This window comes from Pantherophis guttatus, chromosome 3, assembly GCF_059756535.1.
Source record: "Pantherophis guttatus breed Tessera chromosome 3, ASM5975653v1, whole genome shotgun sequence".
NCBI classification, from domain to species: Eukaryota; Metazoa; Chordata; class Lepidosauria; order Squamata; family Colubridae; genus Pantherophis; species Pantherophis guttatus.
Window position 1 is genome coordinate 186108897 of NC_142065.1, and position 72089 is coordinate 186180985.

A 72089-nucleotide genomic window follows, 5' to 3' on the forward strand; every position below is an offset into this window, starting at 1 on the left:
TTTTAAAATATTTTAACAATTGTAAACCGGCCTTTATCTCAGTGCTGAGAAGGCGCATCTGCACGGGAAGTTTGCAAAATTGCGCTCGACGATAAGCGGGGACTTTGCCCAACGCGGCGATAAAACTGCACTAAACTAAAAAGTTAAGCGAAGTATTAAAAGTTTCTATAGGAGCAAGTTTTGCCTTTCGGGGAGGGGCGTGGCTTGCTGTTCTCCGCAAAAGATGGGCGGGGAAGGGGGAGGGGCTTCCTGTCAAGCCCCGCCCCCTCGGCCCCATCCCCGCGGTCTCTTAGACTGCGGAGAAGGGGAGGCGTTTCCGAAGCGCCACCGGAGAGGGGAAGATGGCGATGGGGGTTTTCGCTCGGTGCGGCTCGCAGACTTTATTCGCTCCGCGGCTTTATTCGGCGGCTGTGCGGGTGAGAAGCTCAAAACCCTCTTCTTCTCCTTCGGGCGCCGTTTCAGCTCTCTCTTCAGGGAGGCGGCGAATTTAACAATTGCCGTTTCTAGTGAGTCCCGAAACGGCGCCCGGAGCGGTCATTTTGTCCCCCCAAAAAAGAGACCCCTGGAAAGTGCAGGGCGGAGAAGAGTAGCGAAAGATACAGCCGTTTCTGGACAGATGCGGAATAATAAAGGAGTTAGGTTTCTCCTCCCCGAAACTGTTACTAGCTATTCACTAGTAATGGTTAAACACCCCCGAAACTATTACTATTAAGTAGTAATAGTTCAACCCAAAAGTTTAATTATTACTACTAACTCACTCCTGGCTTTCAAGGAAGCGTTCAGTACGTAATTTCTATACATATAATAGTCCTTTTGGTCAGCCAGTTCTTAAAAGAACTGTTGTCTAAATGCTGCCTCTGTATAATATCCATTTCGGTCGCCCTGTGTATAGACTGTGAGCCGCTCTGTTAAGACAGAAAGTTGCCCAAGGTTTTACCCTGGTGGAGGAGGTAGTCTGTACACCAAATCCCATCTTTATATGGGGTATATGGTCCATATACACCCCATTATAATATCTATTGCATTGTAGTTCTATGGCTCCGTATTATAGTGATTTTATTATGGCTTTATCTTAATTTAGTATATTACATCCTATGTTGTGTTTGTGTGTGTGTATGTTATATGTATGGAGTATAAATAGGAGTCCTGCCTCATGTTGTTGGAAGGGAAGATCTGGCCAACTTTTCTTTACTATAGATTGCCTAAAAATGCTGTGGTTGAGTTGTGCACAGAATTAAGTTTGAGTGAGGTACTGACTCATTCATTCTGGTATAAGGCCAACGCTTAAGCTTATCAAAACCAAATTTTATGAAAGATTTTAGTAATTGTTTCTTACTAATACACCTATAACAAATTCTTAGCGTTTGGTGGATTTTTGAAAGGTTTGAACTTTGGCTGGGCACCAATTGAAAACTATTAACTGCTGTTGCTCAAGGTAATGCCTGCTAGGATTCATCCCGCTTCTCTACCACAGGTAAAACTTTTGTAACTTTTACCATTTCTTTAACTTGCTGATAACCTTTAACCTAGAGAGTAAAGTGATCTTGTTATCTCCTTAGCAGCCTAGAATCTTTTTCCCCCACAATTGACTCCATTTCTCATACAGGTTTGTTTGTTTTTTATTTGCAACTTTATGATCTGTTTTGTCATTCTGCTATTCATGCTTATGTTGCACTTAAGTTGTATAGTAATCAATAAATACAGATATGGTATGACTATCAAATGCCTTTTGATTACAGGGGTTCTAATAAATAGCAACACATGTGTTATGTTAATGAATCACTTAATAGGAAAAGGGAAAAATATTCTGTGAAGATGTTTTAATGTGAACTTTGTCCTAAATGCAGCTCAAATTATGAGTAATGCTATTTCCCAACCAAAAGAAGCAGCTTGCTAATAACTTGAAGCTCCTGTGTATAGTGTGGTTATTTAACATGTGGATGATTTGCCTAATTTTTAGATGAACTATAATTTATGTGTAAGGATATTCTAATTCACCCACCATAATCCTCTCTTAACATCAATGATAGTTTTAACCTACCTTTACCCATTTTTCTCAATTTAATGATTTCAGGAAGAGCAGCACAGTTGGGCCAACATGTACAATGCTCATGCCTTCAAATTGCAGTTTGCTGAAACTATTCAATTTCTTGTACATGTGACACTTATACCAGCCTTTTTTTTAATACTGAGAATTTTTGAATTTTTTTCCTTATTTACTTCTGAATTAACACTTAAGCAGAATTAAATTTGCTACAATGCTTATTTTTAATCAGAGGCTACTTCTTTTTTTTAAAAAAAAGTTATACTTTTATCACCAAATATAAAATACAAAGAAAAGGAAAGGAAAAAAAGAAACAAACTAACAAACATCCGGTACTAGCAGCAAAAAGGGGGGGGGAAACTTGTGTGCAAAAAAAGAAAAATAGGCCACATATCAAATTCATATACATTAAACATAAGAAAAAATCCACCCCAGCTGAATGCTGAAAGATACAAAAAAATCTAATATACTCTCTTCCCCTTATACAACAGGTCTACAAATAGTTATAAACTTTTCCATTGTATTTAACAAAAAATACTATATTACATAAACAAATATCCCATGAAAATCTATGTATCTAATAATCAAATTGACCCAACATCAATAGTCAACAGGTTACCCCTAATCTTCAAATCCTTCTGTTAACCATCTGTCATTGTATTTAACCTGTAGAAAATCCACAAATGGCTTCTAGTCTCTTATAAATTTGTCTAATCTGTTGTCTCTAATCAGAACAGTTAATTTTCCCATCTCTGCTTATTCAGTCAATCCCACTCTTCAACTGTCGATGTCCCCCTGAAAAGAAATAACATTCCAAACGGTTTTTCAATTGGCTTATTCATAATACCTGAAGAAAAGCTTCAGGTTTCAATAATATTTGTATTCTAAATATTTTCTGCATTATCAATATTGTGTTTATCCAATATGATTTAGCATACTTGCAGGACCACCACATATAATAGAATGTATCTGGATTTTGGTTGCATTTCCAAAACTTGTTGGAAATCTCTCTCTATATTTGAGCACAGTCTATCTCAATACCAATATCATCTTATAAAAAAAAATTAAACTGTAATTCAAAGTAAATTTTAAACCATTAGTTTATATATTCTCCCATCGTTCTACAATTATATTGTAGCCAAAGTTTTTCGCCCATTTTACTATACAATCTTTAACAAATTCATCTTCCAGATTCATCTTAAATAACATTTTATACATGTTAGCAATTACGTAGTTATCTCCAAAACATAAAAGCCTATTCAGTTCAGATTTAATTCCTGCAAATACAAGTTTTTATCTAGTTTAATCTTTGAAAGTTTATATTATAATTAAACCAATCAACAATAAATCCTTCACTTCGTAATTGTTCTCTTTTTATCTTATCTTGTTTTTATCTTCTACAAATATCAGTAGATCTAGATAGGCCATTTGAATTAGAATTTGCATTAATGAGAGTCACCCCCAAATACTTTACCTGTTTCATAATTTAATCCAATTTTAAATTCCATTTCCTCTGCTCTTCCACATTCATATTCATAGTCAATATTGTTGTCTTTAATTTATTTATTTTTAAACCTGCCATTTCTCCAAATATTTTAATCTTCCTTATAACATATTCAATGTTCTTCAACAGGTCTTGCAAAATCAAAACCAAGTCATCAGCAAAAGCACGAAGTTTATACTGATGTGCTTTACTTTGTAATCCTTTTACTCTGTCATCTTATCTAATGTCCCTATTTAGCAGTTCCAGTACCAGGATAAATAATAAAGGGGATAAAAGACACCCCTGTCTTGTTCTTTCTGGATTTCACATGGTTTTGTCAAATCTCCATTCATCATAATCCATGCTTATTGGAGTTTATAAATGGACTTCAATCCCTGTAAAAACCCCAATCCAAAATCCATTTTTTGACTACTTTAAACATAAAGTTCCAATTGAAATTATCAAAAGCTTTTTCTGCATCTAAGAAAATTAGATTAGAAGATTAAAACAGGCAACCTGTTAGTCACTATGATGTTGTAAATGTTCATTTAAAGGAAGATTACTCTCACATTGTCTTTTAATTGGCTTCTGGATAGAAAACTACACTTGGTCTTCATGTATGAAATCTCAAAAAACTTTTTGAAATCTTTCAGTTAAAATGGATGTAAACAGTTTATAGTCATAGTTAAGAAGAGAAATTGGTCTGTACTTTTTCACAGAAGTCTATACTTAGGTATCAAAGAAATGTAGGCATTTTTTCATGAATCAGACATAGAATTTCCTTGTAGAGTAGAGTTCATTAAATCTTTCATTGGAATAAGTAATTGGTCTTTAAAAGTTATAGAATCCACTTGATAAACCATCCAATCTCAGCGCTTTACCTAAGTTAGCTTTGTTAGAATTTTTTTTTTAATTTTTGATTTATATGCCGCCCTTCTCCGGAGACTCAGGGCGGCTTACAAGGCGTTAAGCAATAGCCTTCATACTTTTGTATATTTTTATACAAAGTCAGCTTATTGCCCCCACAAACCTGGTCCTCATTTTACCTACCTTAGAAAGGATGGAAGGCTGAGTCAACCTTGAGCCTGGTGAGAATTGAACTCGCAGTAATTGCAGGCAGCTGGAAGCTAAATACTACCTTTAACATTTAGCATTAGTCTGCTGCGCCACTCAGGCTCTAATTGCTTCTGTTATTTCAGAGGTTGTTACTGGACTGGACTGTTCAAATTTTACTTGTAATTTTCCAAAGTTTAGGAAGATTTTGAGTCAAAATATAAACATCAATATGTTTTAATGAAACTTCATGTTTCTTATATAAATTAGTATAATAGTTCTGAAAGAGTCTTTGAATATTTTTGTTATCCATGTAAGCTTTATTTCCTTCCTGAAGCTTAATTATCATCTCCTTTCCTGTATGGTTTCTTAATTTCTGTACCAGCCACCCCCCTGGTTTATTTGCAAATAAGTGGTGGTATTGTATATTTCAATATCTGAAGCAGTCAACAAAGAAAATTTTTGTGCTATAGTTTTAATTGGTTAAGAATGTTAAGATCTTCTGGTGATTTTTGAAGTTTTCTTTCTTCAGTTTTAATTTATCTAACACTTTTTGGATTGTTCCATCCATTTTCTTCTTAATGTATTATATTGTATGAAATAGCCTCGTATCACGGTTTACAATCATCCTAAACTGTTGTCAAGTTAATTCCCTTGCCCAGATTATTATTAAAATAATCTTGGAATACTGGTTTATAATCTTCAACAAACTGTGCTGTCTGCAAAACTAGACTCATTTAATCTCCATTTAAAAGACTGAGGCCCAAATTTAAGGTGAGTTATGATCAGAAAAAGATTTTGAAAGAATATTAACTATAGTTGTTTTGTAGAGCAATTTTTTTGTAATCCATATCATGTCAATTCTAGAAAAAGTTTTATGTCTCTCTGAAAAGAAAGTGTAATCTTACACCAGTCTATTTTATATCTCCATACATCAATCAAACAAACCTAAAATATCAATGAGATCAAAATAAGTTTGGGGCAATTTCCCTTGTGTTTCTTTAATTCTTTTCAGTGGATCTGTCCAACTGTGGGATTATTACCCCATTCTAATCCCAAAGTACTTTTCAATACTGAAAAGTTATAAGAAAGATGGGAGTCAGAAGAATTACCGTATTTTTTGGACTATAAGACGCACCGGAGTATAAGATGCACCTTAGTTTTTGAGGAGAAAAATAAGAAAAAAACTGATTGGGATGGATTGGCCTCCCGGAATACCCCCAATTAGCTCTTTCTCAGAGGTGAACTTTAGCAACAGATTCGTTGGTTGTGAGCTCTGCCCCTTGCTTTTTTTTCAGCCTCTGAAACCTATGTTTCAGAGGCTGGGCGGGGCTACATTTGGACTATAAGACACACCCAGATTTTCACCCTCTTTACCTCTAAGAATTAATGTAGACTAAATTCAGTACCCAAGGTATAGGATTTTTCAGAAAGCTACAGATCAGAACTGCACAATTTCTCAAAAGATAAAGATCTATTATCATAAGAATTGGGTCTTAAAGAAAAAGATAAGTGTGATGCTGACCAAGGTCATGCTGTGGAGATGGGAGCTATAGCTGGAGTTCCTGAAACTTCTTCATAATGCATGGATTGTAAGATTTTAACATGGAATGTTAATGAGACAAATTTTCCCCACAAAAAAGAAAAAAGCTATTTCACTATCTGAAAAAATTAAATCAAGACATGATATGTTTGCAAGCAACTCATATTCAAGAGACTGATAAAAAGTACCTAGTAAACAAAACTTTAGGTTTGTAATATATCTCTGCCAATTGTAAGAAGAAAATCAATAAGATAGTTTTGTATATAAACCTCCAATTACTACCATTTTTATTGTTTGCTGATGATCAAGGTAGATCATCATTGTGCAATTTGAACTATAAGGAATAAAATTCATTGTAGTAGGTTTATATATCACAGGCTACTTCTTTAATAGGGACTATTCTTTAACAGTCAGTAAAATGTTTTTGAGTTGTATCTTCCCCATCCATTCTCAGTCAAAATTAAGGATAGTGTTTAGTTCCGATGGTGGAGCAATATAACCTGAAGCTGATGTCCATACTGTGTAAGCATTTATATCTCTGATAATGATTATGTTGTGTATTGGGGACCCGAAAGTCCATTTAACAGCTGCAGAAGAATATGAGTTCATGCGTGGATGTATAAAACAGAATTGTTAAGTGAGGCATCACAGTACAACTTGAGTGCTGGCCTCTCCAGCACTTTGCACTTTGTCCAATAATCTTGGTTTACTCTTTCAACAAAATAAAAGGATGTAATTCTTTTAATTCTGTTCATTTAGCATATAGGCCATGCAAATTTTGGCACATGATTAAATCTGTTTCATGGACTTTTGGCAAACATAGGTGTAACTTGACTAAATTATCTGATTCTGCAGATAATGGTGCTAACCAGCAACTAATAATCATTAATGTTCTAGAAATCTGTACCATTATTTTAGCCTTATTCATGCTGACATCTTTGTTGATACCTTTGAACAGAAGGTACAAATGACTGTATATCCCTTCCCTATCTAGTAAATTTTGTACCTAGTAAATTTTAGTGTCCCATGCTCTTGTTCTTCTACATTATAAAGACAGAGATTTCAAGAGGCTTCTTTAGACATAGGAAACTGCTCTCACTGTTTGAAGATCCTGCCATTTTCTCCTCACAAAGGAACCCGAACTGCAAAGCGACTGTGTGAGCTCAAAAAAAAAGTCATGGCTTCTTTAAAGAATTAGCATCTTTTCCACTTCAGAACTAAATAGCTGTCTTGCATGAATATCTAGATTCATAATATTGTTTAAAGATCTTTAAAACCTCTTAAGAACTAGATTTGGAAGTGTATGCATGTATTAAATATAATTTGGCCTTTAACCATTTTAATAGCAACTATTTGATACAATGAAACATAGCAGAGCCATTGAAATTAATTGGACTTGAACTGGTAATGACCAATTTTAGGTGTGACTAAAGCTGGAACTAAGAGAATGAAAAAATGATTTAATATTTATTTCAAAATTGAGGGGAAAAATAAATGATTTGAAGATTGAAGGCCAGCATTTCTTATTTGGTAGAAATAGTGATTATTAACTGTATTAATGATATATTTATATGTACTGAAGAAAATGAAGAAAAAACTAGTTCCGGTCAAAGAGCTATTTTTCGCTTCCTCCAAAAATTTCAGGGCAGGACAAATACCTTTCTTCATTTTATCCCCATTATATATAATTCTTACTTGGATGCCAACCTTGAAGTTCTGAAGCATATGAGCCTTGGTGGCTCAATGGTCAAAATGCAGTACTGCAGGGTATTGTACTTTTCCTGACTGCGGGCTGCCTGCAATTTGGCAGTTCGAATCTCACCAGGCTCAGGATTGACTCAGCCTTCCATCCTTCTGAGGTGGGTAAAATGAGGACCCAGATTGTTGACGGCAATATACTGACGCTTAGAAGCAATATCTCATTAAAATAGGAACAGGGTCTTAAAATGAGAGCCAACATTGTGGTTTTGTTATAATGGTAGTGGTACAGAGCATCTTCCAGAAATATGTGGTGTATGTAAATAAACATTCAGATTAAGAGTCACCAATTTAGGAATGGAATCTTCTGGAGAGTATCCCTGTCCCTCTGCAGACCACTTCTTCTGTAGCATAATATTTCAGGGCAGTTCACATTGTCAGAGTAATATCATCTAAACAGAAAACAATGAAACGAGATTGTTTTGGTACATGTTATTGATTTCAGGAGCATTGGATCAATTATGAGCTGAAATTTTACTTTGCCGAGCAATGTTTGCTTAGTGTGAATAGCTTTATTTAATAAAGCACTATACTCTTTCGTAAACCAATACTGATTTATTTACTAAGTTAAGCAAATCATACCTTAAAGTAATGAGTGAACTTAGTCACAGACTTTACATAAAATGTTTTTGTAAGGATCATGGCTATATCAAGACATGTAAAGCAGAATGCTTGAAAAAATTTATATACATTATCACTTATTATTGACAGTAGCAGTTGCCTTGGTGCGATGTCTACAGTTGAAAAATACCTCTAGTTAAAATTATCCTTTTTTCCCCCCCAGCATTTCACCCATGGAACAAACGTACTATATCAAACGAAGAGTGGTCAAGGCTCCTTCTTTACACCGCTTCAGAAAGTGATGCTGCCACCAGATGCTTTTCATGGGAAAGTGGCCTTTATTACAGGTGGTGGTACGGGCATTGGAAAAGGGATAACAAATGCATTCTCTAATCTGGGAGCAGAATGTGTTATAGCAAGCCGGTAAAAACAAAACTTATTACATCTCCATGTTCTCTTTTACTTCCCATTCATCCTAGTTGAGTGATAAATTGTTCCTTGCTGGATAAACTCCTGTTTGTTTAGTGTTATGTACTGGATGAGGCACAACAGTGTTAGACTTTTACTACAAGGGCAGAGAAATTCCTAAGAGCATGTTTGCCTCTTTGTTTTCTGAGGAAATTCATAAATTCTCAGAGAGCCTAAGGTAGTCTCCCATAGACCCTAAGACTCTGAATTTCTTTGGTGCATGAATCTGGTATGAATTAGCACAGAATAACAGTTATATAAGGAACAATATGAAGAATCTGTAACTGCATTTTCTAAACTATATAACACTATATACACTATAACACTGTGTATGGTGTCAGATAGGACATCCAGCCAGTAAACTCTCAGCTCCATCCAGTAACTCCAACTCTATCCCAAATTAAAGGATTATAGTGTCATAAATATGGAATACTTATTGTTATGTAAACAATAAGAACTCACATTTATAACTATTTGCAGGAAACTTGATGTATTGAATCAAACAGCAGAAGAAATATCTTCCAAAACTGGAAATAAGGTATTTAAAATTGTTATTAGTATCTTGCACATCATCTGAATCTAGTATGCAAAGCTATATTTCTTTAATGTTTAATTTCTTTAAACATTTTTTTTGCTGGTGGTTATGTAATTATTTTACTGTAATTATGCAGGTTCATGCAATTCAGTGTGATGTGAAAGATCCAGAGTCTGTTACCAATGCAGTCAGTCGATTAATTGAAGTGGCTGGGCATCCTGATGTACGTAATTGAAAAGTTTGATTTATTATTCCTGGAAAAATAATGTACGATGTAACAAAAAAGAATGTCATATAAGTAAACTAATCAAGCAAAAGGCAATACAAATGGACTTTTATTGTAATTTCAGTAACAAGGTATTAACTATCATCTCTCAGTGGTTCTCAACCTGTGGGTTGGGACCCCTTTGTGGTCGAACGACCCTTTCACAGGGGTCACCTAAGACCATCAGAAAACACATATTTTCAGTGGTTTTAGGAATAATTTTATGGTTTGGGGTCACCACATGAGGAACTGTATTAAAGGGTTGCGGCATTAGGAAGGTTGAGACCCACTGATCTATATGTATACTAATTGATAATTGAATACTAATGCATATTAATTGATAATACCCATAAAGCCCCATCCAGTGGAACAGGCCATAATATGACATAAGGTCAGCAAATCAGAATCTCCTGAAAAATAATTTATCAGAAAACTAGTCTATAAGATTCAGGGAGTTGCTCCTTCTCTCTTAATTAAGATATGTTTAATTAAACATATCTCCAGTAGAAATTTGGACTTGTACTGTGAGCATACCTTCTAATGTACAGCATTTTTCATATTGATAAAATTTTCTTCAAATTGTTCTGGGCAAAGTCCTAGCATGGTTTGTTTGTATTAAGGTTTAATTTCTGGAATGAAAGTCATGATTTTGGAGTGACATGTCAGGATTTGTAGTTTGGTCTTGGTCTAATGACAAAAACTAATTTTGATTGATTTCATTTCTATTAAGTTATTTAATATTTCTTGATCTCATTTTGACATGTTAAAGTTTACATTTTAGTAAGAATTTTGGACATCTTCATGATCCATTCATAATAGATTGCATTATATCATAAAAATCAGCTTTATTACCCTCTGATATACAGCCACATATGTCAAGGCTTTTTTAGATATAACATTTCACTCATGTAAGCATGCATAAACCAACAGGAAAGACTATTATTTAAGCTGGCTGAAAAATTCTGGAAATTGAAGTCCATCTAAAAATTGCTTAGTGTCAGGCCCAAGTCCAAAGACGAAGCAGTGAGATCTGATAAAATCCAGTTGTTTATTTCCTTACACCTAATAGACTGAATCTTGCCAGACTAAAGCTATAATCTCCCAATTTAGTAGATGTATTCTGAGAGATTGTATTGTGTGGCTACCCTGAACCTTTTCCTCCCTTCCCTTCCCCATCTAGTTCAGGACTTTGAAGTCTTTTGTTTTGGGGTCCTCTGTGGAATGTTGTGCCTCTTCCCTGGGAAGCCATGGTGCTATTGCCAGCATTCCGTTCCACTACTTCTCCAGCTGCGCATTCCATATCAAGCTGAAAAACACTGGAATAAGCAATAGTAGATTATTTTATTATTAGCATAGTTTTACTTGCCAGTTAGAAAGTTTAGGCACAGTCATGAGAAAAGTACACACCATTGATTTTTTTTATTTTATTAACCTATTTCAACATACAACAGTACTGATAGATATAAAAAAATATCATGCACATTTGCTTTTTCTAGTTCATTGTGTAATTTTAAGTAAACCTCAATGCAGATTTTGCATGTGGAAAACATAAGTACCTTCCTATGTTCATCACTATCTCAAATACTTAAAATTAGAATCAGGTGAACTAAAATGATACATGGAGGATAAAATTTGAGGACATTGAAGCTGAAATGAAGTGTACGCAAGCAGACAAGAAAATGAAGAAACAAGACACAACGGCTGGAAATAAAGAAGACAAAGACAATGTGATTAAATATGAATAAGTAATGTACGGGTGGATAGTAATAATAAAAAGGAGGTTTTTAGATACGATATTGTGAATAACAAAAGTTATAAAGATGATTACACTGGGATTAACAGTGAAAGAATTGGGGAATATCCCCAGGTGCACTGAGCTTGAGTTGAGAGCTTATTGTAATTGGCTGCTAGCTATCCTTGCTCAGGCTAAGCTAATCAATAGTGGAGCTCTAAGAATGCCAGATGAGAAGGAGAAAGAGGGTGGAGGTGGGAGGGAAGGGTAAACTCTTTTACTCACACTTCATCTTCACTGTTTGGGGATCCCCACATACACTGAACTTTAGTTGAGAGCTTATTGTAAGTGCCTGCACTAGCTATCCTTGCTCAGGGTAAGCTACAAAACGTTTCAAAACTTCTGGCTTTTCTTCCTCCTACCAAAGACCTTCTGGGGTTTTTCACAGAGAGGGAGGGAGAAAGAAAGAAAAAGAGAGAAGAAAGAAGGAGACAAAGAGAGAAAAAAAAGAAAAAGGAAGGGGGAGAGAGAGAGAATGCAGGTATCTCTTAACAGAGGCTTGAACTTGCCTGAAATTAGATCAAGACCTATGTCACTTAACCCAATGTATCAGATTAAATTGTTATTGAATTATTTTTGGTATATATACTACATTCTCTTGTGTAATTTAGTTATAGTGTAAAACTAGTCTATTATGTCTCAAAATAAAAGGGAGATCAAAAATCCAGTTTTGAAGGATTTTAACTCTTGTGTTTTAGCTTGGTTGCTGATTGAGCTAAGGTTTTAAAGGTTGTACTTTTAAAGTTATTGTTGATACCATATTGTTTTTGTTGACCCTCTTTTCCACTTACAGAACTAGTTTACTGTTTTTCTTTGAAATAAATATTCAAAAACATTTAACCTACTGATGCCTCACTTAATGTAATTTTATTGGTATCTATTTTTATTTTGAAATTTACCAGTAGCTACTGCATTTCCCACCCTAGGCTTATACTCGAGTCAATAAGTTTTCCCATTTTTTTGTGGTAAAATTAGGTGCCTCAGCTTATATTCGGGTCGGTTTATACTCGAGTATATATGGTAGTTATTTTTTCACATGACTATATTGAAATAGTCACATTTTAAAGCCAGAAGTATTACTTGACATGACAAGTTTTGACTGTTAGTCTTTTGTTTACGTAGAAATTGGTAACTGCTTATTTATTATCTCAAGTAAACAGTATACCAAATGCAGATCTAATGTATTTTTCTTTATTTCAGGTAATAATAAATAATGCTGCTGGAAATTTTATTTCTCCTTCTGAACGTCTTTCTCCAAATGCATGGAAGGCTATCACTGATATTGTTTTGAATGGTACTGCTTTTGTAACGTTGCAAATTGGAAAAGAATTGATTAAAGCCCAGAAAGGTAAGCACAAATTGATCAACATCACTATTTTGTCACTGAATGCAAGTGACATCTATGTTTGTTTCCTTGCAGATGTCCAGAAATTTCAGCTTTTAGTATAGTTCATTATTCTGAAAATAGGCCTCATACTTTGTTAGTTATTAGCAAACCCTTTTGGGAAAATGAGTCAACTTTTTCTACCTATCCACCTTCTGGAGGAAAAGCTACTTTACAGTCATCAGGTACCAAAGGAAGAGCTGCTGTTAGCCTGTTTAACAGTTCATGTCTTGCCATTGCTATACATTATAATAACTTGGTCCTTAACACCAATAAGACCAAGGAGCTTATAGTGGACTATAGCAGGAATAGATCAGACATCCAGACCTTGGTTATCAATGGAGACCAAGTGGAGCAAGTGGCTAGTTTTAAGTTTCTGGTTGTTATCATAAAAAAGGACCTGACTTGGGGTGCTCATTTATTTTATTTTTATTTTTCAGATTTCTATACCGCCCTTCTCCTTTCGGACTCAGGGCGGTGAACAGCCAAAATAAAACATTTGTACACAAAAGTTAAAATAGATTTAAAATAATTAAATAAAGTCATATTGAAGCACTGGTCAAAAGAGCCCAGCAAAATGTCATTAGTTATCTGGATCGTATTATATGTGTTGGACATGTCCAGAAGCAAGAAATTATTGGATGAAAATTAAAACATGGTTAGAAGAAATTACACAACATATAGATTTAAAACCTGAACTGTTCCTATTGGGTATCTTACCAGAGAAATTTAGTAAGGAATATATATATTTGATTGTACATGTGATAACAGCAGCGAGGGTAGTATTTGCACAAAGATGGAAAGCAGAGAAAATCCTATGGAGGAAGAAATAATTAAGAAAATATTGAATTGTGCAGAAATGAATAGATTGACCTTGATATTTAAAGATAGAGAGGAATTGGAGTATTTTTAGATATGGGGGCAATTTTATGATTGGTTGGAGAAGAGATATGTATAAAGTAATATTGTAAAGAAAGGGGGGAGAAATGTTATAACAAATGAAATGATAAATATTAAGATATGAGAAATAATTGAGTAGGGAGAAGACACAAAAGATGCACGCAGATGATTCACTGATGGATTGATTATGTATTGTATGTTTGTTTGTCTATAAAAATTAAAAAAACTTTTTTGAGAAAAAAAAAGGGACCCAGCAGAGATTATACTACCTAAGACTTCTCAGTAAACAACAACTGAATGAAAAACTGCTGGTGACCTTCTACTGTTGCACCATATAGAGTATTTTAACTTACTGCACCTGTATGTGGTTTGCCAATTAATTGCACAGTGGCAAATAGGACAGCATTCCAGAGGGTTAACATCATTTCCCAGAGGATTATTGGTTGCCCTCTCCCCTCTTTGGAAGATCTTTATAGCTCCTGCTGCCTTAAGGAAGTTCAAAACATTCTTAAAGATTCATCTCATCCTGGGCACCCTTTTTTTGAACTATGATCATCTGGCGGACAGTACAGGACAATAAAAACAAGGACAAATAGGCTGAAAAACAGCTTCTATCCCAGAGCAGTAACTATATTGAATTCTACTGTATAGTGCAATATTAATGCAATATCAAGGGTTTTCAATTAAGTTGTATAGAATGTGAAGGATGTGTGTTTTGTTTTATTGTTTTATGTATAATGTATATTGAAGATGGCATTTAATTTCGTTGTACGAGGTGCAGTGACAATAAACTAAACTAAACATTACACATACAGTAAATTTTGCTTGTAGATATAAATTATGCAAACTAGGCATTTTATGGAATGTTAGGCACTTTTCATATAACCCTTGTAATAATGATTAGTGAAAATGGCTACCACTTTTATTATTAACTGATTCCTACAAACCATTTTGGCTTTGTCTCGCTTGACACTACAAACAAAACAAAGGAAATATCTACATCACATTTATATGGATGCTTAAACATTATTTTGCAACTGCTACCATTTGTAAAGCACATTTTTATAAAAAATATAAGATCATTAATTATGCTAACTATCCAATTTAACTATATGTCATATAGTTAAATACATAAATACTGAGCCACAGTGGTTAGAATGCAGTACTGCAGGCTATTTCTGCTGATTTTTTATTTTATTTTATTTTTTATTTCTATACCGCCCTACTCCCGAAGGACTCAGGGCAGTGCACAGCCAAACTATAAAATACATACATACAAAATTTAAAAGTGGAATTAAAATCAAATTAAATAGTTTTGGCCCAGACAAATTAAAACCCCAATCAATTTAAAACCAATTTTAAAATTTGAATATATAAAATACTAAAAAATATTAAAAATTAAAAATCTTTTATAAAAGAGGGAGAAAATTAGGCCAGGCCCGCCTGGTGAAATAAAAAGGTCTTTAAAGCGCGGCAGAAGGTACGCAGATCCGGGATCCTCCGTATCTCCGGGGGGAGCTCGTTCCAGATAATAGGTGCCCCCACAAAGAAGGCTCTCCCCCTGGGGGCCGCCAGTCGGCATTGTTTGGCCGACGGCATCCGGAGGAGCCCCTCTCTATGGGAGCGTACCGGCCGGTGGGAGGCTATTGGTGGTAGTAGGCGGTCCCGCAAGTACCCAGGTCCTGAGCCATGGAGCGCTTTAAAGGTGGTAACCAAAACCTTGAAGCGCACCCAGAAGACCACCGGGAGCCAGTGCAGCTCACGCAGGAGGGGTGTTACATGGGAACGCCATGTCGTTCCCATTACCACCCGCGCGGCCGCACTCTGCGCCAGTTGGAGCCTCCGGGTGCTCCTCAAGGGGAGCCCCATGTAGAGAGTGTTACAATAGTCCAGGCGGGAGGTGACGAGGGCATGAGTGACTGTGCGTAAGGAGTCCCAATCCAGAAAGGGACGCAACTGGCGGATCAGGGGAACCTGATGAAAAATCCTCCCGGTCACGGCCGTCAAGTGCTCTTCTAAAGACAGCCGTGAATCCAGGAGGACGCCCAAGTTGATTGCCGGCTGCCTGCAATTTGGCAATTTGAATCTCACCAGACTGAAAGTTGACTCAGCCCTCCATCCTTCCGAGGTCAGTAAAATGAGAACCCACATTGTTGGAGGCCAATATGCTGACTCTGTAAACCACTTAGACAGGGCTATAAAGCCCTGTGAAGCGGTATATAGTCTAAGTGCTATTGCTATTGCTATTTTTTCTTTAACTTTATATTGCCAGTAATATGTTCAACATGAAGTGTACATACTTATTGATTAAGTACATGTCGTCAAATATATGATCAGTTTTTGTTTTATTAACAGTTGGTCAACAAAACTGCAGCCTTTGGAACTTAGTTGCAAAGTAAAGAAATAAAATATAATAATCCATTTAAGCGTCTAATGGATGGTGACTTATTTGCAAATCACAAATAGTACAAATAATAATTTTTATCCCTTTCTGTTGCCAAAACAATGTTGTAAATATGGGTATGAATGTCTTTTTAAAAATTGTATTCTTTCTTCTTTTGAAATGGATGCTTTTAAAGTCTACAAACAGAAAACTGAAATTACTGCATTGTGTGCATCTGTATGAATAGGTACAGATACACAGATACCTACATGTCCATAAAGGTTTAGATGTAAATGCTAGTGTTTCGGTCTTGACTGATACATCCCAATTTCTACAAGAAATATAAAAAAAGCTCAGTCAACTGTCAGGTCAAAGTTATAACAGAATTTTCCTGAATTTTTCAGGGGCAGCATTTCTGGCCATTACAACCGTCTATGCAGAAAGCGGGTCTGGGTTTGTAGTACCAAGTGCTTCTGCCAAAGCAGGTGTAGATGCCCTGTGCAAGTGAGTATTATTTAAAAATGCATTACTTTTTCTTGATACCTTTGATTCTCTCAAGGAGAGAATCAAATTTAGCTGTTTTCCTGCTTCTCCTGTAAACCTTCATTTTAGATCTGTCTATACTTTTCACAGAACTGTAGTCTGCTCATTTAGCAGCCTTACATTTTGCAGCTATATTAATCTCTGGGTGCAGAATATTTAATTAATTTCTGCTGATTTCTAGGTCTCTTGCAGCTGAGTGGGGTAGATACGGCATGAGATTCAATGTGATTCAACCAGGTCCAATAAGGACAAAGGTAAATTATTACCCATTAATAAATTAACTGAGTTCTTTGCAGTGACCAGAAGCACTGCCCCACACAGGGTTGGGTATGGATTTAACTCCAGTTTTTGGCAAAACCGCACCCATTGCAAACCAATGGTTTGCTTAACGATTGCGAATTTGATTAACCACAAAGGTCACAAAAAAGGCCATAAAATAAGTAGTAAAATCGGGTCGATCAGATGAGTGACCTGATTTACAACTACCCGGAGTTACAGCTGTGTCGTAACTCAAGGAGTTCCTATAATTATGAGTGACATTTTAGAATTGCTTCCTTGTGATCACATTTTTTTCCCTTTTGTTTTATTGTTCTTTTTTCTTCTACTTTCTTTTTGCAAGCCACAAATCTTTTTGCTACAACAATCATTTTTTCCCCCTGGTTGTTGTTGGTTTTTTTTTTCCAGGGAGCCTTCAGCCGCCTGGATCCCACAGGGATCTTTGAGAAAGAAATGATCCAGAGAATTCCTTGTGGTCGCCTGGGAACTGTGGAAGAGATCGGCAACCTTGCCACCTACCTCTGTAGTGATTATGCGAATTGGGTTAATGGAGCAGTAAGTTGATCCTGGGTGCATGAAGCTCACTGCTGCTGTTAGAAAAGTGTAATTACACCCAAGCGCCACCTGATTCCTTGAAGGTGTTTAATTCCAGCGTTTTTACATCAAGCTCTGTGGGCATGATGAGAATGCTTTATGAATCACTCTTTAACTTTTTAAAAACTACCTACGGCCTAGTGGAAAGAATGCTTTATGCAAATTTAGTACAGTTCAGTAAGTCACAGAAGTTGAGTACTTTAAAGGTATTTCTTCTTGTACAAAAGTTCCACTGAAGTAAGCTAGTTCAGCTGATAATTTGAATTTCTTAATGGAACAACCTCTGCATCAATCTTACAGGTCATTAGAATGGATGGTGGGGAATACGTGTCTATGGCTGGAGAATTCAATGAATTACGTAAGGTAATAATTTACAAGGAAAACTTTGTAACAAAAGGCTACAAAATGGAAAACTCTTATCAGGCGTGGTAATCAGTTAATCCTGCCGTCCATTCTGCTATGCTTCCCATCATATTTCTTCATTTTTCCTCCCAATGTCAGCTTTTCATGCTTGGTTAAAACAATCCAGGCCTCATGAGGCTATTGCCACCTCTATCCACCATTTTTAAGAGTTATTTTTCTTCTTAGAATTTTAAAATGTTACTATATACTTTTGATTTGAGTACTAAGCTTTAAGTCTCATTGATTTACTTGAGGATCTGTTCTGCTCTGAATGCAGTTTAAGAACATTATCCCTGGCAGGGTCATGCCCATTATAGCGACACATTACATGATGATAGTTTAAAAAAATCAGCATCTCAACTAAAGTGTTTTCTTTTCTATGCTAGGTCACCAATGACCAGTGGAATATCATGGAACAAATGATACGAAAAACAAAAGGCTCATAATTTACATTTTTATGTGACTTTTTATATAGCTTCTTTCTAAAATTTTCTGTATTCTAGCAATAAAATCCACCGCTGCTGATAATTATCTGTATGTCCATGTGTATCCATTTTATGTTCACAAACTCCAATGTTGCATTCTTTGTAGGCAATATTTTAACAGACATACACAAATTGTTAAATGTTAATACATTCATAGTTCCTTTTTCTTTACGAGAAGTTCTCAATTTAACAATCACAATTGGGCCCAGAATTTCCATTATAAATTGTTGAGGTTGTAAGTCAAGCTGGACTGGATCTTATGACAACTTTTAGACAGGCATTAAACTAATTACTGCAGTCATTAAGCAAATCATGCTGTTAAGTGAACCCAGCTTCCCCAAAGGGTTGGGTTTTTTGTTGTTCTTTTGCCAGAAATTATCAAAAACAGTCGCAAATCTTGATCACAAGACCACAGGATGCTGCAACCAGTCATAGATGTTAGCCGGTTGACAAGTGCCTGTATTGTGGTCATGTGATTGCAGGAGTGGTGCAACAATTGTAAGTGAGTACAGGTCATCACTCACTTCCAAGGCCATTGTAACTTTGAAACATTGTTAAATTAACAGTCGTAAGTTGAAGACTGTATTATTGTTTATGGTCAGTAGTCTATCTTGAGCAACAAGTGGATTTTTCACTTGTTTGAATTGTCTAGAATCTTAAGAATGGGAGTTGCCTCTGTACAAATATTACCATTTAATATTAGGCTTGTGAGATAGGGCACTATCTTTTCAGTCTACATTTATATTAAGTGAAAATCAGACAGATGTCCATAATTCGGAAGGAATGCATTTGAATTACAATGATAATATATAAAATTATTGTAGCTACAGCATTGGTAAGAAAACATTTTTAAAAATACACTGTGAAACATACTTTCTACAATGAAGAAAAATAAAGATGTGTTTGGGCTATAGGAAGCATCATGCTGCAGTCTACATAAAAGGAGAAATTGTGCCATTTAATAAAGGAATTGAAGAAGTGGCAGGGATTAAATCTAAATGCTTCCACATTTAGTATAGAAATTGAATCTTCTAATCATATCTTGATCTTATGTTGACAATATTGTAAGAAGCAGTGTCCACTAGAGGGAACCATAACACAATATTCTAGTTATAAAACCTGAAAATAATTGACAGTTTGTATCACATACTCCCTTCATTTGAAACCACCAGCAGACATCACTGATACAATGAAATAAATTCACATGCCATCCTGAGTTGATGCTGTTCCAATTTTTTGATGCTGACAAAAAATGGAATGCATCCTTGAATTGAAATTTTTTTTGCAAATGTTGGCAGAAGCATTTAATATGATCACCTTTTGGAAGTTATAGGAGCGACAGTTCCCTTCATTCCAACTTGGCATTTAGGACATTGGGGATAAACTGGATGGCCCTGAAATCTGATGTGTTTGTTGGTGTCTGCTTAATGCACAACTGCTGAATTCTAATTTTGTCACAGACTTCTAAGAACAATGAAGGTGGAACAAGATTCAGTTCTCAGTAATTGACACCGCATTGTATAAAGTAAACCAAATAATCCGTAAAAGAAATCTGAAAGTATTATACAGTGACTGAATTCGGACCACAGTCTTAAGGTCAGTTGGATTGGTGGCGTTTTCACATTCTCTTTAACTTTATTCAGATTGCTATAGTTTATTAACTTGTGCTAATCAACTTGATTTGGAGGGGGGGTGTAATTTAATAAACCTGTACTGCATAAAGCCAGAAATAGATTAATTCTGAAATCCAAATAAATATATTTGAAAATCCAGCTTCAGAGCAGACTTTGTTTTGTCTAGCTTGGCACTGTCTAAATAAGGGAGAAACCTACGGCCTTTCTTGTGTTGTCATATGGCAGTTTCCCTCACTTGTAGTCATCATGGCCAGAAGTAGAGATAAAAATCTTTATAAAGACCACCAATGTATCCTCTTTATTCTAAAAAGCTCTCCAGGTTTCAGTCAGGAATCTTTCTCAGCCCCACCTGCTAAGATCTCATACAGATCTTGAAAATTTGCCTGAAAATGATTTCTATCACTAAGCTGTAGTGTTTTCCAGGGGTGGGTTCTAAATTTTTTACTACCGGTTCTATAGGCGTGGCTTATTTTGTGGGCATGGCTTGATGGTCGTGACAATTCTTTAGGATTTAGCAGAGGTACTGGTCTACCAGGCTTTTAACTGCTTGCAGAGCTCTACCCAATTATTTTTGCAGGCACTGGTCTACTCATGTATTTTTGCAGGCACTGGTCTACTCATGTATTTTTGCAGGCACTGGTCTACTCATGTTTTTTTGCAGGCACTGGTCTACTCATGTATTTTTGCAGGCACTGGTCTACTCATTTATTTTTGGAGGCACCAGTCTACCACCAAACTGCCTTTTACCACTGATCAGCTGTAGGGCGGCCTTTGAAGCCCCGCGGCAAGAGTTTAAACAGTTTTTCCTTATAGCCCATCAGCTGGGACTCAGGAGGCAGCAATAGATTGGGGGTGGGGCCAAATAAAATGTAAGAACGTGGGGGGATGGGGGGCAGAACCAGTTTGGTGACATCATATCGTCACCGCTACTGGCTCGGTGTAACCGGGCGTAACCGGAAGGAACCCACCGCTGGTGTTTTCCTTGGATGACGTTGACATAAAGGAAAACTAATGGTGCTGGGATCATTCTTGAGTACATAATTTATTTTCTTTTATGAATATGAAAGAATTTATGAAAGTTATTTGACACCCAAGAAAAGCAGTGCAGTTGAAAAAGATTAGAGAGATGATACCAAATCTCAGGGTATACAATGTATCACTGTTACCTTTACATTTTCAACTCCACTTTGAAGTAATCACATTCATAGAATAAAGATATTTTTTCTTTCGTGTAAAGAGTTGGGAGGGAACATCCAGCAAAATATAGCATGCACCCTTGTGCTTTAATTTATCATAAAATATACTAATATGAATTGGTAATTAATATTCATTGGCCTAATTTCTGAAGATTCACAGCAGCTGCTCTTATTAAATGCCATGGGCTTTGTAGCCACACAGTATTAACAAAAATTAGGGCATGTATATTTAGATGCTTAATTATAGGTTCATCTTGAGTAATATTTGAGTTACTCAAGATTGATATTTTGATCAATAGGCGTATTGATCCTGTATGAATAAATACCTACCATGGTAAATAAAAGGAATATCCTGTAAAACGAGCTTTTTCAAAAGCCATAATTATATATCAAGTGACTTATTGATGTTATGATATAATTTCCAGTTAGCTAAATGATTTGACTGTAACTTTATCTCTTCATAGTATTCCTAAATGCTAATAATTAAACAGTCCCATAACCATATGAAGCTGCCTACTACTGAAATAGTATGCAAATCCTTTGATATGCAACAGCCCATACAAGTTACCATTGTTTAAATGGTTAATACCTGCAGTAGAATTAAGACCTGATTAAGCAGTAACCTTGATGCAGTAACTTTTCTGATGAAGAAACACTCATAATGGTAGTACAAATTTTAAAAAAACATACAAGCACTTGCTAGTTGGATCTCATTTGTATCAGTGAAATGTACATTCTAGTCATATGGTAGGAAAAATTGCAGCCTTATATTAAGTAACTTTGAAAATATAAAGGGATAGATTGATCAAGAAAACATACAGTAATAAAATAGATGCATCACAAGTTAAATTTAATAGACTTGGGAATATTATCACATTTGTTTGGAAGTTATGTAGATCTGATTGAAAGCAGTGAATAAATTTCAGCCCAATGAAATAGTTCCCCAAAACCAATTAAAATAAATGAATGTATGAAGATTTGATAAACAATATTTTAAATGTTTTATATAATGCCTTTTGAATTGATATGATTGAGAGTCAGCTTCTGTAGTTTCCTTTTGCAGTAAACAGGTGTATTTTTATTGGATTGTTACAACTAAATGACAAAATCCTACCCAAAATAATTAAATGGAATTGTGATGTAAGTATGAGTCAGACACATGGTTTTCTGTGCTCCTTCAGTCATTTCTAGGTTAGGTACAGTACATGGATGATAAAGCAATTTTATTTGCACTGAATATGCCTCAACCGTTTATAAAAATTAGGAGATAAATTAACTATTTCTTGTGGAAATTGGAGGATTTGCTAAATTGGAAAATTAGCTGGGTTATCAATTGATCCGTGTGAGTGTGTATCCTTTATTAATTATCTGTGATAAAACAGAATATCAAACAAATTGTGTACTAGTATATTAGCATATTAAATTTAATTATAGATTACACAGAATGATGTAAAAACAGCAGTTTGCAAGAGTTATATTATGCAAAATATGGAAATAGTTTTAGAAAAATGGACTGACATTCTCTGACATAACAGCATTTACAAATACTAAAGATTGAAAGTAAAATATGAGGCAAATTTGTGTATTGATTTTTAACTGATTAGAAATATGCCATTTGTCCAGTAAAAATACAATGTTGTTCTTGCCAGGCAACAAGGAAGCTTAATAACTCAGGAAGTTCAGCACCTTCACATCCAGAGCCTCTCTTGACCTTGGTAGTGAATTTAAGGAAGCTGGAGAGCAAGACATTTATAACATATTGGAAGTTGACGTGATCATAGTAAACTAATGCACTGCTGATGTGTCTATGCCCAAATCCTTTCTCGACTGAAACTGGTTTGCTAATAATGAAATTCTTAAAACATTTCTCAGTGGTTTCAGGTATATTTAGATATGGGATATCTCCTAGAACAAGGATGTCAAAACTGGCAGTCCGCGGTCCGGATGTGTCATGCACAGGCCACACCCACCCCAGCTCCGGAAAGGGAAAAAAAGGCATGTGACAGCAACAGGTTGGACACCCATGTGCTAGAAAGAGGTGACTAGTCTTTTTGGACTGATTGACATAGTACACTTGACAAAAAGGCTGACCATCACTTTCTAGAAGATGAAGCCACCAAACGATTCTGGTGGATCCCAACAGCCTCCCTCTTATCCAGGTCCTACATTCCTTTAGAAGAAAAGGAAGGAAAAAATAAAAAAGTCCACCTCATCCTAAACTGTTTTTGAATGTGTGTTTCTTTCTGACATTGTCGAAAATCTATTTGCTTAATGGAGACCTAGCCAATGCCAATCTCAGCTGTGCTCTTAAAACCTTTTCCCATGTCTCACAGAAACAAAGCGATGTTTATTGGTAAATGCATTGACAGACTGGCCCGGGGTAATTTAAGACATCCTCTTTAGTTACAAAAGCTGTACATTACGAACATAGTAGAAACAAGCTGAAAAGAATGTGCCACATAAGCTGGCTAATTATCTATATGCGATTTTAAATTTACAAAGTATAAAAGAAATAAAGCCTACTCTCTTATAATGCACAGTTAATTTTGTGGGGTTTTTTGTTTTTTAAGATACAATATATTACTAGTTGGAGTGGAAATGAGAGGAGGACTCTTAATTTTCCCCAGCGCAGAGGATGAGAGCAAGTTCTGTTCTGTAAAGTTTTCCTCCATCAGACAAGGCCATAATGTTCTTCTTGTAGGTTGCAAGGTTATTGATATCTAATTCCTGTTTTTAAAAAAAGAAAACGTATTTTAAAGCCACTAGATATCATTCCTCTCAACTCTAAATCTTCCAATAGTGTTGAATTGCATTTCTCACATTTACACTGACGTGGTTGAGAAGAGGAGCAGTTGTTAATTCCAAGCCGTTTGAAAGGAGTCGGTTTAGAAATGTTTGCGAGTGTGAGAAGCATTATGTATTTCTGGGATGGTGTGTATGTGTTGTGCTAAACTAAACTACTGTTTGTTTTTTGTGTAGTTATTATGAATTCAACTATTGCAGATTATAACCCTTGCTTTAGAACAATATGCAGATAGTCCTCAATTTACAAATGAAACAAAATGTTAAAAAGTTATGGTATTTATGTAATTACTTACCAAGCACATCTAAATTACATTAAAGTAACCAAAATATCGTTATTGTCCCCAAGGCGTGTCACAACTTTTGAGCACCCCTAATGTTTGAAAGTTGAAAAATTTTAGACGCCTTATCAGTTCATTTAGTGACCACTGGAAGTTACAATGGCACTGAAAAAAGTGACTTATGACCAGTGGTGAAATCCATTTACCTTCGCTACCGGTTCAGGAATGGGAACACGCACGCCTCCTCTGCACATGCCAGAGCCTTCTGTGCATGCACAGAGGGTCAAAAACGGGACATAATGAAATCCTGGCAGGTGGGAGGAGCCTCCCGCTGCCGGAGCTTCCGGTTCGCACGAACCAGATAGATCCGGCTGGATTTCACAGCTGCTTATGCTCATTTTTCATATTTATGACCATTGTAGCATCCCCATAGTCATGTGATTTACATTTGGATGCTTGACAACTGAGTCCCATTTATGACGGTTGCAGTGTCCTGGAGTCATGTGATCCCCTTTTGGGACCTTCTGACAAGCAAAGTCATTGCTTAACGCACTGTAAGCCGCCCTGAGTCTCCGGAGAAGGGCAGCATATAAATCAAATAAAAAAAAAAAAGTCAACGGGAAAGTCAAATTTACCTAACAACAGTGTTACTAATTTAACAACTGCAGTGATTCACTTAACAAACCTGGCAAAAGTGTGTAAGATGGGGCAAAACTTGCTTAACAAATTTCTCACTTAACAACATAAATTTTGGATTCAATTGTAGTTGTAAGTTGAAGACTACCAGTATTACCCCATTAATTGTGGGTTATTAAAAAAAAAGTCAATAGCTAAAAAGCCCTACTGCATAGCATAATAGTCCTTTGGCAAGTGAGGGTTATTTATTTATGTATTTGTTTACTTCTTATTTGTCTCTTAAGGGTCACAGTGGGAAACAGCCAGTGATGTGGTGCAGGGGTGGGTTCTAATTTTTTTTACTACCGGTTCTGTGGGCGTGGCTTATTTTGTGGATTTGATGGTCATGTGACAATTATTTAGGATTTAGCAGAGGTACTGCTAAATAGGCTTTTAACTGCTTGCAGAGCTGTACCGATCCACCCATTTATTTTTGCAGGCACTGGTCTACTCATGCATTTTTGCAGGCACTGATCTACTCATGTATTTTTGCAGGCACCGGTCTACTCATTTGTTTTCTTTTAACACTGATCAGCTGTAGGGCGGCCCTTTGAAGACCCGCGGCAAGAGTTTAAACAGTTTTTTTCCCTCTAGCGATCAGCTGGGACTCAGGAGGCAGCAATAGATTGGGGGTAGGGCCAAATAAAAGGTAAGAATAATGTGGGGGGGGGGACAGGAGGCGGTAGGTGGGGCAGAACTGGTTTGGTGACATCATTGTCACCGCTACCGGCTCGGCAGAACCGGGAGGAACCCACCACTGATGTGGTGCCACCGAATGGAACAGTTGAATTTCTGGGCTGGCACAATCAAAACATTTATGTTAAACCAAATAAGGCTTCATGCACACATTTTCAAATTTATTTTTGCAAAATGTGCAAGAAGTAAATACATTTGGGGTGGGCAAAGAGCCTATTGACTATGGGATGCTAACCTTCATCTTAGCAACCTACGTGAACCCTGCCCCAGGAGTGACATTGTACCATACCGACAACTGTGTTTCCATTCTTTTGTCACTAAGTGTATGTTCCCAACCATTTTACTATGAATTAACTACCAGGGGTGTTGCTAGATATGGACTTCTTGTTTGACATTTATGGTCCTCTTAAGGGAATATGGTTAATTGCTGCTCCCTGAGGGCTGCTTGAAAGAAAACAGTGGAAAGGGGTTTGTGAAAAGAGCAGCTATTTTTGTCTTTGTTAAGACAGAGCATTGTGTGGTCCTTTTCAAATTTATTGTTAATAGGTATTTAGTTCAAAGAAGGAAGACACCTACTATACTTTCAGCCTGGGGATACATCTAAGAGAAGTGGTGGCTGTTTTACTAAAGCAGTGATGCGAATAGATTAATGTAGGAGTAAACTGTGCTGCCTGGTATTACATATACAATTTCATTCCTTTTGTATCCAGAATTCTAAATATAGAGCATTTCAAAAGAACTTCTTGAACTGGCTAGACTTGGGAAGAGAAAAAGGCCCATTAAGTACAACTTAAATGGAAATCTTAGAATTACCTTTTTATTCTTTTCACAGAGATCTTTTAGCAACGCATCTAATTCCTGTTCATCTATGTAGCCATTCCCATCCTGAAAAGGGGGGAAAAAAACAGTACTTGAGTTTTTCTATTATTCATTCCTGCTGCTTTCATTAACTTGTTGCAGCTTAGAAATACATTGAAAACTTTGATTCACAGACTTTATTTTTTAAAAAAATTCTACTTACTGAATCAAATGTATCGAAAACTTTATTAAATTCTTTTCCACACATTTTAATACCCTAATATTCAAAAGAAAGACAAATATTAGAAGATAAACGAATCAAGATTTCAGTATATGAATATACAGAACACTTTTAGACAGGCATACCTGAAATTTAAGGAGAAAGTTTTCCTGTACTGGCAATAACCTTGGGAGAAAACAAGAGGAATTTAGAACAATTCCATAGTGAATAAAGAAGCAGAGAACAGAGGGAAGCAAATCATTTCAATTTTGGAATGCTTGAAGTAACCCATATCCAGTTTGTTAGAGTTATTTCAAGTTGAAAACATTAATGTTTCATTGCAGGTGTTTTCCACTGGAAATTATTTCTAGCTCACACCACTTCTTCAGTGAACAGCTGGTTGAACTCAAAATTGAGCATTCCAAATTGAAACTGTTTCTAGGTCAAAATACTTTGCACGGATACATTTCACTCCCTTTAAAGATTAACAGATGCTGAGAAAGTCAAATGAACTGAAACTTCCTATATTTTGTAGGCAAACCCTTTGAGAAGATAGTTTTTTAAAATGTGTATTTATTTGAAGCATGGAATTAGGCAGTGGTGGGATTCAGCCAGTTCGCACCACTTCGGGAGAACCAGTTGTTAACTTTCTGAGCAGTTTGGCAAACTGGTTGTTGGAAGAAATTATTAAGGCAGAGAACCAGTTGTTAAATTACTTGAATCCCACCACTGGAATTAGGTAAGTGGGTGACCTTGGGCCAGTCATTCTCTTCACCCAACTCAAACTCCCAGGGTTGTTGCAGGGACAATAGAAGGAGGAAGGGGTATTGGATATGTTCACTTCCTTAATTTATTTTTAATAACAATAAAGGGATATAAATAAATCAATTGTTGGAAGTAGAGGATATTGCTAGCTGGGCCTAGAAGTGTTGTCATTTCTTGGAAGTTCTCATTTCTTTCTCAATGTCAAAAATCAACACATGTCCGTATTTGGACAATTGCTTGCTTGGGTTGACCTTTTCCACCCAAGAATGGACTGCCCAGTTTAACCGTGGAGGAACCACTCCAGCACATCCTACAGCACTGGCTTTTCACTAAGTACCACCATTCCTTTTGCCCATCCACATTGTATCATGTTCCACAACCAATCGATGAAATTTTCTACCTTTTTTTCTCCAAATATTCTTACCGGGCCATTTCTGTCAGTTCCAGCTTTCCATCATGGTTTTCGTCAAACATCTTGAGCTGAAAAAATTAAGTTATAGTCTATAATAAGTTTATTTTTTAAAAAAATCAACCAGAAGAGGAAAAGTTTGAGTGAAAGCACAGTCCTCTCATGTCTGGGAAATATGCTTAACTTGATGAAACCCAGTAGTCTCCCATGAAGTCATTGTCACCACTTCAAATGTTTGGACTTTTAATGATGTGTACTTTATTACATCATATTCTTCAGCAGCTTTTATATCTGCTTTTACATTTTGTTTTAATCAGGTTGGATCCCAAATCCTGGCGTTGAGTTCTGCAATTAGGGTTCACTGCTGAAAGTTTGGGAGATCTCCAAGAAAGTATAGAAAGTTATGCAGGAAGAATTGCTAGTTGTCATGTTCTCCTCTAAAAACCATCAGATCCAAAGTCATTCTTTACATAGAAAAACAGCTGACAATGCAGTCTTTTAGACTGGTTTTCTAAGACATTTTTCATATTGATTAAGAATTCTAAGCCACTTTAAGTGTAGGTTAACAAAGGAAAATTGGATCAAATTTAATATAAATGCTGTACAAATGTTAGACTTTAGTGGAAACTAAATTTATTATTTATACCACACCACCTCTCCAAATCCACCTTCTGAGGCTGATATTGACAAAATTTTCCCAATGCAATGGCAGTTCACTACAACATTAATGTAGCTGAAACTATGTTATGAATATGCAGTACATGGCATTCCCAAAATTCTCTTGAGTTTCAATTGATTATCTCCAAAAGATTTTGAGAGCAGACTTTCTTAACATGATGTCCTCAACTCCCATATTTCTCTGCTGGGATGGTCATCGTAGACAATTCTGTAAATGAAATCCATGCAACACAATGCACAAAGATGATAGCAGATTATTCTTGTACACACAAAATGGACCTGCGTTATAGATGAGCCTGCTGGATTTTTTCAGTTATAATTTCAGACTTTTAAAAAATTGCCCATTGTTTATGAAGCCTATGGAGCCAACTAAATTGTAACTCAAAGGGTGAGGTAACAGTCTAAATAGAGTTATGAGATATTATTTTAGGTTCTGTACCTTAAAATGGGGTAGGGCAATTAATTCCGATAAATAAATAGCAGTTCTTACCATAATGTCTGTGTATTCCGATAGTTTTGAATCATCAATCTGTTTGTTTGCTTTCTGCAGTAAATCTTTCAAAAAGTTCTGAAATGAAATTAATATATCAAAAAGCAATATTTTGTCTGATCTACTTGCAGAATAAAATATTTTTCTTCTAGTTAATTATGGATAGAGAAATAACATTTTTCCTCACTTTTCTATTAAAATATAAAGAGTATAATCGTAATTCATACATGCTTGGGGGTAAGAATCATTGACCTTAATAGATCTTCTTTCTAAGTAATCATGGATTCCCCTATGTAATGCCAAGGACAGAAGTATAGTGAGTAACACTCATGCCAATTGGAAACTTAATCTGTCTCCTACATTCCAGGTGCCTAGTCTTCTCAATGGGGATGATCAATAGATTAGCCTGCATTATACCATAAAGTAAATTTAATTAATAGCACAATATTACAGAAATAATTGTCCAACTAGCAGGCATAAGGAAAGCTTCTGTTCCAGTTTATGTTATGAGTGTCACATAGTTGGAAGCTGCAACTCATTCCTCTGACCAACTGGTAGGTCTGTTGGTTACTTCATGAATGTTGGTTGTTTTGTGATTTGGGGTACTTGAAGACGGTTGGAGGTAAGAGTACAAATAGCTTGCCTTGTTTTTTTTTTTTTAATAAGGACAGAACTCAAACGTTAGGGAAAGGGGGTACATGACTCATGTGACTAAGTAGTACTGCTTTAGCACTTCCCCATCAACTAGTCCTCAACTTGAAGTTAGAATTTTGTTTCTTAAACACAGTGCTTCTTTGAGTTGTAAATGTCATCATTTGAATGAGTTTCATATCCTGCACAGAGCTTATGTAAGAACGAGACTCCCTTTGGGTAGCTGTATGCTGGGTATGCCTGAGACAAACAGTAGGTGAGGTCAGAACTAATTTGGATAAGGTCATTTCTCATCAAACATTCCTGATTTTTTCTGATACTGGCTTCTTCCAAGCAACAGGCTATGGGAGAGAGACATCAAGCCCTTAGGAAAACCCTTGGCCCTTTCAAAGGTAATTTCAAATTAGATCACAGACTATGCGTGACCCTAAGGCTACAGGTTTGCCATTCCTGATCAGTCAGTTCTGGTAATGCCTGTTCTTTTAAATGCAGGTTCCATAATTAGTTAGCAGAGCTGAAGTTGCTTTCCTGACCTTGCAAGAAAACTTTGTTTCCCAGATGGGCAGCCAGTTGCCCTACTTTTGTGACATGATAAAATTCTTTATTAAGCTAGAAGTTTTGAGAGCTGGGGAATTATGAATGCCTATCAAAAAAAAAAAAAAACCACATATGTTTGTTCTAAATTTCTTTCTTGTTTTATTCTTGGTATTATTTTTTCTTTTAATAGGAATGGGCAAAAGTGGGAAAATGTGTAGGAAATTCAGCTGGGCTATTCTAGGCTGCTCATATTCTAACTAAGCAGAAGCCCAGAATATTTTGGTTATTCTATCTGAGAAAACTATGAAAGGTCTTAAGATCAGATAGGGCATATTTCCTGAGATCGTCTCTGATAGTGTTTCAAAACATAATCTATCCACTTCTGCAAGCAGCTGTCAATGGCCTATTTATTTATTTATTCATTCATCAAATTTATATGGCTGCCCATCTCTCAAAAAAGTGAGTTGGGGTGACATACCATAAAAGTATATATATTTAAAAATATCCAGGAAAAAATGCGATTAAATTGAGGGCAGCAGATGTCAACTAAAATGGAACTTCCTCAGTACCTCACTTATCCCCTGGGATATCCTGGCCTGATAGTATAACCTGGTTTTGAGGGATTTCCATAAATCAGCAGGGCTGGAGCTAGCTTCATTGGCTTTTGCCAAGTGCAGCTCCCTAGCAGACGGGATCCATAATATACCTCTTCTGGATCTGATGGGATCTGATGATACTTGTGGGTCTATGCTCAGAAAAACAATTTTGCGGGAGGCCTTCTTAGTACAATAGTCATCCATTATTGAAGATCTTTATGCCAGTTGACACATTAAAATCCTATCGATATCTCTTGACAATATCTGGTTTAGGACATTAAGAAGTTTTATGCTGCATGTAGTTATATCTGGTTTTATTTGTTAATTTTATATCTTTCTCTATGAGTATTTTTAAAACATTTGCTGTTTTAAATTTGGCTGAAGGGCAAAATACCTTTAGCAAAAATAAATCAATTCCTAGGCTGTACTGCTTCATGCTCTTGGAAGATGTAAATATATAGATGAATACCTTACCTTCACAGAGAAAGAAGTGTTTTTTAAGAAATTTAAGGTAGGCTACTAGGGCCTATCTCCCTGGTGTTTAGCTTTCTGTTTTCCCATACAGTGTTTATTCCTGCAATCCTGTCAGAACAATGGTACAATCCAGAAACAATAGTCTGTAGGCATTCATGTATGGCAAAGCTGGTTTCAGAGAGGTTATACTGGCAAACATTCAGCACTAAAGCAATTGATAGTTGCATTCTGTAGGATTTCCTCTTTGGAATTATAATTTTTAAATGTTGCTGGTATCATATACTTAGGACAGAAACAGTACAGTAAAATAAACTCTTAGATTGGTACAGCTGTGTTGTACTGCCTCTACTTTTAAAGACTTGTTTTGTTTTCACAACTTCTTTCTGCAAATACCTTTGATGTAGAATGCCCCAAATATTTAAGAAATGATTATAGAGATTTCCTTACCTTAAGCTCTTCAGCATCAATATATCCACTATGGTCACTATCATACTTTCGCCACGTCTGGAATTAAAAAAATAGCAAGTTGCATACATCCATATGCAAAGTTTTTATACCTTGCCAATGCAAATTTTCACAAGACTAAATTTATGTTTACCTGCATGAAATCTTCACTAGACTTCAGTTGCTGGCATCTAAAGAATAATAGGAAGTTTTCTTCTGTTGGCAGTATCTGAGCAAGCTGGAGAAAAAAAAATTAACTTTGATTTAGAATTATTCTTCTAAGTAGAATAAAGTATAAATTAGTGCACTATGTTTCCAGAAGGAAATAAGAAACAGTTTCATACAACTGTTTAGTAGTTTGTAAATACCAGGTACAATCTGTGAATAATTTCTTCTGTATCCAATACATTATCTATCACATCACTAAACCAGAAGTATAAAATGATAGAAGTCCTAATGTGATTGATTTTGTTTTAGCTTGGTGCAATATGTGTGTTTTACATTTTATAAGTGGCTAGCAGTGATATGTAAGCTACCCAAGAGTCTTCAACTTGTTGATCCAACCTGCACATTTCTATAAGACATTTAAATCAGTAATTTGCCTTACTAAATTTCTCCAATTTTCAAATGGCTGATTATCACATGCTAATGAAATCTTAATATTGTAAAGATGTTTCATTATTAACAGAAGCAAAATAACCTTTACTATGGATCTGGAGATGAGAAAAGGATAATTTTTGTTTTTAAAAGTTAGGGTCTTTTCCACTAATATTTTCAAATTTCAATAATCTTCAGATAAAGAAGGAAGAAAGAATGATAGGTTCTACATTGTATTCCACAATTTCCTTTAAATTATACCATTTAAGGGGTGAAGTATAGTTTCATAAAAAAAAACAGGGGGAGAAAGAAACAAGAAATTAACTTTTTAACAGTGGGAAAATGACCAAAGGTTGGATGAAATGAATATCTAGAAAAACCAGTAACAGGAGTCTGAGAAGAAAGAAGTAGTGAGTTCAAGATCTTTTCAGAGGAGTATTTGCCTTAGGCTTATTTTCTTGTAGTGCCATCCAAGGAATGTTCTACTTTCAAAATGATGTATCAATTATTTCAATTCAATATAGAAAACAAAGTCAAAATGAAATTTGAATAGTAATGTTAATATTTTGAGCTTTTCCCTATATTGGAGTTACTAAGCCACTAACCTCAGTGGACTGATAGCCCTACATGTGGGAAAAATTACACTAACATAAGATAAAATGAGAAGAAAGGTAGGCAACAGAATGAATGAACATTCTTTCTAATGAGCATCTTAAAAATCCTTGCTCATTTCCAGGACTCAACAGGAAATCACCAATCTTTTGATATTTTATGATTTAGGTCAACTGCTAGGCTAGACCTGGTAGAAGACTCAGAGTCAGTGTGACTAGAGAAATAGTGTATTGCAGACTATCATGAAACTGTACAAAACAGTTGATTTATGGCAGTAAGAATGTGCAAATGATTCTTTTACACACTGTGGCTTCAATTCACTTCTTCCTCCTGCACTTCCCATGAACTAACAGATTCTTGACAAGATGTTTAGTGATCTTGAAATCAAGCCATTACAATCCCTGCCCTGAGAACTGCTGGCTTCAGGCCTAGTTCAAATCATCCAGTGACACAGTGGTGAAATTCAAATTTTTCTACTACTGGTTCTGTGGGCATGGCTTGGTGGGTGTGGTGTGGCTTGGTGGGCGTGGCTTGGTGGGCATGGCAGGGGAAGGATATTGCAAAATCTCCATTTCTACCCCACTCCAGGGAAAGGATACTGCAAAGACCCCATTCCCACCCAATCTGGGACCAGCCAGAGGTGGTATTTGCCAGTTCTCCGAACTACTCAAAATTCCCGGCTACCATTTCTCCAGAACCTGTCAGAAACTACTGGATTTCACCCCTGCAGTGACACTATTTTAATATTGTGAATATTTTATGTAACAAATGTCTTTTTTTAGACTGACTGGAAAATACCTCCCATGAATCTGGATTTTTTTCAGGAGTTGATTTCCAGAAAAATCACTGAATACTTGGTCAGCCCTTGGTCACTCTTGTATGGCAGGGCCCAGAACCTTATTTTTCTTTCAGATGTTTTTAGACTCCAATTCCCATCAGCCTAACTACTATGCCAACAGTTTCTGTGGTGCAACAGCTGCTGAAGGACTGTAGATCCCCTAACTTTGTCATGCAGCAATGACCGAAAGATGAAACTGCACCATCTGAAACAGATCCCCAAGAAGGGACGCAAACTTTGTAAGATGGTCTGTTTCGAACCATCGTGTAGTCTTGAGAATATCATATATCATGATCATTGCTGCAACCTGGATACATATCTAGCAAAAATGGTTTTGCATCTTTCCATGGTTTATCAGAAAATAATTCTTAAATATTCTCCTCTAGATTTCTTTAAAGGACACACTTTTCTGTTTTGCTTGAACAAAGCAAATCCCAAAGCAAGCTGTTATACTTGATTGGGGAACACAGATTTAAATTTAGGTTGATCAAGATATGATGAAAGCTTCATTTGCACTAATATTTTGAAAGGGAGTAAATGGTTTCAATCTATCCTCTTTTAGTTTATGATGGAATATTAGTAATGCCCTTGCTAAGTTGCATGAATGGCAAGTAGAGATAGCACAACTAAGAGTTCAGTTTGCTCAGAGGTATTGATTGAATATATATCAGGACAAATTCAATCTACCACCACCCCACTACTATTTTATAAAATCATCTCAAGATGACATGCAAATAACAAATGAGTTCACTTCAGAATGAGAACATCCACATAGGAGGAAAATAGATTATATAAATAGTATCCCTTCCATTCCTCAGGCTAGAGAACTATAATCTGACTGGGCTACAAGACAAAAGATGGCTGTATAATCTTGTACCTTAGTATTAGTAACCACTTAGTATTAGTAACCATAGTAACCACTGTAAAATATACATGTATTACTGTATATACATGTCCCATATAACACCCTTACTCCGCCAACTGCCCTGGGTACCAATTTGTTTCCAGGTCTGATTCAAGGTGTTGGTTATCACCTATAAAGCCCTACATGGCACAAGACCATGTAGGTTACCTCCCGAACTGGTTTTGCCCAATCTCAGCAGCCAGTCTCACATGATCAGGCAGGGAAGATGTGCTACAGACCACATCAGTCAAAGAATTTTGACTCGTGGGGTCTAGGAAGAGAGACTTGTCTGCCGCTGCCCCCTGCTTTGTGGAACATCTTGTTCCCAGAGATGAGGAAAGTCCCCAATCTCTTGGCCTTCCACAATCATGGGGCTGGCTAATCTTTTGAGAGCTCCTCCCTGCCTGTAATAATCCAATGCTAAGTGGCCATTTTAGGATTCCTCCCTTTTGATGTTTTGATTATTCTATACTTTTGAAAATTTGAACCCTAATTTAATTTCTAATTTCTAATTTTATACATTATTCATTGATTATATTATATTGTACAGAACCACCCTCTTTGAGGGAGATGGGTGATTTAGAAATATGAAATAAATATCGTATTTTGTGTCTGCACAGCTATGACTGCACAGCGTGTAAATTAATGCAGAATAAGAAGCAATCTTACCTCTACAATTCCTATTTTTCCATCAGAACACTTTGAAAAATGGTCCACAAAAGTTTTCATTTCTGGGGTTAAGCCCTGTAAATATAAAGCATGTTGATTATTAATTTTTTTAGGCAAGGACAAAAAAGGAAGCAAAATCACAATCCTGGAAAATTTGCCCAAATTCCAAAGCAATGAATTATTGCACTGCAGAGTAGACAAAGGCTGACCTCTAGACAGAGGCCGACCTTGTTAAAAAAGAAAAGGTGCAACCTAATTCATTAAGATATTAATGTTAACATTAAGAGACGCCTTGTTAAAAAAAAAAGAATTAAGTTCGTGGATGGCTGAAAAATGAATTTATAAAGTGAAAAATTTCTGTTCAATTTTGATTAAATTTCAGATTAAGATTTAAATATGTAAAGAAATCTATGATTTAAAAACAAAGTCAGAATTCTTGTTCTATCTAGCTATAATGAATATTAGTCACTATTCTGTATTCTTGCCAATTTCACATTTCCAGGGTGTTCCCTTTACAGGATCTATTTTTGCCTCTTGACAAAGTATGTGAAAAGATTTACTCTTTACATTGAGTGTTCAAGAAAAGGTGATGATCTACTCCTTCCAGTGGTGGGTTGCCCCTGGTTCGGACCAGTTCGCAAGAACCGGTAGTAAAACTGGCAGGAGGCCCCGCCCACCGCCCTGGATGTCATCATCTGCGCATGTGCAGCAAGTGCGCAAGCGCAATCCCGTTGCGAACTGGTAGTAAAGGTAAGTAGAACCCCTAACTCCTTCAGTCATATGTACTTAACCAGGAGTATGCAGAAAATGGGTGACAATATCCATTCAGATGTACTTCTAAATTCACACAGCAATCCAGGGAGAGTGGGTCAGTCCATTGCCAAATAACTCTTTTTTTACATAAACTAATCATGCATATGACTAAAGACTGGTACAAGAAAACCATGAAACCATCAGCACAGCAGAACATAATCAGAAGTGATTGCTCAGTTTCTTGGGAAAACATCTATTTCCTTTCTGTTCAGAATGGGGTCAGTGGGAAGGTTTAATCTGCACTCAGTTTGGCTGGTACACTGTAAAAGCTCATTTTCTGCCTTGGGGTGAATCTGTATGAAGCTATGCTACATTAAGCTAGTTAGTGTTCCCTATGATTTTTAGTGGGTTTGCTCTAGGCGTAACTATGTCTGGATCTGACATGTAGTTACAGTATACATTATTACCAATGAGCATCATATGTTGCATGTGAATGCTGACAATTCTCAGACAAAGAGAATTCAGTTGCACAGTACTGGAATACTGAGAATATATGAATGCAGATAACCAGATGTTGTTGCATGATGGTATTAAGAGTATCACTTTACAATGAAATCTGTTCCAAATAAAGCTGCCTTTTGCAATTGACTGATAGTAATTTGTCAATGCTGATAACATTCAAGTGGTGCTCCAGATGTTTTGGGAGTGCATCTAAGGTGCCTATTACTATTGGTACTATCTTTGCTTTCTTTTGCCATAGTTGTTCTAGTTCTATTCCATAGCCATTGCCATGTCTTGTTATCTGCTTTGCCTGCTAGGTTTTTGTTTTTTTTTAATGTTCAGGCCACCCAATACTTTGCCTTGCCATGTCTCTCTTCTATTCTTCATTTGGTTTCTCTTGTAGGACAGTTTGGTTTCTCTGTTATTCATTAAGCCTTCATGGTGTACCAGCTTCAGTGCATCTTATTCACTGTCCTTCAGATATTCTTCTTTAACTGTCTGGGGTACTTGCAACATTCATGCCTTCCTATGCTCATTGATATGATGATAGACGTGATTCATTATCATTATCTTTCTGGACTTCCTATCCAGAAGCTTTTAGTTTTGCTTGAGGCCAACCCCCTATTCTGGATGTGTAACTAATGACTGAAACTGCACAGGTGTTAATTGCCTTGATAGTATTGTTTGGACTTTATGATCTTTTTCACTCAAATGATGCCTTCACTTATAACATTATTATTATCATACTTGATCTCACAATCAGATGTTTATTTTGGATTTGTCCATCTAAGGACCTGGGATAGGCCAATGATGTTTCATGGTATTGTCACAGGATGTAAGCTGTTTCAAATAGCTACCTTTTGCAATTGAACGATGGGGATTTTGTCACCACCATTGACAAGTGGTGCTCCAGTTTTTTTGGTATCATACCTAACAAGGCACCTATTACAATTGGTACAATCTTTGCTGTTTTTTACCATGGATATTTTACTCCTAGCTGCATATCTTTTAATTTGTGATTTTTTCCAGTTCGTTCTCTTCTTTGTGTTCAGGTTCTTCAATGACCTGTATCCAGACTTCTTTTGTTTTGTTTTTCTTATCAACAATTGTTAAATCTGTTATTATTATTTTATGCTGTTTGGTGTATAATGTCACTGTATTATGCTATTACTGTATTATGTCACTGTTTTTATTGTGCTTCTTATTTGTAAACTTTTATAGTTCTATGCAGAAATACACAAGGCAGAAAAATAAATTAAAATTATTAACTTTTCAATCAACAATTCATATTCATTACAACTAAAGCATCATGGTTTCAATGTGAAATGCAGAATAATGACACGGGATTCTCATAGATCCTGAAGAGAAACTGTTGGAAGGTATAAAAATAGTATAATCACTTATAATTATTTATCAATGCAATGGTGAGCACTTGGAATTATCAGTGATTTGGCTTTTTTGTGAACCTCGTATTGGAAAGTCAAATAAAAAGAAGGAGAGGTGAACAGAGATTTTTCCATTGTCTCTATAATTAAACAAATCTGAAATGGGACAAAGGCATCCAGAACTTAAGGCAATTAACTGTGGCATGAATGAAATTGACTCTGTGACTAAATGTAGCTGTGCAACTAGCTAATGATTAAATGTTAGTTCCAAGCTATGTTCATACTGTGACAATTTTACTGGGCACTTATTAATTAGATATAAACTTCATCAGAAAGCAAATTCTCAATAAGACATCTTCCTTAAACTAACATCATCTAACTAGATTATGATAGTGAACAAAAAAAAAATACCAGCTAAGATATTCATCATACAAGTTGTAGTCCTAAATCATCTCTAGAATGTTTCAGTATGAGGAGAGTTGTTGCAGATAAACCTTGCCCAGAAACCAGTAAAAAATAATTCTCAGCAATACTCAGATAAATATGTATTATATGCTATGAGTGTCAACAACTTCAACAACTTTTAAAAGTATCAAGTCACACATCAATTTATTTCTATTTTATTTTTCTTTCAAGAAAGCATTTTCAAACATCTACGTTAGACACATGGATTCCTAATAATTCCAATTGATCACCATTCAGTAGATATGCAAGTGTGTGAGAGTGTGCATTTTGGAAACTGTGTATCTGTGTATACTGTGTGCAGATCTGTTTCTTGGCCACAAAGGGGCAGAAACATATTTCAACCTATATAGTAAGGTTGTATCCTTACACTAAAAGACATTCCTTTATCCACACTTAAAAAAAAAAAACACAGTGGAAGTAAACATTTCAATAGATGAGGAACCAAGATGGCGAAGCAATCAGAGTGCATGGTAATTTTCTATTTTTATCTTATATTATCAGACTAATCCATTTTTTAAATTACTGGTTCTGGTGCAAAACCGTATTTGACTAATCTCCAAACAACTAGCTGAGAAGAACTGTGTACACATTATCGCCAAGAGATTAACGCATGGGAAGGAGGAAGAAATGACAAAGAATGAATTCTGTCATACAGATATTGCTCAAATCATCTAAGCAACAAAACAGATGACATAATGGAATTTAAAAAGAAGGCGTCTGAAAACCAAAATGTAAGTAATAACCGCAACTACATCAGCATTATCACTAAACTCCTGGACATGCTTCAAACAGATATGAATTGGGACTTAACAAGATACAAGATGATAGTGCAGAGGACTTCTAACACTGAGGAACCAAATTCCCTTTAGATATAACAGTCTCCTGAGGCTTGTTCAATTGCAGCATCTCCTATTTAAAAAAAACTTTCAGGAAGAGATTTCTAAAAATGAGACTACAGAATTCACATCTAAGCAAAGCTCATTGATTGCATGGACTGCATTACTAATTTTTGACTATTTAACAGAAACAAAATTGAACGTGGATTTGCTGAAAAAGTCCCCTGATGCATTTACTCAATCCTTGCACAATAAATTGACTCACCTTGTTGAAGCAAGAAACCGTGATCCAAAAATACTCATGTAATGCGAAACACAAGCTTTATAGCACGAACTGATGGAGAAAAAGGAACAGACTCCAAATAAATCTGCCCTCCAAACTTTGAGGCACAGGAGGACTGAAAATCAAGATCAAAGCAACCATGTGTTGCAAACTAATCAGATTTACTTACAAATCAGCTTTAATAGACTCAGCAGTAGATGATGAGGCTCAAGAAAGCAATATATTACTCCCTAAGTCAGCTACTTCTATGTCATTATTGTGCAATTGACTTACATTGGGTGAAATGGCTGCCTAGCAAGATGAATTGTACATAAATTCTGTTCACATTCAAGCAGTCTATAATCCCAAATATGCTTTTCAAAATTAATTCCATGCTGACCACTTTCCTCATATTTCCACTGTTTATTTTTGAGGCACATATCTCCCTACTCATTGAGCTATTACATCAAGATACTACCATACTTTCATTTTCAGAAATCAGGAATGGATGCTGCTGCCCCAGTTGCAAAGATAACAAATCAGTCCTCTTCTTGGGAGAAGAAGTTGCTTATTTAGATAAGCAACTTCAGGCAGACGGAGAAGGACAAATTGCAGCTGAACTGCTAGAAGCAGAGATTTGGATTCTATCTCAGCCTCATTTAATGGCACCTGGATATCTGATGTATCCTGCTCCAGTGCTGCAGTTGACAGCGCAGGAGTCGTGGGATATACAACCCCCCTCTCAGTGTTTCTCAGGAAATGCCTACAGCAATAACTTTGCCCAGCCCAACTGAATGACATTCAACCAATATTTACTTCCTTGGCTTTGATTTCCTGGAACATCACAGGATGGAAATCCAGCAATAAGGACCCATCTTTTCTGGCATATATTTCTAGTTATGACATACTTTTTTTTCCAGGAAACATTGTATGTGGCTAAACTGCTAGTCAAAGGGCTTAAGACAATTACATTGGAAGCTGTGCCTAGCAATGGACATGGAAGGCTTTGTGGGGGCTTAGGCATTCTAACATCTGCCTCATTACAAGCTCAAATTAACTAGTTTACAGCTATCAAACTGGTATGCATTGGCAGCTCTCCTGCAATTCAGGAAGAGCCAACTCTTCATGATTAATGAGTATATTCCACCCCTGAAAATATGATTACAGATGAAACAAGGGATAAAATATATACCTATGTGGGAGATTTAAGAGCTGCATTCCCAGTTGCATACTTAATACTAGTGGTGACTTTAACGCAAGAACTGGAGCAAACAATAAATCACTCTTTGCTAAACTCCATTGCCAGCCATTGTTTCCTGTAATAACTTCTATTTTACTCCACCAATCAAAGGATGTACTGTACACAATGACTGTAGAAGATGTTGTCCTATTTCAAACTTTTACAAAACCATCTGGTAGTATTAAATGGGACCACCAGTGATGATTATCCAGTTAAGTTTACCCACTGGTCCAGTAGCAATACTTCCCTATTAGAATATGTTGGGATCTCCCAAAGCTTAATTCCCTATCGATCTAACTTTGTTACTTTGCATTTGAAAATTTTGGGCAGATTGTTTTTATCCTTTTACCACACTGCAACTGTGGCCCATGACCTTTGCCCTATTCATAATAAATGGACACCTCAGCATGCAGCAATAATCACCAACTTTGTTTGAGGGGAGGCAATCAAATCTTTTTACTCAGCCACAGTGGATAGCAAGATAATTGTAATTGTTCTGACTAGTTTCAATAGCCTAACAAATTATTCCAATCATTTTTAACTGCCCCCCGACCAATTACAGTTAGGCATGATCCAAGAACACGTCCTGTGACGCTTACAATTCTCTAAATTGTCACCTAAAATTATTTTGAAACAAACAAAATTGAAATTTTGTTCAGTTTCTGACCAGTGAAAAAAAATTTTTTTAAAAAAAAAGTACAGTTAATCTATCAAAAAAAGAGGGGGGAATGCAATGTGGGTATTTGGTAACTCTTGATTGTGGTTGCCGGTGCAAAAAATGCTGCCATCTTTTGTGGAATGGTAATTCTATTCTTTTCCAATAGCACTAATAGATCTTCATTGCATACCATTTTCTTGCCCTACATGGTCAAACAGAGAATTCCCTGACCGACTTGGGTGTGACCTATCTTCCCCACTGAGCCTGTCACATGTTCAGAGATCAGAAATATAATTGAACAGTTTCAACTAGGTATAAAGCCCCAGGTTCAAACTTTATTATGTATGATAATAAATAATTTGGAATGGTGGATCTCAGTGCTAGCTTCACTTTTCACAGCAGTAGGTCATTCAGCCATGATAGCAAAGGATTGGGGCTTGACTATTATAATACCAAGAAGGGCAAACAGGATGATCCAGCTAACTACCGCCCAATCAGCTTGCTAAAACAGATTAGCACAATGTATGCCAAATATCTGTAGGAGGCAAAACTAATTGACGGGCTTGAATCTGAGGATATCCTTAGGGATGGACAGGCTGGGTTTAGAGCAGGACAATCAACATTAGAGTCGGTGTTGCAATACCTAGTACAACTCAGGACAATTCTTTTATGCTGCATTTATCAATCTCAGATCAGTTTTTGACACAAATTAAATTAATTGGTGTAGATTAATTAATTGGCATAAATAAATTTATTTAATGGGCATACATTAAAAAAATACCACAAATGACAAATGTCTACTCCTACTGCTCCTCAAAATGCATGAGAAAACTGATAAGACTGATGGTTAGGTGCAATAATCCAGGACATGTCACAAAAGAAATATCTGTAAAGAGGGGAGATAGACTGGACTGTGTATTGGTTCCAGATTTATTCAACTAAGCCTTGGTAGTACAGTGGTCTAAGGCACCCTGTTATTAAGCTGGTTATTAAGGCCAGCTGCCTGCAATTACTGCAGGCTCGAATCTTGCCAAGGCTCAAGGTTGACTCAGGCTTCCATCCTTTCTAAGGTAGGTAAATTGAGGACCCAGTTGTGGGGGCAATAAACTGACTTTGTATAAATATACAAAAGAATGAAGGCTATTGCTTAGCACATTGTAAGCCGCCCTGAGTCTCCGGAGAAGGGCGGCATATAAATCAAATTTTAAAAAAAAATTATGTAAACTCGTTAATTCTTCACCTAAGTAGCCCTACCTTCCATCCCCCTAAATTAGCCCAAAGACATATCAGTTTACTTCTGTATGCCAATGAGGCAATAATCCTGTTATTAACCTTCATTGGCCTTAAAAGAGCTCTGAGATCATTTATGCATCACTGCACTGAGGAGGAACTAATAATAAATTATGCTAAGACCAAGATCCTTACTTTCTCTAAACGCCCAAAATAGAGAAGCTGGAATTTAGGTGGGAAGTCCATTGAGCAGGTTAAGATGTTTAGATACCTAGGAATAGTTTTTCAAGCCTCACCTGACTTGAAAATGATCACCTGGATTATGTTTCCCACAATGCACAGAGATCTGCATCAACTACATAAACTTATTATTTTTCCAGAGAACCACAGTTTATTCCTGCTGCAATTAAGTTTTTTGAAGCTAAAGCCCAAACAAAATTGCTATATGGGGCTCAATTAAGACCATAAAACAGTATGATCACTACAGGAAAGATTCAAACAAAATTTCTAAGAAGTATCTTCCAGGTTACCTGCTGTGTTCCAAATGCAGTACTTCGATAGGAAGTAGAAGTCATTAAATTCGAAACTAATCTCTGGGTAAATATCTTTACCTACTGATTGAAAATACTTCACCATTCTAGCATACTGGCCCATTTAATATTGACAGACAATTACATGTATTCCTGAGAAATAGCAATCCAAAGGAAACTAGGATAAACCTTCAAGTGCTTCAACAACCCACTAAAAGGATGCAAATTACCAGCTGTCTACAAGGAATGTAAATCCTTCCATTCCCCCATTATCGTGTCAGACTGAAGAAGCTTCTTGGGTGAGAAGCAAAATGTCTTCAAAAGAAAAAAACAAGAAAGTCCAGTTGCCTCCTGAAAAAGCACCTTTGGCTGAGCCTCTATGGTTCTCCAGTGATGCCATCCTAAAGTTAGATCAAGCCAGATCAATACTAAGGCAAAGGATCTTACATATAGAAGGTCAAACAGAAGTTGTTGCTTTTTCTCACAACATAATTGGAAATCCAAATATTAGTCTAAACCAGTTTCATATTTATATCATATCACAGCACCCCAATTTAGGAGAGTTTTATCCTTAGCTTCATTTAATGTTTTCCCCACAGCTATCCTGCAAGAGAAGTATAGGAAAACCCAATATAAAACCCAATACTGCCGCTGTGATACGGGTGCTATAGAAACCACAGCCCATATTCTTCTGTATTGCCAGTTCTACAGGGACTTTCACAAGAAGTTGATCACACCTGTTTTATTCAGATTGCAAGGCACTCTGATAGCTTTTATCTGCATATATGTTAAATAAGAAAGATAAATTTAAATTCTCTAAAAGTTGCAAAAATATGCATAAGGTTTACTCACAAATGGTTGTTAATAGTTTTTGTTGTTAGGGGATAGCATGCATTTCATTGATTGTATTTTTATTGGCAATGACTGGAATAAAGTGTTTCTGTCTTTTTTAAAAATGCTGTAAGCTACTTAATATCAACCCAGAGTTGGAATGATCTAGTTGAGGGATGATTCACGAGATTTTGCTTTTTATCTATATTTTCCAGCCACAACTTTTCCATTTGTCCAGTTTTATCCATTTGCATTTAAGCTGATAATGTGCATGGCCAAACATGTATATTAGTCATAGTCATCCATTACTGGAGCATGGTTACTGGAGATGATGATGATGATGATGATGATGATGATGATGATGATGATGATTATTATTATTATTTTACACAAAAATGACACTATACACAGCAAACAAGATAACCATGCTGGATTTCATATCCCAAATCACTAGTCGAACACTTCCCAAGCATTTAGGACTGCGTGATGTATCAGTGGATTATGCGAGCAGATCCCAGTAAGGTGGCTTTCTGCAGCTGACCAATGGTGATCTTGTCAGCGCCAATTGTTTTTAAGTGCTTGCCTAGGTCTTTCGGCACAGCACCCAGTGTGCCGAGTACCACTGGAACCACCTGCACTGGTTTATGCCAGAGTCTCTGCAGTTCGATTCTCAAGTCCTGATATCTGGTGACTTTTTCAAGTTGTTTCTCGTCGATTCTGCTGTCACCAGGCATCATCATCATCATCACCACCACCACCACCACCACCATCATCATCATCATCATCATCATCATCATCATCATCATCATTATTATTATTATTATTATTATTATTATTATTATTATTATTATATTTATATGCCACCTAACTCCCAGCTACTCTGGGCATTTTCCTATTCTTATTATATTTACAAAAAAAGAAAAAATGCCCATCTTAACCTACCAAGCCAGCTTTCTGCCGTGCCTGCTGCAGTTCTTGGATAAAACCCTGCAGTTCGTTTCCATCCATGTATCCATTGCCTGTAACACCAAGAGAGAGAACACAATGGTTACAACTCTAAGTGATTTCTCTCTTTCCTCCCTGCCGGTATATAACAATACTTGCAAACTAATAGAGCAATCCTATGCTTAGCTCAAAAGTCCCACCGAATGCAACCACTACTTCGGGAAATACTTCTAAGGGTTGCAGTCTTTTGGTTTCAGCCTCCCCGAGAAGAATGCCCCGTTTCCTTCTAGGTTACGCGACTGTGTTTTACGGGAGGCGCTTCGGACTTTTGGAGGCTTTCAGCTGCCGAACGAAGGAAGGGTAAATAGCTAGAAGTCCCAACGCCATCAGAGCGACCGACCGACCGCTCGGAAGCTGGTCCGCCCTCGTCCTTCCGAAAACGTCGGTTTTCTCAGACGTCCCCTCGTTTCAGATGTAAAGAGGTAAAAGTTGGAACTTGCGCCGACAAAGTTTCCTGCTTACAGTAAAGCGAGGAGGAGGAGGAGGAGGAGGAGGACGCCGAGTCCCTCGCCTACTTTTGCAGTCGAGCGTTCTCAACCACCCCCAGCCCTCCCTCGCTCCCTCGCTTAGTTCCGAGCCTGACGGGGTTAGGAGAATGGGACAATGCTGGAATCAATCACCGTCAGCGTCGTAATGGCGCCAGATCGCGAAAAACTGGCTTGCCGAGACCGTCGCTTCTTGCAGGTAAGCCTCCGCGGTCATGGCGCGAGTCTTGGGCAACCGGCGGGCGCAAGGGAAGCAGGAAGGTCAATGGCGCGGTTGCTGGGTGCCTCTGTCCGCGGTGCTGACCGGCTCGCTGCCCGGAGAAGTTCTCCTCGTTCTCAGCCGAGGACTCCCTATTTATCCACTTTTTTTGCCTCCGAGCTCCGCCCTTGGAGCGCTCCCTCCCTTCTCCCACCATCCCTCTCTCTCTCTTTCCTCTCTCTCTCTTTTTTCTCTCCTCTCTCTCCCCTCTCTCTCTTCTCTCTCTTTCTCTCTCTCCTCTCTCTCTCTTTCTCTCTCTCATCTCTCTCTCTCCTCTCTCTCTCCTCTCTTTTTCTCTCTCTCATCTCTCTCCTCTCTCTCTTTCTCTCTCTCTCTCCTCTCTTCTCTCTCTTTTTCTCTCTCTCCTCTCTCTCTCCTCTCTCTCTTTCTCTCTCTCTCTCCTCTCTCTCTCTCTTCTTTCTCTTCTTTCTCTTTTTCTCTCTCTCATCTCTCTTTCTCTTCTCTCTCTCTCCTCTCTTCTCTCTCTTTTTCTCTCTCATCTCTCTCTCTCCTTTCTCTTTTTTCTCTCTGTCTCTCTTCTCTCTCTCTCCCCTCCCCTCCCACTCTCACTCTCTCTCATTGATCCTCCTCTCTTGCAAAGCAGGAGGGCCTCCATAAAGTCAACTCCCCTCCCCACCTTTTACATCTTTAATGCTATAAAAAAAAAGTAATGAAGAGCATCCAATTCCGGAGTCTTTCCACTTTCCTCCCTACAGAACCACATTTTCCACCTTAAATAAATGAAAACAACCCAAAGGTCCATGTGGCCCAATATTCCTTCAACTTGGTGTTCTCCAGATGTGAGAGAATGTGACCTTCACATCTGTGGGCCAGGCTGAGGTGCGTTTAAATACACCCATTGACCATGCTTCTGGAATGACAGGAATAAAAAGGCCTGTTAAAGTTTTCCACCCAGTCAGGGGATAGAGGAATTGAGTGGATAGAGGAATTCAGCAGGCAATTTATCTGAGTATTTTCCACCAAGAGTAAAATAATTCATCTAGCAAGTTGTCTTGATTGCAAAATTTCCCACTAGAGGTGATAACATCATTATAACTGAAAAAGACTCTGAAAGAAGTTTCTTCAGGAAATTATTCCTCAGTATTTAATTTTCAATATCACACATGCACAGCTTGGCTGCATAAAGAACTCTACTTTCCACCTGTGAATTTTTTTCCAAAATTTTCTGCTTCTTTGAAATACAATTTAAAGCAAATTCTCTTTCTGTAAACCAAATGAAAACACAGGACAATGTGTTTATCTGGCAAGAAGAAAATATAAACCTTGGTTATTCCAGCTCCAATGAGCCAAGAATTTAAAATGGATAATTAGATAATAACTGTTGATATCGTTCTCTCTATGACTTATGTCATTTATCTTATCCCCAATCAGGTATTATCCAAATGAGTTGGATTTCAGCTGCCATTACCTTTAACCAGCTCAGTGTCCCTACTGGCCTTGTTCATATCATTCCAGCTTCCCCATTGATTTTGCTTGTTGCAAATGGTGATCACATAACTGCAGGATGCTATGACCATCATAAATGCATGATGGTTGCCAAGCACCTGAATCAACATCTCATGAGTTTGGCGATGCTGTGACAGTCAGAAGAAATTGAAGGAGAGATCACAAATCATTTTTTTTTCAGTACAGTTCAAACTTCAAATGGACACTAAAGAAATGGTTGGTAAATAAGGATTACTTATAGCTCATTAAAAAAAAAAGCTCTTTTTGACCTTGTCCTCCCAAATCATTATTTGTAAAACACTAATTCATTGTGAGAAAGCAGGAAGGAATAATTATTCCACAGTGATGAATTCAGAATAAATGGCATGAAGATGTTTGTGCAGTCTCAGATAATTTATGAACCATAGGAATTTAAGGCTAATACATATGTATTCCACAACATTTGCCACATATGATTAAAAGAAGTAATTGGAAATCATTCTGAGTCAAAATCTTTGAAAACCATCAAGTAAATCTGCTTGTTTTATATTTAACAATCATCCCAGCTGTGCAGAGTGCTACTAAATATATATTTTCATTCAGCCCAACACTTTTCCCAACATAGAAACTTTCCCAGGAGAATTTCTGACACCTGATTAAGAAAAAGCAAAGGAAATTGTTGGCCAACAAGTGTTTAAATCCATAGACTGCTTTAAGAAACTTTGCAACATATTTTGCTGATTAAAAGGCATCTTGGTTCCCACAGAGGCACAGAAATGGCAGGGAATTAACTGTCAGTTGTGCCAGCAAAGCCTAAGAGAGAAGTACTCTCAATGGATAATGAAATCATGTTTGTCAGAAGACTTTCTGAGACCAATCAATGTGCCTGAAAGACAGAAAGTTAGAAAGCTAAGAGATAGTACTGGATGATGAGGACCTGTCCTGTGTGATGACCTTTTATATCTATCAAGTAATTTCAACTTCTCAGCACACTGCAAACTTTCATCTTGTAGCAGTAATCTTAGTAGAAATTCAAGGTTGAATCAGTTTCCATTGTCATCTTCCTTTTGTTGATATTGGTAGTAGCTACCGGCAGTGCATGGTGAACAACAGGACATGCATTGTCTTCCATTGGTCTCTCTGATCCTTTATTCAGAGAAAGCTGGATGAGTTCAGATCAATTATTCTTAATTATACCCATACTGAAGAGTGAACCTTTTTCAGAATGAGATATTTGTCATAGGTAATAACTAACTGTGGTAGTGTTTCCTACAGAATTCACATATTTCAGTGTGTTGTTTTTTTTTCCTTTCAGGGATGAATAAAATGCAATTTTACATTTTATGTACTTGATTGATCTGCAGTAGAACTATTAGTTTAATTGTTACATTAATCAGCCCAAATTATAGTCAATTAACCTGTGGAATCCAATGTTTATTGGTAAATGCTAATTGATTTAGTCTTTTGTTTATTTTTTTAAAATTATTTTATTTCTATAGTGAAAGTATAGGAAGAAATGGAAAATAATATATTGAAACAGCATTGCAGAGAATATTAATAATCTCTGAATTAAATTTGTATTGCAGTTCAGCATTAACTGTTTCAAATAATTGGGTATATTCTATAAACATAGACATATTCATTTATGGAATGTCCGGTGTAATAAATTAAAACAGAAGTGTTGCCACTATGAAAATCAAACTGTATATCAGTCTGACCAAACAAAGCATCTACATATGAGTTTGACTACAGCTCATTTGTACCTTGAAAAGTTCTACTATGTGGGAAAGATACGAATTATACTTAATAATGGGATGTTAGGGATAATGATGCAGCAAAGGTGAATATTTGCATTCATGCATGTGAAAATGAATCTGTACTAGTTCTCTTATATTGTGGGAATCACAACTCTTGAACTCTTCCATGCAGGGCACACTCCCACTGCTGAGTAAAGAAATCAAGTTTATGTTCCTTATAGAGCCATATAAAGAGATGAACCAGGGTATGTTGGCTGATTAAAACTAATTTTGTTCATGGACATAAAGGAACCAGACATTTCCATTGGAGAAATAATTGTTTGAGTTACAAATCTCCATTGAAATAACTTTTAATAACCTTAGAGAAAAACCATGATATTTGGAAGGCCGCAAATTCAACTTGTACTGTATTTTAGGAGTAAGCACATTAAGCAAATATGAAAGATAAATCAAAACATATATGGGCAGACCCCAAAATGAGCAGATTTCAAAGATTCTGAGAACAAACTAAGTCTTAATGCTTAAACACAATTGCTGCAGGGGAAGGGAAAGAAGCAAAATGTAAGCTCCAGTATGGAACAGGATTAAGACATGGCTTAACCTTTTCCTGTGTACTACTTCCTCAAAAGAAATTACATTAGTTATTAAAGATTTATGGGCAATAGAGAACAAACAGAAAGATAAAATAGTATCATTGGTTATTATTTCCACACCATTACTATTTTTATAGGAAAAATTGTATATTAGAAGTTGCATTGTGTTACTTTAATCTTCATTAGGAATCATAAATTTGGAACATGGATATAGCGATTATTCTTCATCATTGAATCTAGAATAAATAACTGATAGGTGGTATATTTTTTGTGTATGATCTATAATTGAGTACTGTACTTTTTTATGTTTCTTTATTCCTCTTTTCAGTAACTGTCTTTCATTCATTTTCCTAGCTAGCAAGAGAGAGAGCAAAGTACCAAACGGTGAAATAATTATCTTCTACAAATAGCAAAAGCTCAGTGTTATCTGTTTCCATGGACTAAACTAATCTATAGTCATGTTTCCATGGAGAATGGTTCCACTTTCATTATGACCATTGAACATCCAGGCATCCAAACTATCCAGGAGAAATTTGCAAGCACTTGATAAAGGTGTTTCTGAAAAATCCCTCAAAAAAATGTGATGGATTGAGAGAAGGAACATGAACACTTTAGAACAAGGCCAGTGGGGAGAAATAATCTTTAACATTATATTTCATATTGTCTTCACATAGATTTCCCTCATGTTTGTGCCATCCATTAACCTACTTCCAATTCCAACTCATTTTTGGATTTCGCATCCAGTGTTCCACTTTGAGGGAAAGCTGGCTATAGAAAGTTTAATGCATATACATGGGCAATGTGTAATTCCATTAGTATCAACGGCACTTCCTATTACTATGATTTCTATTTCCCGGTCTCTCCAAAATAACTGGCACTGATCCATAATGGTTTTTATTTCTCCAATCTCAAAATGTTAAGAACATAGTTCTTCATAGTCAGTAGTTTTCACTCCTTCCAGTTGACCAATAGGACAAAATTTCAACAATAGCAACACAATCAACACCACACTTCAACCCTGACACTATCCATCCTCAAATTAAAAAAACAAGGAAGTATGCAAGCTGTTTTCCCACAAATCTTAGTTATACCAGTAGTTATATCTCTTTATTTTGCAAAGGCAAAATAATAGAATATTATCAGAAAGAGTCAGTCAAACAAACTTCTCATGTAAAGATGCCCATGAATATCTCATCCTAATAATTCACAGCTGATGCTTCTATGTTCATATTCTTTTGTTTTTAACAAAATACATCAATATTGAAAACTGCACATAGAACCAAAAAAGACCTATTATTCAATACAGATTGGAAAACCCTGTTACGCTACTTTGTTTCTGTAAATTAATTGTGCAACCAATTTATCATACTTCGGGATCAGTTATAGGGCATTTTTTTTTTTATTGTATCCACTCCATTCTTTTATTGTATCCATTCCACCCTTCAAAAAAAATATTTCCCCAGGCAAATAATAATAATAAGATTACAGTAGCAAAGACTAAAACATTAAAGACTGGATATCTGTAAAATCATAATTGATAAATCAATAGCAAATAAAACGAAACCACAAATTCCATCATATTTTTCACAGTCTACTGACTGTTTATAAATACCCAGTGAAGCTGATAGAAAGGCAACATTGTGGCTATTATCTAATGTCTGCATAGGCTTACATTAGATAATTCTACAACTTGGGACAAGGAATCATCCAACAAAAATAGTACTAATAAGATAAGGACAACAGGTGACAAGTATATCTTTGAACAACACATAATAAGCTTTAGAATTTCATTATTAATGGAAACTCAGTGCAAGACTTGGCACTCTGAAATCCTTTAGAAGTTCTAGATCACAGATCCTTCCCTCTTAGCCAGTGCCCATACTATTAGAAAGTGGACTTTTTAAACATGAGGTAGAAAAATGCCCATTCTTAGGTTAGAGCATTCAGCAAGGTTTATATAAATGTAATAACCTTTCTTGCAAAGAAAACCTTTGAGGATTGAAAATCATTCCTTAAACATTTTATTAACAAACTGAATTTTCTTATTTTCAGATTTCTGTCACTTTGCCAGGTTTAGCAAATAACTAATTAAACTCAGAACTTTAAATATAGATATATAGATATGGATACAGATATTTCTAGGTAATCATACCTACTTTTCACAATGGAAAAAGCAATTAGAATTCATGTAAAAAATATCTCTTTTGGCATCTAAAAACACGAGATCTGTCCCTGAGAACAAGGATTATCAGAAAGCAGCCAATCTATTTTTAGAAAACAATTAACATACACCAAATTTTTGCAGAAATATTAATGGTTCAATTATGGGTTATCCTATATCCTTTTTTCCATATACTAGAGGCAAATTTCTGTGTGCAGTGAATCGTACCTTTAACCGCTGTAGGGCAACATATTATGCAACATATTAAAATAGCAGGATATCTTTATTTAAAATAAGTATATATACTTGGTTCCAATTTCTTAATATAGGGATCATATACGTGAAGAGGCATAGAATTGATTATAGAAAATCTTTCAGAAGTTATTCAGGTATTTTTTATCTCTTTAAATTGGGTAGTAAATGGGTAGGACGTAAGGGAAAAGACCCTAATTTTAATCAAAGCTTAAATTTTTATTTGAATAGCTTTATTGGTTTTATTTTAGGTTTTTTTTAAAAAAGAAGTTGAAGTTGAACATGTACATAAAACATCTGTAGAACTGAAGTTTGGTTTCAAAGCTACCTTTGGGAATAAATCTTCCAGAATAAACTCTCTAGACTAAATAAATTACTTGTGGTATAAGTTTTCCAATAAAACTTGAAATAAGAAGTTTAGCAGTTTAGCAGAGAGAAATATCATTATCTGATTTAGCAAAAAAGCTGGTTTTCTTGAAATAATTTCAACCCACACTAGTGCATGCATAGGCAGAATTTACATAGCATGTGATTCATTTCAGTGGGGAACTGTACTATACATTACAAGTATTTACATTTTTCTGTTTTTCAATTCCATGAACAATATTCTCTTAACATTACTAAATGCAACGTACTAATCGTCCCAAATTAGCCTTGTTAAATGTGATATCTTCCTGAAATGTTGAATGACAACTTTTATCATCCATGGTCAAAATTTATGGAAGTAGTAGTCACAGCAGATCTTGGCTGATCGTGACTGATCTCAAAAAGTTAAAACAGGGTTCCAGTTTGATCAGGGGTTGCATGGGCTATAGGCTACACAAGAAATATCCTAAAAACATTTTAGAAGACAATAACAATTCTCTTCTATAGTGTTTGCCATGAAAAACACATGCATATAACATGTCCAAGAAATCAACAGGACATCATTAACTTTACTTTTTGGTTGAACGCATTTGGGGGATATCAGATGAAGAGGAGCGACAATCAATTTTTGATAAAAAGATTGCTTTTTGTATTTTGGGGAAGAAGGCATCTCATGTTTACAATAAAGTTTCTAATAAATGAACAGGAATCTATCCTGTGGTTGCCAGGCAACTGTAGCTTGGCTTTTTCTTCTGGGGATAGAGAGTAGGGCAGACTGGACTTGAAGTATACCAAGAATATGTCTACCTGAGGTAAAGCTGTTGATTAATCTGATACTTATTTTCATTTCTTTTCCATTATTAGCACGTACATCTATTCTTTCATTGTATATGGGATATGAATGTTTATCTGAGAAAAACACCCTAAAGCAGTAACAGATGTCAAGTCCAGCCTGTGTCAGAAGTCTGGATCTTCAATATACACAGTTTTGTTTTTACACAGATGCTACTTCTTGTCCTACCTTGGATTAAAATGCTCTTTGTTTAAAATGTTGGATATGAAAGGATGGCTATTGTTGTATCTAGGATTAAAAGCCCAGTAACATCAGTTGCTGGAGAGCACAGTGCCCTACAAGTGAACTTTCCAAAAGCAGCTAAATGGCCCTCTGTGAAACAAGATAGGGGCTCGATTAACACACTTCCATGATTCTGCTGGTCTGGTTAGTTTTGCATTGCAGTTGTAACAATGCATTTCCTTTTAAGACAACAATAACAGTTCAGATATCCCTTCTGGGGGAATTGTATTATCTTTCTATTCCATCTTTGAGGTTATTCTGTTGTTAAAATAAAATGAAGAGTGTGTGGCATTTGGGTGAAAATATATGAAGCACAGATTTTAGAGACCCAAACTACAAAACATGGCGAGCGATCAGCCTTGCTGGATGACTAGGGGGCATACAGAATTCTTTAGCCTAATTTTATCTCAGGAGTGTTGTAGGGGATATATGTCTGTCATATCATTCTATGATTTAAAAACAGGGGGAAAAATCTTTCTCAAAAACACTAGTTAGTATTCTTAACGCATTTACCCATTTTTCACCCATAAGGTGAAATCCCCATAAGGTGAAATCCCATGTGGCATTCATGATATTACTGAATTCCATTTCCCAGCATTCCTTATCAGTAATTATGGCAATTGGAATGTCTGGGAAATATAGTTCAGCAATCTCTAGAGCAACGTTTCTCAAACTTTGCCACATTAAGATGTGTAGACTTTAACTCCTAGAATTCCCCAGCAAGAAAACTGCTCTAGATGGACATATATTTCACCTGGCTTTATAAATTCAGTCTCTGCAATAACTTTCCTTTTTAAACTCAAATACTAGAAAATTAACACATGGGTTAAGTTTCCATAAATTCAGGAATGGTTATATATAAGAAAGGGGAAAGAAGAAGAAGGACTGTTGATCATTCTTCTTTAGTACAGTAGAGATCTGGCGAGCATAACTATAAAATGCTTTTACTAAATATTAAGAATCCCAAATGCGAGTCCCAACTCAGGCAAAAATCCATCAAAGTGCTCCATACAAGCTCTTCTTTTCAGATAACTCTGCTCTGACACTAATCTACTGAAGGCAGAAATAATAGATGCATTTGGAATCTGCATTTTTATTTCCTTCGTGGGTAACTTCAAGGTTCCTTTGATTTATGAATACAGTTGACATTTCTATGTGGAATGCATAAAGAAAAATAAGCTATTCATTATTTCTGATTCAGATTTCTTTTTATTTGAGCAACGATTTTCTGTGTAAGGATATTTACAGGTAGTTCCCAATTTACGATGACAATTTAGCCCAACATTAATGTCGCTAAGTGAGAAATTTGTTAAGTGAGCTTTGCCCCATTTTATGACTTTTCTTGCCACAGTTGTTAAGTGAGTCACTGCAGTTGTTAAATTAGTAACATGGTTGTTAAGTGAATTTGGCTTTCCCATTGACTTTGCTTGTCAGAAGGTCACAAAAGGTGATCACGTGATCCTGGGACACTTCAACCGTCATAAATATGAAACAGTTGTCAGGCTTCTCAATGTAACTCACATGACCATGGGGATGCTGCAATGGTCAGAAGTGTGAAAAATGGTCATAAGTCACTTTTTACAGTTCAGTAACTTCTAACGATCACTGAACAAACTGTTGTAAGTCGAGGACTACCTGTATACATTTTGGTTAACAAGATCTATAAAAAGACTGAATGATTTACTATACAGTATGCCAATATAGTCCAACCTAAAAGTAAAGGTAACAATAATCCAGTTGTGTACGTCTCTAGGGGGCGGTGCTCATCTCTGTTTCTTAATTGAGGGAGCCAGCATTGTCTGAAGACATTTCTGTGGTCACGTATGAATCTATGTCAAGGTGCACGGAACATGGAACTGTTACCTTCCCACCGAAGATTTATCTACTTGCATTTGCATGTTTTCGAACTGCTAGGTGAGCTGGCACCCTCCAGATTTGTTGGGACTACAGTGTTCAGTGCTTCATTGGGCAACGAAGATAATTAGAAGGCTGGAGGATAATACGTATGATAAACAGTTTATCTTTTATTTTGTCTTTTAAATTTTGTAGTCTCTGTGTTTTATCTTTCTGGCTGTTCACCGCCCTGAGTCCTTCGGGAGTAGGGCAGTATATAAATCTAATAAAATGAAAATGAAATGAAATGAAATGAAACAGTTGCAGGGACTGAATTTGTCTAGTCTAACAACTAGGGATGGCATGATAGCAACCTTCCAATATTTGAGGAGCTGTCACAGAGAAGAGAAGAAGTAAGAAGTAACAGATGTAAGCTAATCAAGGAGAGAAGCAACCTAGAACTAAGGAGAAATTTCCTAACAATGAGAGCAATTAACCAGTGGAACGGCTTGTCTCCAGAAGTTGTTCCATCACTGGAGGTTTTTAAGATCATCCTAAGTAGGATGAGGCCTGGTTAGTACTTGAATGGGAGATCATATGACATTCCAAGGTTTTTATCAAAAGCTTAAAACAATCTCCAAAGGCAACAATGGAAAATTACTTCTATACTGTTTCCAAGAAAACTGGACAGCTGTGATTAAGGGTCAAACTGAACTGAAGGTATATTTGCAAAAACTCTAAGTATCAGTACATAAATAATGATACCTGAAGTTTAAAGCACCTTCTCTGAAGCAGATTCACAGGACAAAATTAGGAAGAGTATTCTCCAGGTGAAAATCTGCCAGAGTTTCAAAAATCTGAAACCTACCTACTGTAATGAGTTATAATTGCTTTGTATATGTGGACATTTGAGTGTTCCTCATCTGGGGAGAAGGCAGAAAGGTGATTTATGAGTCCTATAAATTAATAAACAAATAAAGACTTCTAGGGTGGATTGATTGTCTTAATGTTATTTTCCAGACAGCACAAACTTGAAGAGACACAGTTAATTCTATTGAACAGCTATATTAAATTAACATGGTCAGTGTGAAAGGAAATTTCAAAATGCATATGTGCCAATCTGCTTCCTCACCCTTTTACAAACATCTTCTAAGATATCCTGTTAAAGAAGGGTCCCACCCCTTTCATTGTAAAACATCTAAATGAGCTGCAACTGCAGATGAGGGATGTCCAATTAAGAATAAAATATTTGTAACCAGGGGAGCATCTGCCAAGCCGAGGTGGCGCAGTGGTTAGGGTGCAGTACTGCAACTACTTCAGCTGACTGCTAGTTCAGCAGATCAGCGGATCAAATCTCACCGGCTCAAGGTTGACTCGGCCTTCCATCCTTCCAAGGTGGGTAAAATGAGGACCCAGATTGTTAGGGGGCAATATGGTATTTAGTATACTGTCTGTCTTTGGTGTAAACCGCCCAGAGTCCTCGGAGAGTGGGCGGCATAGAAATATGAATAATAAAAATAATAATAAAAAAAAATCTACCAAAAGCTAAAATCAAAGCTGCTCATGAATCAGTAGCGTTTGAGTGTCAGTCTGAGTAATACACAAATATCTAACCATGGGTGTTTTCCCATGAGGTATTGCAGGTTGGCTGTCTTTCTACTCCTTTCTGAAATTCGTTTTAACAGTTTATAGCAGCCACTCAAGTGTTAATGTAGGCCTCCCTTATATCAAATCTGCATATTTGAAGAAATTGTGATGCAGCTCCAGCTTCTAAAAAAAATTAAGCTATGGTATCCAGGCCTCTCAAGCTGGCGGCCTGCAGGCCGGATACATCATGCGTAGGCCACGCCCACCCCGGCTCTGCAAAGGCAAAAAAGTCACGATATATCATGATCCGCCCCATGACATGATCGGGTTTGACATATGCTAACCCTTGGAAACTGTTGTGTTTTTTTTGTATGGCAATGGAACATATATATCATAGTGAAACTACTAAACACACTTACTAGAGCACAAATCCCATTGATCACAGTGAGACTTAACTGCAGAGAAAAATGTGTAGTCTACACAGAGAATTCTAGGTACTGGGCTGATTAAAACCAGACTTAAAAAATATGTATCGAATTGTCTTCGCTAGTACTAATTATTGTCACTTCCCAGGAATAAAATTTATCAATAACGTAAGACTGTTGCTTACAGAGTAATAAAACAAAATTTATTACCTTATAAATATGTTTCCATTGTAACAGTTGTAACCCATTGAATTTTATCCTTTTTTTTTTTCTTGTACTTTTGCCAGTACAGTCCAGGACAATCTCTACACTGTAAGAATCTCCTTTATTACTGCATAATTATTGACTGAGAAGTCATCCATTCAAGCAGAATTATAGAGTATGGCGAGATGTTTTAATAGATATTCCCCACCCACAGTAGAATAATGGAAAAAGTGGTTTATCTCAGCCAAATACTTTTATTACAGGTCAACTTGTGTGACATAAAAACAGCATAATTACCTGACTAAAGTCTGAATAAAGCATAATATGGAAAAACCAATAACTATTGCAAACAGACTGCATGGGTGAATAGGTTCATCTTATAACACTTACTGAACTTACCTCTTCAGCACAATGTCTTAAGTGCTGGTATAATAAAAGTCTCTTGTTAGACGAAGTGCTAATTCTCAACAAAACTGGATTACTTGTAGCGATGGAAATTTATATGATTGCTTTAAAGCACCCTTTATAAAGTCCTCAGGCATTTAAGCAGTCGGTTGGGCAAAGATTTACAGGGATAAGGTACTTTTTTTATTTGAATGTTTAAAAATATATTTGGAAAATTCAGTTTAGAGGCATTGACATAGTTACAAGTTAAGGGGCTGGCTGGTCAAGATGTTTCCACAATCTTGACCTGAACTCTTGATTCTCAAATTTCTGTAAATTGTCCTGGAACAGTACTTCATAAGGCTTGAAAGCCCTCAAAAATGTGATCTTTGTCTCTACAATAATAGCAATAGCAATAGCACTTAAACTTATATACCACTTCATAGTGCTTTACAACAGTAGTTAACAGTGTTTACAGAGTTAGCATACTCCCCTCAACAATCTGGATCCTCATTTTACTGAGCTCAGAAAGAGGGAAGGCTAAGTCAACCTTGAGCCTGTCAGGATCAAACTCCTGGCAGTGAGCTGAATTACCCTGCAATACGGCATTCTAAGCACTATGCTACCATGGCGCCTAATGTCTTGCAAATGGTGGGTGAAATTTAATCATCTTTCTTCTCTCCATTCCTAACAATCAAGGAGAAAGCACCCGTGATTTAACTTGAGAGCAAGAAACCAATTTGCATTTGAAGTGATGAAAAGGAGAACATGATGAATTCTGCTAAATCCAATCATCTTTTTTCTTTTTACTCAAAATCCAAAGGACAGATATTTCTTGACTTACAACAGTTCATTTAGTGACTGTTCAAAGTTACAACAGCACTGAAAAAAGTGACTTATGACCATTTTTCACACTTACAGCTGTTGCAGCATCCCCTTGGTCACGTGATCAAAATTTGGATCTCTGGCAACTGGTTCATATTTATGATGATTGCAGCAGTAGTGGGATTCAGTTCCTATCGCTACTGGTTTGCTTGTGGATGCATGCATGCTTGTGTACATGCGTGCACGTGATGCTTCTGCACATGCGCAGAAGTGTCTGGGAGGGTGGGCAGAGCCTCCTGCCACCACCGCTATCTGATCTGGGGTGAACTGGTAGCAACCCACCACTGGATTGCAGTGTCCCAGAGTCACGTGATCAGTTTTCCCAACTTTCTGACAAGCAAAGTCAATGGGAAATCCAGATTCACTTAACAACCATGTTACCAACTGAACAACTGCAATGGTTCACTTAACAATTGTGGCAAGAAAGGTCATAAAATGGGGCAAAACTCACTTAACAAACAAACTTTGGGCTCAATTGTGGTTGTAAGTCAAGGACTACCTGTATATTTCTGGAAAGGTACCAAGACTGAATATTATCCTCTTGTTAGGCAGAAATGATTTGGTCACTTTCATATCTGCCTTAGCATCCTGCAGATTAGATTAATACCATCTGCTATATGATGTTGCTTTTGAAGTTTTTTCAAACACTTCAATCAGTTCAGATAATAGTTGCTCCGTTAATAACTGGAACCATCCTTAAGAAAAATGAATTTTCAGGCCTCATGTTCAGACTCCCCCCTCCCCCCCAAATATTTGATGTTTTAGAGGCTGGTATTTTAAAGCTCATTGCCTGAGTGCTGTGTTTTCAAAGAATGGAATAGAGGTTTTTAATTCTGTGTCAATGGCATCATGTGTTATCTATCATTTGTCTCTTGTGTTCTGAAATGTTTAGTTTTAAATTTCATTTTCGGTCATCTTGGAATATTAGAACAGAAAACATAAATACTTTAAAGAATGCTTCATCTTCCTGGATTTGAAATAGTCGCAAAAGCTGAGACTCCATTTCAAAGCATAAATCCCTTGCAAGGCTTGTTTTAAATCCCTCTGTGTCACCCTGGTCCAGGTACATGAAAGGTTGTGCTTTGACATGGATCAAGATCTTCAGCTCCCTCCTGACATTTCACTGGTGGTAACTAGGGAGATGCCTTCAGCCAATCTGCCAGGATATGATGGAAATTGTAATCTAATATTTCTGGAAAGCAGCAATTTGTTGCTCCCAGGTTTTACTCCTTCTTATCAATTGTGCACTGCCTTAGAATTAGGTTATTGCAGAATTCTATTTTATATGTATTTTCAACTGTATGGTCTCCTACAAAAAATTGTATCTCTATCAACACAGAGAGAAAAATGTTCAATTTCTCTCTATATGAGTTGGTTATTAAAGATCAAGTTTCATAATTTCCTACTCTTGTCTTACAATCCTACAGATAGCTTTGTTTTTAAAAGAGAGAGGTAACTATTTCATTCCACGGGGAGGCGGGGGGAACTCATATCAGAGAAGCAGAAGACCTGCTTATTCATATTTATGGGCTATATCTGGGCATTTTGATCCATTCTCACTGGACTTTATTTGCTCTCTTCCACTCCACCATCTGATTAGCTGCTACCACAAACTGCTGATGGAAAAATCCCAGGGAACTGATATTCTCTGCTACTGCTGTTATGTGATCATCATGTGGTCTTTGCAAAGACCAACAGTCTTTGCAAAGAATCTGAGTTTGCTGCAACTGATGCAAACTCTTCAATACAAGACATTATTACTTCTGTTATACAGTGCATACTCCTTTGCTCCAAAGATCATACAATATGTACTCCTTCGCTTGCGCCAAAGAAATTTTCTGTAGGCTTAGCATAATTTATTATATTTGCATTACAAATAAGGTGAAGACTAGATTCAATAAACAATCAGATGATCATCTGAAGCAGTGGTGTGATTCAAATTTTTTTACTACCAGTTCTGTGCACGTGGCTTGGTGGGCGTGGCATGGTGGGTATGGCAGGGGAAGGTTACTATAAAATCACCATTCCCTCCCCACTCCAGGGGAAGGTTACTGTAAAATCTCCATTCCCTCCCCACTCCAGGGGAAGGTTACTGCAAAATCCCCATTTCCTCCCAATCAGCTATGACTCGGGAGGCAGAGAATAGATGGGGGCAGGGCCAGTCAGAGGTGGTAATTACTGGTTCTCTGAACTACTCAAAATTTCCAGTACTCCAGAACTGGTCAGAACCTGCTGAAACCCACCTCTGATCTGAAGTAATCTGTATGAAGCAGTCAGATCTACATAAATTTTATATCCTTCATTATGTCTCGTACGTGAATTTATATCTAAGAGTTGAAGTTCACACATCTTAAAGTTGCCAAATGTGAAAAACACTGTTATAAACATAACATTGTGACTCCGAAATTGGAAAAAAGGCAGAAAGATTTGGCTTGTTCTCTAAAATGTCTTTTTCTTTGTAAAATATTTTCCGGCCATCCATCCATTTTGGATGATGTATTCACATTTTGTGTGAAATTTACCTTTTGCAATCTAACCTCTAATTCTACCCCACAGAATCACACAACTAAAAGATACCTTATTGTACTGTTAGATCTCTTCCCAAATCTTACAGCATTATTAATGACACATTTGTTTGGTTTTTGATCTGTTGAAGATGCTAATTTTTGCATAAAATATTAAGAGGATGCTATGAATCAGCTGCCACACAAAGATGTTTGATCCAGGCTGGGTTTGCCTATTCTGTTAAATTATTATGTTGCTAATTAGTTTTAAATTATGGGAATCAAAATATTGGGGCTTGTAAAACATAGTTAATGGCTTGGCATATTCTATAACCAATCAACTGATTACTTTAGTAACTTGCGGATAAGAAAAACATGACTTGATATAAAGTATTTATTTATTTAATCAAATTTAGATGTCTACCCATCTCAGATAAGGTACTTATGGGTGGCATACCACAAAACCAAAATTTACACATGTTATATTACCAACTAAATTAATTATTTTTTTATTATTATTATTAAATTTATATTGCCGCCTATTCACCCATGGTGACTCAAGGCGGCTTACAGAATATAAAAACCACATTTAAAAAACAGTAAAACTAATAAAAAATCAAATAAATTAATGTAATAAAATCACACCCAGCCCCCACCTCCTGCCCCAGCAACAGCTGATCACATGAGCCATTTAATGGGCTCCATCCCATTCTGGGTTCCCCAGGACCCCTGGAAGAACCAGGTCTTCCAGAAGAGAATTAGAGTGGGGGATGTTCTAATCTTTGGGGGAATGATTTGATTTTGATTTTGATTTTATTAGATTTATATACCGCCCTACTCCCGCAGGACTCAGGGCGGTGAACAGCCAGATAAAACACATAAATTACAAAATTTAAAAACAGTATAAAATCTGATTAAATAATTTGGCCCGTGACAATTTAAACAACAATTTAAATTGTTTAAAAGACAATTTAAATGATGTTCCAGAGAGAAGGAGCTACCATGGAGAAGGCCCTTCTTCTGGGTCCCACAAGGTGTATCTCCCTTGGGGATGGGCCCTGCAATATTCCCTGCCTCCCCGCTCTGATGGTTTAGGTAGATGTGACCAGCAAGAAATGGTCCCTCTGATAACCTGATCCCAAACTATGAAGGGCTTTAAAGATGACAACCAGCACCTTGAATTGCACCCGGAAGCAAATCGGCAACCAAGATGGTGAGGTGGGCAAAATTAGAACGTTAAGCATGATGCAACCACTGTACAGTTCCTTGCTATCAGGTGATCCTCAGGCCTGATTTTAAAAAAAACATGTTTTGAGAGCTTTCTAGAAGATCATAAGGATTGGAATAACCTCATCACAGGGGAGATAATGTTCTAAAGGACAGGTGCTGCAGCAGAAAAGACATGTCTCCTGGGTCTTGTCAGACCAAATTCTTTAGTGATTGGGACCTGCAACATGCCTATCTTCCAAGGCCTAATGGGTTAAGCAGATGTAATTGGGAAGAGGCAGTCCCTCAAATAACCTGGCCCCATGCCACGCAGTGCTTTAAACTAGCACCTTGTTTTAGACATGTAAACAAATGATAACCTATGTCCTGGAACAGAAATGTAACATGTGCCCTCCAAGAGGCACAGATAATTGCCTAGGCCACTGCATTTTGTACCATCTGGAACTTCTGGATACTCTTCAAGGGCAGCCCCATGTAGAATGCATTGTAGTAGTCCATTGGGGAGATGATCTGGATATGAGTAACTGTGAGTAAAGCCTCACAATCCAGGAATGGGTTCAACTATTGCACAACACAAAGTTATGCTCGTGGCCATGACTGCTACTCCTCAAGCAGGAGCTGTGGCTCCAGGAAGACCCCCAAGTTATGCACTAGGTCTGTTTGGGGCAGTGTCACTCCAACCAGTACCAAAGATGGTAAAGTCTCAGATTTGGGACACCCTAAAGACCAAAGTCTATCAGTCTTCCCAGGGTTCAGGAGAAGCATGTTGTTCCCCATCCAGACCCTCACAGCCTCAAGGCACCAGGATATGACATTAACAGTAAATAATGAATCTAATATTAACCTGATTTTGATTCTGATTTTGATTTACCATTATTAAGACAAATATATAAGACTTGGATGCAAATAATTGACATTTATCATATAAAAAGATTTGCTTTTCTGGTAGTCTCATGCAGTGGTTGTTTAAATTATTACATTATACCAGGAAAAAGGACACTTTTATTCCAAATAACTTATTTCTTCATAGATATAGCTGTACAATGGCACTATAAAGATTACAACATATTCATTTCATTTTCCAATCTGAACTGGTTTATCTTTTTCATACTTTGCTGGTGCTGATGTCCAAAGTTTAGTGTGTTTCTTGCAGCAGATAAATGAAGCCCCCCCTCCCCAATATGTATATGAAATAGGGGAGGAAACGAATGGCAGAAATGAACTCTTTGCAAGCAAATATCAAGATGCATCCAGTGCAGTAATGGAAATAAATGTTGAGTACAAACATTAATGGCACAGAAAATTTCAACCCGTTAAAACAAAAGAATCTAGGCTTTTTTTTTTCAACATTACAGTGGCTAATTATTATCTGTATCCTGCTGTAGTATCTTAGACTCAATATTCAGGAGTCATAAAGAAAGTTATCTTTATTGTTCATTATATCAGGGTAGATATAGTGCAGAATTTAAAGTCCTCACATTAATCATGGCTCAGAATTAATTGCCCTGCACTTATTGGTACAATATTTTGAGTTATGGATGGGAATATTTCAGGCATGGCTCCATCTAAATACATGCACACTTCCTTGCTTAAATCTACCAAAAAGCTGATGCCAGGTATGGGCAGGGGTGAACTTCAAAAATTTTAGCAAGAGATTCTCTGCCCACTTGCTGGTTGGATGTGGGCATGTTGGGCATGATCTAGTCGGCCTCCTGCACCACAGTGGGGGGGGAGGCAATTTTGTCCTCCCCGGGCTCCAGAGGCTTCCTTTGAGCCTCCGGGAGGGCGAAAATGGCTTCTCCAGGCTCCGGAGGTTCTCTGGGAGTTCTTCCCGAACTTCCGATAGGCCTGTTTTTCACCCTCCCCAAGTCTCTGTGCATACCCTGTACTTACCTGTATCCAAAATGGGCCAGGTGGAGACTCCTGGGAGGGGCGGGGCAGGGCGGAGTGGGATTTGGGGGTTCTGTGAACTGCACAGAATCTTAGCTAGAGGTTCTCCCAAACCACTGCGAATTCCCAGCAGCCCACCCCTAGGCATGGGACAATATCTCATAATCAGTCTTTAAAAAATCATGTACAAATTTCACCCTATTTCATAAAGCTTGAGGAACATTAATTGAATCAGAGTCTAAATCCTAAACTTATTCAAAGAAAGGGAGGGGATTAGACGGAAAGAGGACAACATTCAAAATTATAGAAAAAGTTTCTAAGAAAATAGAACAACAGGTGTTGTTTTTATTTTGCAATGGCAGGAATCCAAACAAATTCAGAAAGTCCTTGTCTCACAACCATAACTGAGCCCCAAATTTCTGTTGCTAAGCAAAACAGTTAAGTGAATTTTGCCTCATTTTACTATTTTCTTGCTACAGTTGTTAAGTGAATCACTGCAATTGTTATGTTAGTAACGCGGATGTTAAGTGAATCTGGCTTCCCCATTAACTTTGTCTGAAGGTTGCAAAAGGGTATCACATGACCCTGGAACACTGCCCCCGTCATAAATATGAGTCAGTTGCCAAGCATCTGAATTTTGATTATGTGACCAGAGGGATGCTGCAACGGTCATAAGTATGAAAAATGATCATAAGCCACTTTTTTCAGTGCTGTTATAATTTTGAATGGTCACTAAACTAACTACTGCAAGTCAAGGACTACCTGTAATATGATCACAGTTTTGGAAGAGTTCTCAGCTACTCTTTCAGAGACATGAAAGAATCATTATAATGTAGCCCCAGCTACATAATCTCTATAGATATTTAGATAATCATCCAGCCTATATTTGAAAATAACAGGGACGTGGTGGCTCAGTGGCTAAGATGCTGAGCTTGTCGATCGAAAGGTCGGCAGTTCAGAGGTTCGAATCCCTAGTTCTGCGTAACGGGGTGAGCTCCCATTACTTGTCCCAGCTTCTGCCAACCTAGCAGTTCGAAAGAACATAAAAAATGCAAATAAAAAAATAGGGACCACCTTTGGTGGGAAGGTAACAGTGTTCCGTGCACCTTTGGCATTTAGTCATGCCGACCACATGACCATGGAGACATCTTCGGACACCACTGTCTCTTCGGCTTTGAAATGGAGATGAGCACCGCCCCCTAGAGTCGGGAATGACTAGCACATATGTGCGAGGGGAACCTTTACCTTTACCTATATTTGAAAATGTCTACAAAAGGACAACCTATAAATCAGGGGTCCCAACCCCCAGGCCATGGCCCACTCGGAAATACCGCATGTGCCCCCCACTTGTGTAAATGGAGTTGTGCGTGCTCATGCATGCACTGCTGGTCACCCCAAACCCTCCCCTCTCCCCGCTGCCAGTTCACCATGCCAGAAAGAGGATCGCTGCTATAATTAACCAATAGTTCTGTTACACTCTTAAAAAACTACAGGAACTCTTCTCCAAGAAATCTACCTCCTTTGCTGTTTATGCTCCAGCAGCTGATATTCACAAGTTATGGACTTGGATTTATGTATTAAGTTTTAATTAAATGAAGATGTACTCGAATGACTCTATGGTTTATTTATTTATTGTAGTTTTAATCCATCCAATAAACAGTTATCTGGGTGGATTACAATTTAAATTAATTAGAAGATACTAACATCAATAAAATAAACAGTAATTAGCATTAGGAAAAATATTAGAAAATGTACAAAACTGTCATCCCGATGGCTGTTATTAAGTGGCAATACTAAGAATGAGAAATAAACAGAAATGATCTGCTGTTTTATATCATTTCCCAGGCAAAGAATTCCTAACTAGACTTTTCTTAGAGCTGATCTGCACTGCAGTGTTGTCCCATCAGTAGAACAGCAGACGACCATTTCTGCAGAACAGAAACAGATGGTGCGTGACCCTTTTTTAATCCCCCTGCCACTACGAAACCCCAGATCTCAGGATACGTTTTTCTGCTCCACTTCCCAAAGTACATTATTATTATTATTCTGCTTCGTCGCACAGTCAGCCAGATGTTTAGAGTATATTTGACATTTTTATCCACCTATCCAATCCTTCCTGGGAAAAGTCGATGTTGTTCTTTGATGGTGTTAAAGAAATCATCACTGGATGAAAGTTGTTCCAGGTAAAGCTGCCTTTTGCAATTAACTGGTGGGGATTTTGTCAGTGCCAATGGTATTCAAGTGGTGCTCCAGATGTTTTGTGATTGTACCCAATAGGTCAGTGGTGAACTCCAATTTTTTTTACTAGTGGTTCTGTGGACGTGGCTTGGTGGGCGTGGTGTGGCTAGGTGGGCATGGCAGGGGAAGAGTACTGGAAAATCTCCATTTCCACCCAACTCCAATGAGAAGGATACTGCAAAATCCCCATTCCCTCCCCATTCTGGGGCCAGCCAGAGGTGGTATTTGCCAGTTCTCCGAACTACTCAAAATTTCTGCTACCGGTTCTCCAGAACCTGTCAGAACCTGCTGGATTTCACCCCTACAATAGGTGCCTATTACCATTGGTACTATCTTTGTTTTCTTTTGCCACAATTGTTCTACTTCAATTTACAAGTCTTTGTATTTTGTGATTTTCTTCAGTTCTTTCTCATCTATTCTGTTGTCTATAGGTACTGCAACATCCACTATCCAGATTATTTTGTCTTTCTTTTCAACAATTGTTAAGTCTGACAACTGCTTGAATTCCAAAGTCCAGGGCACTTTAGCTTCTTCATTTTCTATTACCTACCACTACATGCTTGCAGGCAAATGGTATTTCTTGTATTTGCTGCCTGCTTCTGTCTTCCAAGTTCTGGCTCTGAATGCATTTGTTCTTAAGGCTTAGTTTTGTGCAGCCAAAATTAGTCCCTCTGTTTGTTTATCAATTTTTCTGCTCTTAACAATTGCCAAGTCTTGTTCTTATCTGCTTTGCTTGCTTTTTTTTTTTTTTTTTAATATACTGGCCATGTAATACTTTGCCTTACCATGTCTCACTTCCATTCTTCATTTGGTCTTTTTTATAGGCCAGTTTTGTCTTTTTGGTATTATGATTGTTGTTGCTGCTGGTCACACAGTCAACCAGATATTTAGACTAGATATGGCAATTCTATCCACCTATCAAGTTATTATTCTTATATACAGCAATGTGAAATCCCAATTGCCAGTTCTTTAGTTGGTGTTGGCTTTCATTTGCATCAGGTTCCTCCCAAGACCCTAGGTTGTCATAATGTGTTGGTGTAGTATATGTGTGAATCCAAGCAGTTCTATTATTATTATTATTTATTGTACAATTTTCTTGGTTATGAATAACATTTCTATATTCATAATAACAGTATACCATCTGGGTACAATCTCTACAGTCTCTGTTGAATACAGATAGTGAATCTTATACACACAATAGTTGGCTATTATTCTCAATACCTATTCATCTTCATCTTTACTGTTGAGAATTTTGTGTTATTTGATTAGGATCTCTGTTCTATTTTATCTATAATCTATTAATAATAATATCAAGTATTATAAACATCAAGTAAATATCACATTCGTAACCATTAATCTCCAAATAATCTTAGGGTTTACTTATCTTAATTATTCAATATTCATTATTCAATTACACAAATTACTTCATCTTTGTTTACATATCTAGATTTCTAACTTCTGCTACTATTTCCTACCCATTAATAGAATACTTCCCAGATTAAAAAAGTAATATTTTCCCCATTTCTAATTTCTATACTAATTCTTTATGGTATAGCTCCCTATGTTAAACAGTATTCTGCATTTATCCCTCATGTCTTGCCCATTTTCGTATCTCAACTCTTGTTGACTTCTTGGCCCATCTCCCATACTTCTCCCATGGGATCTTGTATCTTCTTATCTCGTTCATGTTTGATCTAAGTATTTCTTCTGTCTCTACCGCTTCCTCATTCTTTTGAATTTTCAATACGCCTTTCAAATATCTTTTCCTCACTTCCGGGGTGTCTTTCTGTGTATCCCCTCCTAACTTTTGATTTCTTGAAGTGTAATTCACCATTTCAATTTCAGCTTTGACTGTCTCTTCTTTTTTATCTTTTTGTATCATTTGTTGTTTTCCCTCCCCTGTCCTTTCCTCAGTTCTTTCTATTTTATTTTCTGTTTCCTGAATTTCATGTTTGTTGTTCAATGTCTTTTGGTCATAATTTTCTGGTCTCACAACTACATCATGAATCAATTCTTTTATCTCCCTATGGTTCCTTGTCATCATTTCCCGTGTACCTTGGAGCATCAATAAAATTCCTTTTAGTAAAACATTTATTTCCCTTTGCAGTCCCATTTTGCCTTATTTTAATAAATTTAGAATTTTACTCAGTAATCTGTCCAAATCCCAATGTCCCAGTTATGTCCCAATATAGCCAATATTAGAGCAGTTCACACAGTCACTCCATTAATTAGTCCCTTAACAGTCTCCACTTTGTTTCAAACCAAGCAGTTTTGTAATCAACAAATGGAGATTTTATTAATGCTCACATTTTATAAGTGCTGTCCAAGACTTTTTGATATGATACCCAGTTTCCCAATAATCACTTTCTTTGCAAATAAATATTGTTCTTTTGAAACTTATTTTTTTAAAAAATACTATATTTTTTTATTTTTTTTAAATTTATTTTTCTCTGAGATTTTCATTTTTTTATAATTAATAATTAATAATTTAACAAAGTTGGAAGGGACATTGAAGTCTTCTAGTCCAAACCCGGCTTAGGCAGGAAACCATACACCACTTCAGACAAATTGTTATCTAATCTCTTCTTTAAAATTTCCAGTTTGGAGCATTTACAATTTCTGGAGGCAAATTGTTCCACTGATTAATTGTTCTAACTGTCAGGAAATTTCTCCTTAGTTCTAAATAGCTTCTCTCCTTGATTAGTTTCCACCCATTGCTTCTTGTTCTACCCTCAGGTGCTTTGGAAAATAGTTTGACTCCCTCTTCTTTGTGGCAGCCCCTGAGATATTGGAACACTGCTATCATGTCACCCCTAGCCCTTCTTTTCATAAGACTAGACATATCCAGTTCCAGCAACCATTCTTTATATGTTTTATCCTCAAGTCCCCTAATCATTTTTGTTGCTCTTCTCTGCACTCGTTCTAGAGTCTCAACATCTTTTTTACATCGTGGCAACCAAAATTGGATGTAGTATTCTAAGTGTGGCCTTACCAAGGCATTATAAAGTAGTTTTAACACTTTACATGATCTTGATTCTATCCCTCTGTTTATGCAGCCTAGAACTGTGTTGGCTTTTTTGGCAGCTGCTACACACTGCTGGCTCATATTTAAATGGTTGTCCAGTAGGACTCCAATATCCCTTTCACAGTCACCACTATTGAGCAAGGTATTGAGCAAGGTAAACTTTTCCTTATGTGTATGCTTGTGTGCATATTTAAATCCAGTGATGCTGTATTTTATCACTTTGCATAAAATAGAATAAAAAGTGGGAAGGCATAGAAGCAAGGAGGTTGTTCTCTGGAAGGATACTCAGACTGAAAACCTTGCACACTGTTGTTAAAATGTCTCACTTTTGGCAGGATTTTCTTAAACTGGTTTATAATCAAGCCAACATAAGAGAGGATTGGTTTAAACAGTAAATATGTTTATGTTTAAGGGACATGGTGGCTCAGTGGCTAAATGCTGAGCTTGTTGATCGAAAGGTCGGCAGTTCAGCAGTTCAAATCCTTAGTGCCGTGTGATGGGGTGAGCTCCCGTTACTTGTTCCAGCTTCTGCCAACCTAGCAGTTCGAAAGCATGTAAAAAATGCAAGTAGAAAAATAGGGACCACATTTAGTGGGAAGGTAACAGCGTTCTGTGTGCCTTTGGCATTTAGTCATGCCGGCCACATGACCATGGAGACGTCTTTGGACAGCGCTGGCTCTTTGGCTTTGAAACAGAGATTAACACCGCCCCCTAGAGTCAGAAATGACTAGCACATATGTGCGAGGGGAACCTTTACCTTATGTTTATGCACTTAATAGTCTTCTCCCAAATATTTCCATGTAGTTCCTGATACAATGACATCAATGGCTCTTGAGTTACAATTTATAAATATATGTAGGGTTTCACCTCTGAAAATAGAAATCATGCAGGAGTAAAAAAAATTAAAAATTCATGATCATTTATCACTTATACATTGAAAAAAATCAATGTATAAAAATCATGACCTGTAAGCTAGGTCATGGGTTTTTAAACTGTGTTCCATAAAAACATAGTGTTTCACAAGAGCTTGTTGTGTTCCATTGGAGACTATTATCATTAAATAAATTTTTAAAAGTTTACTTGAAGACAGCCTCTTGATCAAGGTTCTGAGATTTTTATTTTTAATTTTAACTAATAAATTCTTTTGTCTGAAAAAGTTTGAAAACCCCTGGGCAAGATTATAAAGCCACTGAACACTAAAGGGAAGATCCAACACGTTATCTTTCTTAACCTTGAGACAACACACTATTAAGCTTGGTAGGCCACAAATTGTGCAAGGATGCAGTGGAAATGCTATACTTCAGACAGCTGATTTTAAATTTTAATTTATTGTAGTTTTGCAGACATCCATACACAGACAGATGCAGGTTATTAAACTAGCAGAGCGTATTTTATAAATAATTCCCCAAAAGATTATAGTTTTTCATTTCTTTAATGCAGATATAATCACCATTTCTCCTTACCAGCTAAATGTAGTCCACCGACTGATTGTACATTGGAGATACTCAGTACAATGCCAATAAACTTCACTCTTGTTTAAACATATTTATTTTGTTTTTATCATAAAGGATAAAATATAAAACAGAAAAACAAACAAACAAAAAACATACACCCAGCACTAACAACAAAAAAGAAAGAAGATTGGTGTACAAAAAAGGAGAAAAGATGACCCAAATATCAAATAAAATAAAATAACTTAACATTAAACATATAGAATCCACCCGGGCTAGATGCTGAAAAAACAAACAAACAATAAATTATCCTCCCCTTTTACAAGTACAGTTATATATTTGCAAAAAGTAAAAGTAAATATATATACCGTGTGTATGTATGTGTCAGGGGTGAGTTCTACTTACCTTTACTACTGGTTCGCAACGGGACTGCGCGCATGTGCAGAAGCTTCTGCGCATGTGCAGAAGCATTTTGATGACGTCCGGGTTGGTGGGCGGAGCCTCCTGCTGGTTTTACTACTTCTATAGAACTGGTGCGAACCGGGGGCAACCCACCACTGGTATGTGCATGTATATGTGTGTGTAAACATACACACATACATATGTACACACATATATACACACACACATATACACACACATATATATACACACACATACGTGTGTGTGTGTGTTTACTGTTTACTGTTTACTATTACTGTATATATAAAACACTCAACAGGTTAAACTAAACATTACACTAATCTTCAAATCCATCTAATAACCATCTGTTATTGTATTTAACACACAGAAAGTCCACAAACAGCTTCCAGTCTCTTATAAAACTGTCTAGTCTATTATGTCTGATCAAAGCAGTTAATTTCACCATCTCTGCTAATTCAGTCAATTTTAAAATCCATTCTTCAACAATT

General features: G+C 36.7%; 2 protein-coding genes across 8 annotated transcripts; one reads left to right on the forward strand and one right to left on the reverse strand.

Moving 5' to 3' along the window:
• Positions 1-235: 235 nt before the first annotated feature.
• Positions 236-18515, forward strand: DECR1 (2,4-dienoyl-CoA reductase 1). Of its 5 annotated transcripts, none has more exons than XM_087890789.1 (12): positions 281-416; positions 1383-1474; positions 1560-1606; positions 8666-8865; positions 9391-9448; positions 9582-9668; positions 12703-12850; positions 16574-16673; positions 16894-16966; positions 17397-17543; positions 17883-17945; positions 18371-18515. In XM_087890789.1, the coding sequence occupies exons 4-12, from the start codon at positions 8744-8746 to the stop codon at positions 18428-18430; spliced, it is 858 nt and encodes a 285-aa protein (XP_087746915.1). In that variant the 5' UTR covers positions 281-416; positions 1383-1474; positions 1560-1606; positions 8666-8743; the 3' UTR covers positions 18431-18515. The 5 variants fall into 5 exon arrangements, with proteins under 5 accessions (XP_034278297.1, XP_034278296.2, XP_087746915.1 ...); XM_087890790.1 differs by having other exon boundaries at positions 287-416; positions 1563-1606; XM_034422406.2 differs by lacking the exon at positions 1560-1606 and having other exon boundaries at positions 236-416.
• Positions 18516-22640: 4125 nt separating this feature from the next.
• On the reverse strand, positions 22641-47391 carry CALB1 (calbindin 1). 3 transcript variants are annotated; one of them, XM_034422408.3, is made up of 11 exons: positions 45752-46076; positions 45069-45145; positions 35436-35510; positions 31970-32053; positions 31819-31875; positions 29114-29191; positions 27961-28016; positions 26918-26957; positions 26775-26828; positions 26567-26638; positions 22641-24026 (listed from the first exon to the last, which is right to left on the reverse strand). In XM_034422408.3, the coding sequence occupies exons 1-11, from the start codon at positions 45831-45833 to the stop codon at positions 23913-23915; spliced, it is 789 nt and encodes a 262-aa protein (XP_034278299.1). In that variant the 5' UTR covers positions 45834-46076; the 3' UTR covers positions 22641-23912. The 3 variants fall into 3 exon arrangements, with proteins under 3 accessions (XP_034278299.1, XP_034278300.1, XP_034278302.1); XM_034422409.2 differs by lacking the exon at positions 45752-46076 and adding an exon at positions 47305-47391 and having other exon boundaries at positions 22708-24026; XM_034422411.3 differs by lacking the exon at positions 45752-46076 and adding an exon at positions 45476-45554 and having other exon boundaries at positions 22708-24026.
• Between the last annotated feature and the right edge of the window lie 24698 nt (positions 47392-72089).

Bases quoted from the DNA above. Each gene is read 5' to 3' on its own strand.
- DECR1 (XM_034422405.2), top strand. From the start codon at position 342: ATGGCGATGGGGGTTTTCGCTCGGTGCGGCTCGCAGACTTTATTCGCT. The intron at 16,674-16,893 runs GTGAGTATTATT...GCTGATTTCTAG, and splicing joins GGTGTAGATGCCCTGTGCAA to GTCTCTTGCAGCTGAGTGGG. The intron at 16,967-17,396 runs GTAAATTATTAC...TTTTTTTTCCAG, and splicing joins CAGGTCCAATAAGGACAAAG to GGAGCCTTCAGCCGCCTGGA.
- CALB1 (XM_034422408.3), bottom strand. From the start codon at position 45,833: ATGACCGCGGAGGCTTACCTGCAAGAAGCGACGGTCTCGGCAAGCCAG. The intron at 26,958-27,960 runs GTAAGAATATTT...TTTTCTCCCAAG, and splicing joins GAACTGACAGAAATGGCCCG to GTTATTGCCAGTACAGGAAA. The intron at 26,639-26,774 runs GTAAGTAGAATT...CCCCCTTTTCAG, and splicing joins TTTTCGATACATTTGATTCA to GATGGGAATGGCTACATAGA.